Raw genomic sequence first — 67,812 nt, 5'->3', positions numbered from 1 at the left:
TCCCCTCGCTCAGAGTGAACTGTCACCCCACCCCTCGCTCAGAGTGAACTGTCACCTCCCCCCTCGCTCAGAGTGAACTGTCACCTCCTCCTCGCTCAGTGTGAACTGTCACTCCTCGCTCAGTGTGAACTGTCACCCCCCTGGGTCACCCCCCCCCCTCAGCTCAGAGTGAACTGTCACCCCCCCCCCGCTACGCTCAGAGTGAACTGTCACCCTCCCCCCCCCTCGCTCAGAGTGAACTGTCACCTCCTCCTCGCTCAGAGTGAACTGTCACCTCCTCCTCGCTCAGTGTGAACTGTCACCCCCCCCCCCCCTCGCTCAGAGTGAACTGTCACCCCCCCCCCCCTCGCTCAGTGTGAACTGTCACCTCCTCCTCGCTCAGAGTGAACTGTCACCCCCCCCCCTCGCTCAGAGTGAACTGTCACCCCCCCCCTCGCTCAGAGTGAACTATCACCTCCCCCTCGCTCAGAGTGAACTGTCACCCCACCCCCTCGCTCAGAGTGAACTGTCACCTCCCCCTCGCTCAGAGTGAACTGTCACCTCCCCCTCGCTCAGAGTGAACTGTCACCTCCTCCTCGCTCAGTGTGAACTGTCACCTCCTCGCTCAGAGTGAACTGTCACCTCCTCCTCGCTCAGTGTGAACTGTCACCCCCCCCCCCTCGCTCAGAGTGAACTGTCACCCCCCCCCCCCTCGCTCAGAGTGAACTGTCACCCTCCCCCCCCCTCGCTCAGAGTGAACTGTCACCTCCTCCTCGCTCAGAGTGAACTGTCACCCCGCCCCCCCTCGCTCAGAGTGAACTGTCACTCCTCCTCGCTCAGAGTGAACTGTCACCCCCGCCCCCCCTCGCTCAGAGTGAACTGTCACCCCCCCCCCTCGCTCAGAGTGAACTGTCACCCCCCCCTCGCTCAGAGTGAACTGTCACCTCCTCCTGGCTCAGAGTGAACTGTCACCCCCCCCTCGCTCAGAGTGAACTGTCACCTCCTGGCTCAGTGTGAACTGTCACCTCCCCCTCGCTCAGAGTGAACTGTCACCTCCCCCTCGCTCAGAGTGAACTGTCACCTCCCCCTCGCTCAGAGTGAACTGTCACCTCCCCCTCGCTCAGAGTGAACTGTCACCCCCCCCTCGCTCAGAGTGAACTGTCACCCCCCCCCTCGCTCAGAGTGAACTGTCACCTCCCCCTCGCTCAGAGTGAACTGTCACCTCCCCCCTCGCTCAGAGTGAACTGTCACCTCCCCCTCGCTCAGAGTGAACTGTCACCCCCCCTCGCTCAGAGTGAACTGTCACCCCCCTCCTCGCTCAGAGTGAACTGTCACCTCCTCCTCGCTCAGAGTGAACTGTCACCCCCCCCTCGCTCAGAGTGAACTGTCACCTCCCCCTCGCTCAGAGTGAACTGTCACCTCCCCCTCGCTCAGAGTGAACTGTCACCCCCCCCCCTCGCTCAGAGTGAACTGTCACCTCCCCCTCGCTCAGAGTGAACTGTCACCCCCCCCTCCCCCCCCCCTCCCCCGCTCAGAGTGAACTGTCACCCCCCCCTCGCTCAGAGTGAACTGTCACCCCCCCCTCGCTCACAGTGAACTGTCACCTCCCCCTCGATCAGAGTGAACTGTCACCTCCCCCTCGCTCAGAGTGAACTGTCACCCCCCCCTCGCTCAGAGTGAACTGTCACCTCCCCCTCGCTCAGAGTGAACTGTCACCCCCCCCCCCTCCCTCAGAGTGAACTGTCACCTCCTCCTCGCTCAGAGTGAACTGTCCACCCCCCCCTCGCTCAGAGTGAACTGTCACCCCCCCCTCGCTCAGAGTGAACTGTCACCTCCTCCTCGCTCAGAGTGAACTGTCACCCCCCCCTCGCTCAGAGTGAACTGTCACCTCCCCCCCCCTCGCTCAGAGTGAACTGTCACCCCCTCGCTCAGAGTGAACTGTCACCCCCCTCGCTCAGAGTGAACTGTCACCTCCCCCTCGCTCAGAGTGAACTGTCACCCCCTCGCTCAGAGTGAACTGTCACCTCCCCCTCGCTCAGAGTGAACTGTCACCTCCCCCTCGCTCAGAGTGAACTGTCACCTCCCCCTCGCTCAGAGTGAACTGTCACCTCCTCCTCGCTCAGAGTGAACTGTCACCTCCCCCTCGCTCAGAGTGAACTGTCACCATCCCCCCTCGCTCAGAGTGAACTGTCACCTCCTCCTCGCTCAGAGTGAACTGTCACCTCCCCCTCGCTCAGAGTGAACTGTCACCCCCCCCCTCGCTCAGAGTGAACTGTCACCACCCCCCCCTCGCTCAGAGTGAACTGTCACCCCCCCCTCGCTCAGAGTGAACTGTCACCTCCTCCTCGCTCAGAGTGAACTGTCACCCCCCCCTCGCTCAGAGTGAACTGTCACCTCCCCCCCCCTCGCTCAGAGTGAACTGTCACCTCCTCGCTCAGAGTGAACTGTCACCCACTCGCTCAGAGTGAACTGTCACCTCCTCCTCGCTCAGAGTGAACTGTCACCTCCCCCTCGCTCAGAGTGAACTGTCACCTCCCCCCCTCGCTCAGAGTGAACTGTCACCTCCTCCTCGCTCAGAGTGAACTGTCACCTCCCCCTCGCTTAGAGTGAACTGTCACCCCCCCCTCGCTCAGAGTGAACTGTCACCTCCCCTCGCTCAGAGTGAACTGTCACCTCCCCCTCGCTCAGAGTGAACTGTCACCCCCCCCCCTCGCTCAGTGTGAACTGTCACCTCCCCCCCCCTCGCTCAGAGTGAACTGTCACCTCCCCCTCGCTCAGAGTGAACTGTCACCTCCCCCTCGCTCAGAGTGAACTGTCACCTCCCCCTCGCTCAGAGTGAACTGTCACCTCCCCCTCGTTCAGTGTGAACTGTCACCTCCCCCCCCCCTCGCTCAGAGTGAACTGTCACCCCCCCCCTCGCTCAGAGTGATCTGTCACCTCCCCCTCGCTCAGTGTGAACTGTCACCCCCCCCCCCTCGCTCAGAGTGAACTGTCACCCCCCCCCCCCCTCGCTCAGTGTGAACTGTCACCTCCTCCTCGCTCAGAGTGAACTGTCACCCCCCCCCCCCTCGCTCAGTGTGAACTGTCACCTCCCCCCCCCTCGCTCAGAGTGAACTGTCACCCCTGCCTCGCTCAGAGTGAACTGTCACCCCGCCCCCCCTCGCTCAGAGTGAACTGTCACCTCCTCCTCGCTCAGAGTGAACCGTCACCTCCCCCCCCCTCGCTCAGAGTGAACTGTCACCCCTGCCTCGCTCAGAGTGAACTGTCACCCCGCCCCCCCTCGCTCGGAGTGAACTGTCACCTCCTCCTCGCTCAGAGTGAACTGTCACCTCCTCCTCGCTCAGAGTGAACTGTCACCTCCCCCTCGCTTAGAGTGAACTGTCACCCCCCCCTCGCTCAGAGTGAACTGTCACCTCCCCCTCGCTCAGAGTGAACTGTCACCTCCCCCTCGCTCAGAGTGAACTGTCACCTCCCCCTCGCTCAGAGTGAACTGTCACCTCCCCCTCGCTCAGAGTGAACTGTCACCTCCCCCTCGCTCAGAGTGAACTGTCACCTCCCCCTCGTTCAGTGTGAACTGTCACCTCCCCCCCCCCTCGCTCAGAGTGAACTGTCACCCCCCCCTCGCTCAGAGTGATCTGTCACCTCCCCCTCGCTCAGTGTGAACTGTCACCCCCCCCCCCCTCGCTCAGAGTGAACTGTCACCCCCCCCCCCCCCCTCGCTCAGTGTGAACTGTCACCTCCTCCTCGCTCAGAGTGAACTGTCACCCCCCCCCCTCGCTCAGTGTGAACTGTCACCTCCCCCCCCCCTCGCTCAGAGTGAACTGTCACCCCTGCCTCGCTCAGAGTGAACTGTCACCCCGCCCCCCCTCGCTCAGAGTGAACTGTCACCTCCTCCTCGCTCAGAGTGAACCGTCACCTCCCCCCCCCTCGCTCAGAGTGAACTGTCACCCCTGCCTCGCTCAGAGTGAACTGTCACCCCGCCCCCCCTCGCTCGGAGTGAACTGTCACCTCCTCCTCGCTCAGAGTGAACTGTCACCTCCTCCTCGCTCAGTGTGAACTGTCACCTCCTCCTCGCTCAGAGTGAACTGTCACCTCCCCCCCCCTCGCTCAGAGTGAACTGTCACCCCCCCCTCGCTCAGAGTGAACTGTCACCCCCCCCTCGCTCAGAGTGAACTGTCACCTCCCCCTCGCTCAGAGTGAACTGTCACCCCACCCCCTCGCTCAGAGTGAACTGTCACCTCCCCCTCGCTCAGAGTGAACTGTCACCTCCTCCTCGCTCAGTGTGAACTGTCACCTCCTCGCTCAGAGTGAACTGTCACCTCCTCCTCGCTCAGTGTGAACTGTCACCCCCCCCCCCTCGCTCAGAGTGAACTGTCACCCCCCCCCCCTCGCTCAGAGTGAACTGTCACCTCCCCCCCCCTCGCTCAGAGTGAACTGTCACCTCCTCCTCGCTCAGAGTGAACTGTCACCCTCCCTCCTCGCTCAGTGTGAACTGTCACCCCCCCCTCGCTCAGAGTGAACTGTCACCCCCCCCCCCCCTCGCTCAGTGTGAACTGTCACCTCCTCCTCGCTCAGAGTGAACTGTCACCCCCCCCCCTCGCTCAGAGTGAACTGTCACCCCCCCCTCGCTCAGAGTGAACTATCACCTCCCCCTCGCTCAGAGTGAACTGTCACCCCACCCCCTCGCTCAGAGTGAACTGTCACCTCCCCCTCGCTCAGAGTGAACTGTCACCTCCCCCTCGCTCAGAGTGAACTGTCACCTCCTCCTCGCTCAGTGTGAACTGTCACCTCCTCGCTCAGAGTGAACTGTCACCTCCTCCTCGCTCAGTGTGAACTGTCACCCCCCCCCCCTCGCTCAGAGTGAACTGTCACCCCCCCCCCCTCGCTCAGAGTGAACTGTCACCTCCCCCCCCCTCGCTCAGAGTGAACTGTCACCTCCTCCTCGCTCAGAGTGAACTGTCACCCCGCCCCCCCTCGCTCAGAGTGAACTGTCACCTCCTCCTCGCTCAGAGTGAACTGTCACCACCCGCCCCCCCTCGCTCAGAGTGAACTGTCACCCCCCCCCCCCTCGCTCAGAGTGAACTGTCACCCCCCCCACTCGCTCAGAGTGAACTGTCACCTCCTCCTCGCTCAGAGTGAACCGTCACCTCCCCCCCCCTCGCTCAGAGTGAACTGTCACCTCCTCCTCGCTCAGAGTGAACTGTCACCTCCTCCTCGCTCAGAGTGAACTGTCACCTCCTCCTCGCTCAGAGTGAACTGTCACCTCCTCCTCGCTCAGAGTGAACTGTCACCTCCTCCTCGCTCAGAGTGAACTGTCACCTCCCCCTCGCTCAGAGTGAACTGTCACCCCCCCCCCCCTCGCTCAGAGTGAACTGTCACCCCCCCCCCCTCGCTCAGAGTGAACTGTCACCCCCCCCCCCCCTCGCTCAGAGTGAACTGTCACCCCCCCCCCCTCGCTCAGAGTGAACTGTCACCTCCTCCTCGCTCAGAGTGAACTGTCACCTCCCCCTCGCTCAGAGTGAACTGTCACCTCCCCCCCCCTCGCTCAGAGTGAACTGTCACCCCCCCCCCCCTCGCTCAGAGTGAACTGTCACCTCCCCCCCTCGCTCAGTGTGAACTGTCACCCCCCCCCTCGCTCAGAGTGAACTGTCACCCCCCCCCCCTCGCTCAGAGTGAACTGTCACCCCCCCCCTCGCTCAGAGTGAACTGTCACCTCCCCCCCTCGCTCAGTGTGAACTGTCACCCCCCCCCTCGCTCAGAGTGAACTGTCACCCCCCCCCCCCTCGCTCAGAGTGAACTGTCACCCCCCCCCCTCGCTCAGAGTGAACTGTCACCTCCCCCTCGCTCAGAGTGAACTGTCACCTCCTCCTCGCTCAGTGTGAACTGTCACCCCCCCCCCTCGCTCAGAGTGAACTGTCACCCCCCCCCCCCCCTCGCTCAGTGTGAACTGTCACCTCCTCCTCGCTCAGAGTGAACTGTCACCCCCCCCCCCTCGCTCAGAGTGAACTGTCACCCCCCCCTCGCTCAGAGTGAACTATCACCTCCCCCTCGCTCAGAGTGAACTGTCACCCCACCCCCTCGCTCAGAGTGAACTGTCACCTCCCCCTCGCTCAGAGTGAACTGTCACCTCCCCCTCGCTCAGAGTGAACTGTCACCTCCCCCTCGCTCAGAGTGAACTGTCACCTCCTCCTCGCTCAGTGTGAACTGTCACCTCCTCGCTCAGAGTGAACTGTCACCTCCTCCTCGCTCAGTGTGAACTGTCACCCCCCCCCCCTCGCTCAGAGTGAACTGTCACCCCCCCCCCTCGCTCAGAGTGAACTGTCACCTCCCCCCCCCTCGCTCAGAGTGAACTGTCACCTCCTCCTCGCTCAGAGTGAACTGTCACCTCCTCCTCGCTCAGAGTGAACTGTCACCTCCTCCTCGCTCAGTGTGAACTGTCACCCCCCCCTCGCTCAGAGTGAACTGTCACCCCCCCCCCCCCCTCGCTCAGTGTGAACTGTCACCTCCCTCCTCGCTCAGAGTGAACTGTCACCCAGCCCCCCCCCCTCGCTCAGAGTGAACTGTCACCCCCCCCCCTCGCTCAGAGTGAACTGTCACCCCCCCCCCTCGCTCAGAGTGAACTGTCACCTCCTCCTCGCTCAGAGTGAACCGTCACCTCCCCCCCCTCGCTCAGAGTGAACTGTCACCTCCTCCTCGCTCAGAGTGAACTGTCACCTCCTCCTCGCTCAGAGTGAACTGTCACCTCCTCCTCGCTCAGAGTGAACTGTCACCCTCCCTCCCCTCGCTCAGAGTGAACTGTCACCCCCCCTCGCTCAGAGTGAACTGTCACCCCCCCCCCCCCTCGCTCAGAGTGAACTGTCACCCCCCCCCCTCGCTCAGAGTGAACTGTCACCCCCCCCCCCCCTCGCTCAGAGTGAACTGTCACCCCCCCCCCCTCGCTCAGAGTGAACTGTCACCTCCTCCTCGCTCAGAGTGAACTGTCACCTCCCCCTCGCTCAGTGTGAACTGTCACCTCCCCCCTCGCTCAGAGTGAACTGTCACCTCCCCCCCCTCGCTCAGAGTGAACTGTCACCCCCCCCCCCCTCGCTCAGAGTGAACTGTCACCTCCCCCCCTCGCTCAGTGTGAACTGTCACCCCCCCCCCTCGCTCAGAGTGAACTGTCACCCCCCCCCCCTCGCTCAGAGTGAACTGTCACCCCCCCCCCTCGCTCAGAGTGAACTGTCACCTCCCCCCCCCCTCGCTCAGAGTGAACTGTCACCTCCCCCCCCCTCGCTCAGAGTGAACTGTCACCCCCCCCCCCTCGCTCAGAGTGAACTGTCACCCCCCCCCCTCGCTCAGAGTGAACTGTCACCCCCCCCCCTCGCTCAGAGTGAACTGTCACCCCCCCCCTCGCTCAGAGTGAACTGTCACCTCCCCCTCGCTCAGAGTGAACTGTCACCTCCCCCTCGCTCAGAGTGAACTGTCACCCCCCCCCCCTCGCTCAGAGTGAACTGTCACCCCCCCCCCTCGCTCAGAGTGAACTGTCACCCCCCCCCCTCGCTCAGAGTGAACTGTCACCCCCCCCCCCTCGCTCAGAGTGAACTGTCACCTCCCCCCCCCTCGCTCAGAGTGAACTGTCACCCCCCCCCCTCGCTCAGAGTGAACTGTCACCCCCCCCCCTCGCTCAGAGTGAACTGTCACCCCCCCCCCCTCGCTCAGAGTGAACTGTCACCCCCCCCCCCTCGCTCAGAGTGAACTGTCACCTCCCCCCCCCTCGCTCAGAGTGAACTGTCACCCCCCCCCCCTCGCTCAGAGTGAACTGTCACCTCCCCCCCTCGCTCAGTGTGAACTGTCACCCCCCCCCCTCGCTCAGAGTGAACTGTCACCCCCCCCCCCTCGCTCAGAGTGAACTGTCACCTCCCCCCCCCTCGCTCAGAGTGAACTGTCACCCCACCCCCTCGCTCAGTGTGAACTGTCACCTCCCCCCCTCGCTCAGTGTGAACTGTCACCCCCCCCCCCTCGCTCAGAGTGAACTGTCACCTCCCCCCCCCTCGCTCAGAGTGAACTGTCACCTCCTCCTCGCTCAGAGTGAACTGTCACCTCCCCCCCCCTCGCTCAGAGTGAACTGTCACCTCCCCCCTCGCTCAGAGTGAACTGTCACCTCCTCCTCGCTCAGAGTGAACTGTCACCTCCTCCTCGCTCAGAGTGAACTGTCACCTCCCCCCCCCTCGCTCAGAGTGAACTGTCACCTCCCCCCCTCGCTCAGAGTGAACTGTCACCTCCCCCTCGCTCAGAGTGAACTGTCACCTCCTCCTCGCTCAGAGTGAACTGTCACCCCCCCCCTCGCTCAGAGTGAACTGTCACCCCCCCCCCCTCGCTCAGAGTGAACTGTCACCCCCCCCCCCCTCGCTCAGAGTGAACTGTCACCCCCCCCCCCCTCGCTCAGAGTGAACTGTCACCCCCCCCCTCGCTCAGAGTGAACTGTCACCCCCCCCCCCTCGCTCAGAGTGAACTGTCACCTCCTCCTCGCTCAGAGTGAACTGTCACCTCCCCCTCGCTCAGAGTGAACTGTCACCTCCCCCTCGCTCAGAGTGAACTGTCACCTCCCCCCCCTCGCTCAGAGTGAACTGTCACCCCCCCCCCCCTCGCTCAGAGTGAACTGTCACCCCCCCCCCTCGCTCAGAGTGAACTGTCACCTCCCCCCCTCGCTCAGTGTGAACTGTCACCTCCTCGCTCAGAGTGAACTGTCCACCTCCCCCTCGCTCAGAGTGAACTGTCACCTCCCCCTCGCTCAGAGTGAACTGTCACCTCCTCGCTCAGAGTGAACTGTCACCTCCCCCTCGCTCAGAGTGAACTGTCACCCCCCCCCCCCCCTCGCTCAGAGTGAACTGTCACCCCCCCCCTCGCTCAGAGTGAACTGTCACCTCCCCCCCTCGCTCAGAGTGAACTGTCACCCCCCCCCCTCGCTCAGAGTGAACTGTCACCTCCCCCCCCCTCGCTCAGAGTGAACTGTCACCTCCCCCCCCCTCGCTCAGAGTGAACTGTCACCTCCCCCCCCTCGCTCAGAGTGAACTGTCACCTCCTCCTCCTCGCTCAGAGTGAACTGTCACCTCCCCCTCGCTCAGAGTGAACTGTCACCTCCTCCTCCTCGCTCAGAGTGAACTGTCACCTCCCCCTCGCTCAGAGTGAACTGTCACCCCCCCCCCCTCGCTCAGAGTGAACTGTCACCTCCCCCTCGCTCAGAGTGAACTGTCACCCCCCCCCTCGCTCAGAGTGAACTGTCACCTCCTCCTCGCTCAGAGTGAACTGTCACCCCCCCCCTCGCTCAGAGTGAACTGTCACCCCCCCTCGCTCAGAGTGAACTGTCACCTCCTCCTCGCTCAGAGTGAACTGTCACCTCCTCCTCGCTCAGAGTGAACTGTCACCTCCCCCTCGCTCAGAGTGAACTGTCACCTCCTCCTCGCTCAGAGTGAACTGTCACCTCCCCCTCGCTCAGAGTGAACTGTCACCTCCCCCCCCCTCGCTCAGAGTGAACTGTCACCTCCCCCTCGCTCAGAGTGAACTGTCACCTCCCCCTCGCTCAGAGTGAACTGTCACCTCCCCCCCCCTCGCTCAGAGTGAACTGTCACCCCCCCCCCTCGCTCAGAGTGAACTGTCACCCCCCCCCCCCTCGCTCAGAGTGAACTGTCACCCCCCCCCCTCGCTCAGAGTGAACTGTCACCTCCTCGCTCAGAGTGAACTGTCACCCCCCCCCCCCTCGCTCAGAGTGAACTGTCACCCCCCCCCCCTCGCTCAGAGTGAACTGTCACCCCCCCCCCTCGCTCAAAGTGAACTGTCACCTCCCCCCCCCTCGCTCAGAGTGAACTGTCACCTCCCCCCCCCTCGCTCAGAGTGAACTGTCACCTCCTCCTCCTCGCTCAGAGTGAACTGTCACCTCCTCGCTCAGAGTGAACTGTCACCCCCCCCCTCGCTCAGAGTGAACTGTCACCCCCCCCCACTCGGAGTGAACTGTCACCCCCCCCCCCTCGCTCAGAGTGAACTGTCACCCCCCCCCTCGCTCAGAGTGAACTGTCACCCCCCCCCCTCGCTCAGAGTGAACTGTCACCCCCCCCCCCCCTCGCTCAGTGTGAACTGTCACCCCCCCCCCCCTCGCTCAGTGTGAACTGTCACCCCCCCCCCCCCTCGGAGTGAACTGTCACCCCCCCCCCCCTCGCCCGATGTAAACTGTCACCCCCCCCCTCGCTCAGAGTGAACTGTCACCTCCTCGCTCGGTGTGAACTGCCCCCCCCCTCAGTGTGAACTGTCATCCCCCCCCCCCTCGGTGTGAACTGTCAGCCCCCCCACCCCCCCCTCGCTCAGTGTGAACTGTCACCCACCCCCCCCCCCCCTCACTTCCACCGGCCACACCTCTCCTATCACAAGCACAGCTTGTACATACTGTTCCTCACAATCACTCTCCCTCTCCAGCATTCTCCCCGTACCCCAGTACATTCACAATCCCACCTCTTCTCTGCCCACCCAGCCCCAAACAGCACTGTCTGCTTGTGCACAACAGGACTCAGTAACGGGGAAGAACATCCAGCAAAGCTGTGATGTGTGGGACTGAGTGACGTATCAGCCACTGTCTCCATTTGCCCTCTCACGGCCTTTGGCCAGTGTATGTGAGACCTGTCACCACCCAGGACACTCTTCTGATTAAAACAGATATTTAAAGCTTTATCAAAGGGATGGATCTTCAGTAGCGTCTTAGAGAAAGATGATGAGCAAAAGATGATGATGTAGGAAATTCCAGAGCTCATCAGAGGTAGATGGTTGAAAGTATGGACACCAATAGCAAAGCTTACGGATGATGAACAATTAGAGACTGGATAAGAGAGCATTAGAATAGTCTGAAATAAAAACAAAGTTCTGGAAATACTCAGCAGGTCAGGCAGCATCTGTGTAAAGAGAAACAGAGTTCGAGTTTCAGGTCAGTGACCCTTCATCAGAACAAAATGACCACAAGAGCTCGGGGTGACATGTGGAAAAAGTATTTTTACACAGTGAGTTGTTGTGATCTGGAACGTGCTGCCTGAAAGGACGAAGGAAGAAGATTCAGTAGTAACTTTCAAAAGGGAATTGGATAAATACTCAAAGGGAAAAAAATGACCGGTCTGCGGGGAAAGAGCGGGAGGTGGTTCTACTTAGATTGGTCTTACATGGAGCTGGCACAGGCGTGATGGGCTGAATGGCCTCCTATGCTGTCATGATTTTGAACACCCCCTTATCACATTGTTGAGGGTCAATGCAGTGATAACTGAGTACTGCAATGCAGTGTCAGATTAGATTAAGCTTGAGTAAACACAGAATCAAATATTAACTACAGAAAGGGAAGGTGTGCTCACTTTTTTAAAGCAGTGTACGATTGCACTGTTAATGTTTCATCAAGTAAAGATCTTACAGCTGGGTTTTATGTGACGGTTGCTAGTGTGTGTTTAGGTATCCAGGAATTACTGTCTGTATTGATCCCTCCATCACTTCCACCCATCCTTAGCTGGGAACAGTACATCCCACACCAAAACAACTCATAACTCATTCTTAACCAGAACAGCCTGGGGGGGGGAGGCGGGGATAATCAGTCAGTCAGGCTCCTGAACACCATCTCGAGACCCAGCTACAAAGTGCAGGGGTGCGAATGTCAAGTGAGGACGAGAATGGGTTCAGCTGAGGTACACATCAGTGTCATGTTCTCTTTGCTGTCTAGATCATGGTGGGGAGGTGGTGACAGGCACATACTCCAGTAACAGTACAGAACTTCAGCAGAGGAGAAGAGAAAACTGGGAGAGGAAAGAGAATTCATTTCTAAAAATATTCCAGCTACCTAAACGAACTGACAGACTGTGCGCACACACAATCTGCAGACAGAATGTGTACACATCGACTAAACGGGGCTGAATTATCTAAACGTATACAGGAAACTGTGATCATGGGGCCACTAACACAATGGGCAGCAAGACATACCATCATGTGTCCTACTCTGCACTTGATATGCCTGGCAACCCCCGATGTAGTCACCCAGTCACTGGGACGTGAACAGAGCTGGAACTGCTAACAACTGCAGTATTAACCCCTACCTTTACCACCAGTCCTGGCTGCTCTCTGTTTACCAACGCAGAAAGTATCTAATACAGGGGGCTTCCTTGCAATATATTCGCACAGCAACCCAAACCCCGCCCCCTCAAAATGCCCAGCAAACCCCCTTGTCCAACCTCCAGCAACCCAACCCACTCCCAACCACGTGGCAACACCCCTCGCACATAGTCTGTTACTGAGCTTTACTTGATTAAACAAAAAAGTTTTTCCGGTGAGATATTGACCCTGTGCTAAAGCCCCCGTCTCCCCAGCCACACGGCTCCCAACACCGCCCACCCCCCACAAGTCAGTTCACCTAGTCCATGGCCACAGGGCCTTAAATATGTGATTTTCCTTGCCGGAGGGGTGAGGGATGGGGGTGGGGTTGGTGAGACTGTGAACTCGCCTCCCTCCGTCCCTTCCCCCCACCCGATTGTCAGTCTGGATAGAGAATCCCAATATCCGAGTACTCAGATCACTGACCATTGCCAGTTCTCTGGCAGAGTTGCTCTATCTGCACAAGCAGGCACCCACTGAACCCTCAGCACCTCAGCACGAGCTCAACAACATATTTCTCTTGAACTGTGGATTACTCTGATCCTGTTCGGGATCAAGCTACCTCTGTGCAGACACAGACAAAGCACACGTGCTAACACTGCTTATAAATAGAAACTCTTTATGTGGAGGTCAAAAAGTTTATCGAAGTCTCTGCCTCGGACCAATAAAATCAAAAGTTTCTAAAATACAATATCCACATATCAGATCAGACAAGGGTATTCACCTTTCAATCCTGTTAATCTATGACACATCACTGTTACTGTTTAACACAGCTGGTTAAACTGCAATATTACAATCTGAAAGACAATGTTATCATCTTGAATCTCAATTTCAGATACATTCCAACGAGAAAGAAACATTCCAAAGGTGGGACCCACCATCCGTGGTTAACTTAAAAAGTTAAAAATAGACTCAAATTTAAAGAAAAAGTATATAATTGAGCAAAGATGGGAGGCAGGTTAGAAAATTGGACAGAATATGAAAAACAACAAAGAATGACTAAAAGATTGATAAGGAAGGTAAAATTAGAGTATGAGAGAAAGCTATTTAGAAATATAAAGACAGGTAGTAAGAGTTTCTATAGATATTTAAAAAAGAGTTAACCAAGTGAGTGCTGGTACTATAGAAAGTGAGTCTAGGGAATTAATGATGGATAATAAGGAGATGGAAGATGAATTGAACAGATATTTTGCATCGGTCTTCACTATTGAGGATACAAGTAACATCCCAGTATTAGCTGTAATTCAGGAAATGGAAGGGAGGGAGGAACTCAAGAAAATTACAATCACCAGGGAAGTGGTACTGAACAAATTGAGGGCTGACAAGTCCCCGGGTCCTGATGGACTTCATCCTCGGGTGTTAAAAGAAGTGGCGAGTGAGATAGTTGATGTTAGTTTTAATTTTCCAAAATTCTCTAGATTCGGGGAAGGTTCCATTAGATTGGAAAATAGCCAATGTAACTCCTTTATTCAAAAAGGGAGGGAGACAGAAAGCAGGAAACTACAGACCAGTTAGCTTAACATCTGTCTTAGGAAAAATGTTAGAAGTTATTATTAAAGATGTTATAGCAGGGCACTTAGAAAAATTCAAGATAATCAGGCAGAGTCAACATGGTTTTGTGAAAGGGAAATCATGTTTAACCAATTTATCGGAGTTCTTTGAGGGAGTTACATGTGCTGTGGATAAAGGGGAACCAGTGGATGTATTGTACTTAGATTTCCAGAAAGCATTTGATAAGGTGCCACATCAAAGGTTATTGAAGAAAATAAAAGCTCATGGTGTAGGGGGTAATATATTGGCATGGATAGAAGATTGTCTAGCTAACAGGAAACAGAGAGTAGGCATAAATGGGTCATTTTCTGGTTGGCAAGATGTAACGAGTGGTGTGCCACAGGGATCAGTGCTGGGGCCTCAACTTTTTACAATTTATATAAATGACTTGGATGAAAGGACCAAAGGTATGGTTGCTAAATTTGCTGATGACACAAAGATAGGTAGGAAAGTAACTTGTGAAGAGGACATAAAGAGGCTACAAAGGGATATAGATAGGTTAAGTGAGTGGGCAAAGATCTGGCAAATGGAGTGAAATGTGGGAAAGTGTGAAATTGTCCATTTTGGCAGGAAGAATAAAAAAGCATATTATCTAAATGGTGAGAGATTGCAGAGCTCTGAGATGCAGAGGGATCTGGGTGTCCTAGTGCATGAATCGCAAAAGGTTTGTATGCAGGTACAGCAAGTAATTAGGAAAGCTAATAGAAGGTTATCATTTATCACGAGGGGAATTGAATATAAAAGTAGGGAGGTTATGCTTCAGCTATAAAGGACATTGGTGAGACCACATCTGGAGTACTGTGTACAGTACTGGTCTCCTTATTTAAGGTAGGATGTAAATGCATTGGAGGCAGTACAGAGAAGGTTTACTAGACTAATACCTGGAATGGGTGGGCTGTCTTATGAGGAAAGATTGGACAGGCTAGGCTTGTATCCGCTGGAATTTAGAAGAGTAAGAGGTGACTTGATTGAACATATTACATCCTGAGGGGTCTTGACAGGGTGGATGTGGAAAGGATGTTTCCCCTTGTGGAAGAATCTAGAACTAGAGGTCACTGGTTATAAATAAGGGGTCACCCATTTAAGACAGAAATGAGGAGAAATGTTTTTTCTCAGAGGGTTGTGAGTCTTTGGAATTCTCTTCCTCAAAAGGCGGTGGAAGCAGAGTCTTTGAATATTTTTCAGGCAGAGGTAGATAGATTCTTGATAAGCAAGGGGGTGGAAGGTTATCAGGGGTAGGTAGAAATGTGGAGTAATCAGTTCAGCCATGAGTGAATGGCGGAGCAGGCTCAAAGGGCCGAGTGACCTACTCCTGCTCCTAATTCGTATGTTCGTATGAACTCTCCACTTCCTCGCCCTCGTCTGCCATCCGGGCATGCTGGGATGGTCCATGTTGCCATCTGGCGGCAAGGAGAAACCCCAGTCGAGGTCTCTCTACGTCATTTACATCAGGGACCTGGGGTGGAGGGTGTTGCACAGAGCAGTCCCGTGCAATAGACTTTTAAGTAGGTTCACGGACTCCCAGGCCGCCAGTAATTTCTGCGGCCTGGACGAGTCCGTGCTCCATGTATATATGGAGTGTGCGAGGTTGCAGCCCTTATTTGAGTATTTGAAGGGGCTGCTCCTCAAGTTCTGGCTGCACTTCAGTCCCACGTTCCTGATCTTTGGGCACCTGGTGCGGAGGGGCTTGGGCCGGGAGGAGGATCTCCTCGTCGGTCTGCTCCTGGACCTGGCCAAGGTGGCAATTCACAGGTCCAGGAGCTGTCAGGGGGGTCCGTCCTCCCCGATTGCCTGCCCCTCTTCCGAGGTTACGTTCGCACCCAGGTGTCCCTGGAGAAGGAGCATGCGGTGTCCGCCGGTACGCTTGAGGCCTTCTGCGACCAGTGGGCACCGCCGGGACTGGAGTGCATCATCGACGCCGAGAATGGCATTTTAATTTGAGTTTTTGTTTTATTTATCTGCTTTTAATAACGTCATTTATTTAAAATGCATATAAAGTGGGCCTTGGGAATAAAGGCCCCCTTGCCAAAAATAAAAACGGGCCTGGGGTATAAAAGGCTTCCTGGGGAAGAAAAAAAGAATAAAAAGGTTAGGTTTAAACTAACAAAAAAAAAGCTTAGCATGGATACACTACTCTGCTCCAATGTGTGAAAGGCCCAGTTATACCAGTCTGCTAACTCAAGCCTTCTTGTTCCCTCTCTCAGTTCAGTATCATTTCCTGCCAAAGTGCAGAAGCAGTTATTAGCACCCGGGCTGCATTTGGGCCAAACATGTTGTATAATGAGTGTTAAGGTCCCTCAGTCTGGGCTGAAGTTGAAGGCAGGTCCTTTACTGAATGTTACAGTTCCAGTTGCTCAGTCCCCATTTAACCCCAGTGGTTTTCCCAGGTCATTTGGTTAAAGTGACTCTCAGTGCATCACAAAATCCTCCAGTGACAGACACTCACCCTGCATTGTTACTGACAACTGTGATCCCGTTGACTCCTGTCTTCAGCAAAGCATTGATCAGCTTCTCCGGGATGCCACATAACCCAAAACCTAATGTAAGAAGGATTTTAGAGAGAGAGAGAGAGCCAGTCAGTGTTCAGTACAGTGCAAATAAACAGACTTTCCAATGGCTTTGGGAGTTTTACCCAGTTTGTAACTGGCACAGAGAAGGGTGGCTCGGAGTCTAGTTAATTGAAGGGTGATGCAGTGACATTGTAAACAGGCTGAATGCCTGCAGGCTAGGGAGGGGTTAGTTGCAACAAAACGATTGGGATCTTCTACAATAAGGACAGACCTGAAATGTTAACTCTGCCTCTCTCTCCACAGATACTGTGGAATATTTCCAACATTTTCTGTTTTTATTTGAGTTCCAGCACCCGCAGAATTTTGTTCACATGTTGGAGCTTTTCTGCGATGCCTCATGTTGTAAAATAGCACAGAGCCACTCAGTGTTCCTGCTCACACGTACAGATTGGCAGAGGCACTGAACATGAGAGCAGTCACGAGATGGAAAGGCACATTCAGGGAAGAGACAACAATCAGTATTGAGATAACAGGGTGAGCTCACCTCCAACCAGCAGAGTGCAACCATCGGGAATGTCCTTCACTGCCGACACAGGGTCATCGTAGAACTTTGTGCGCCGCGGACTACTGGTGGAAAACAAACAGGTGCATCCCTGAAAATAAAAAGCAGTTCACACAATATTTGTTAATAACAGTTCCTCAGTGTCACATGTGCTTGGTCCAATCACAACATGCAGTCCAAGGCACACACCTTTACAATGTATGGACGTAAATGTACAAAGTGTGGTTGTCAGGCAAACCCCCACCTGCCAAGACTGAGGCACATATTATTTCGCCACATGAACAAAACTTAAAATTGCAAGCTCTGAATGGAAGGACATTTGCATAGTACCAAACGATGTCGAAACAATGGGGACCCAGCAGTTGCTTCCCCAATACACAGAAGTGGTCAGACCAGTTTTAGTCACATGACTAACTGGCTAGAGTTTTTGAATTTGAACTTCCAACAAAGGATTTGAACTCAGAACGCCGCGTGCTCCTGGACTGAGAACATCTCCTCTTCTGTCTACCCGTTTCCATCTCTTCGCACAGAACTGAATCTTGTGAAAACACATGAAACTTAAAGAGAGAAAGGTTTCCTACATGAACAAGGTTTTAAAGAGACTACTGGGCCCCAATGAAACACAAGACCACATCTTCAATCAAGGAGCACAGCGAGCTCGAGAAGCAGTAACAAGATATTGTCTCAAACTGTTCAGCCGCCCCGATGGAACATCTCCGCCCTGTTTGGATGAAAGGTCACAGACCTGAAACGTTAACTCTGCTTCTCTTTCCACAGATGCTGCCAGACCTGCTGAGTATTTCCAGCACTTTGTATGTTACCTAACCCCACCCCACTCGCCAGGCCCAGCTGATTGTCCCAAGCAAGGCCCGAAACCCCATTTCCCTTCTCCGGGGTGCAGTCCCAGCGATGGTCACTGCTCCTGGTGGCGTTGGTGGACTGAAAGCTGCCAGTCCTCTGATTGGCTGGCAGCTTCTGGAGGCGGGACTTCCTCCCTCAGAGGGGCAGAGGTCCCACCCAAGTCCAATTAAGGGCCTGGGCCGCGAAAAATCACAGCGTGGCTCACAATCCCGGCGGAGGCAAGCCCACCCGTCCCCGGTGGGCGGGGGCAAGCACCGCCACGTAAAATTCCAGCCATGCTTAAAAATTGTGAGGACGGAGTGCTTAGTATTGAAGGATACAAAGTGTTCAGAAAACATAGGGAAGGATAAAAGAGAGGGATGGTGACAGTATTGATTAGGGAAGACATTGCAGTGTTGGAAAGAGAGGATGTCCTTGAGGAGGCAAGGACAGAATTCATTTGGTTAGAGTTGAGAAGCAAAAAGAGAATGATCACCCGTCTAGGGGTATTCTACAGGCCTCGAAATAGTGAGAGAGAGAGATCACAGAATTATTACAGTGCAGAAGGAGTCTATTCAGCCTGTCGTATCTGCACTGGCTCTCCAAATGAGCAGTTCATCTAATGCCATTCCCCACCTTCTCCCCATAACCCTGCACATTCTTCCTTTTCATATAACTGTCTAATTCCCTTTTGAATGCTTCAATTGAACCTGCCTCCACCACGTTCTGAGGCAGCGCATTCCAGACCTTAACCACTCGCTGTGTGAAAAAGTTTTTCCTCATGTCACTTTTGCTTCTCTTACCAAATACTTTAAATCTGTGCCCTCTCGTTCTCCATCCTTTCACGAGTGGGAACAGTTTCTCTCTATCTACTCTGTCCTGACCCCTCATGATTTTGAATACCTCAATCAAATCACCTCTCAGCCTTCTCTTCTCCAAGGAAAACAGTCCTAACTTCTCCAATCTATCTTCATAACGGAAATTCCTCATCCCTGGAACCATTCTCGTGAATCTTTTCTGTACTCTCTCCAATGCCCTCACATCTTTCCTAAAGTGTGGTGCCCAGAACTGGACACAATACTCCAGCTGAGGCTGAACTAGTGTCTTATACAAGTTCAACATAACTTCCTTGCTCTTGTACTCTATGCCCCTATTAATAAAGCCCAGGATACTATATCCTTTATTAACCACTCTCTCAACCTGTTCTGCCACCTCCAATGACTTATGCACATATACACCCAGGTCCCTCTGCTCCTGCACCCCCTTTAGAATTGTACGCTTTATTCTATATTGTCTCTCCATGTTCTTCCTACCAAAATGAATCACTTCACATTTCTCTGCATTGAACTTCATCTGCCAGGTAGAGGAGCAAATCTGCAGGGAAATCACAGGGATGTGCAGGAACTGTAGCGTGCTGATACTGGGGGGCTTTAATTACCCAAATAGCAATTGGGATAATTTTAGAGGAAAGGGTAAGGAGGGGGAGGAATTTCTGAAATGTGTTCAGGAGAACTTCCTTGATCAGTATGTGCTCAGTCCAATGGAGAAGGAGGCAGTGCTGGATCTGCTGCTGGGGAATGAGGTGGGCCAATTGGATCAAGTGTCTGTCGGGGAGCACTTGGGTAAGAGTGATCATCGTATCATAACGTTTAGATTAGTCATGGAGAAGAGCAAGGAACAATGTAAATTGGAAGAGGGTTAATTTCAATGGGATGACAGGGGATCCAGCCAGGGTAAAATTAAAGCAAAGATTGACAGGAGAAACAGTTTCACAACAATGGGTTATCTTTAAGGAGCAGGTATTTCAGGTGTAGGCAAGGTACATTCCAACAATGGTGAAAGGTAAAGGAAGCAAAGCCAGGGCTCCTTGAATGACGAGGAAGATAAAGAGTACGATGAAACAAAACAAGAGGGTGTATGATGCATGTCAGGCAAATACTTCAAGTGGGAACCAGGCCAAAGAGAGAGTATTACAATTGAATGGTGATCAACATAAAAGGGAACCCAAAAATCCTCCACCAGCGTGTAAATAGTAAACAGGTCGTGGAGTCATAACGAGACAGAGGGAGGCCATTCTGCCCATCAAGTCCATGCCAGCTCTCTGTAAGGAATGCAATGGATGTTGTCTACATGGATTTTAAGAACGCCTTGGACAAAGTGCTGCCTAAAAGGCTGGTTAACAAAATTGAAGCTCGTGGAACAGAAGAGTCAGCGTCAGTTTGGATAAAAAATTGGCTCAAGGACAGAAAATAGCGAGTTGTGGTAAACGGTTGTTTTTCAGGCTGGAGGATGGTAAACAGTGGTGTTCCCAAAGTGTCAGGGCTGGGACCCACTGCTTTTTTTGATATGTGGCAAAGAGTGAGGATGATACCAACCAACTGCAACAGGACGTGGATAGAGTAGCAGAATGAGCAGAGAGGTGTCAGATGGAATTTAATACTGACAGGTGGGAGGTGATGCATTTTGGTAGAAGGAATAGGGAGAGGCAATATATACTTAATGACACAGTTCTAAAGAGTGTGCAGGAACAGAGGGACCTGGGGGTGCATGTGCATCGATCTTTGAAGGTGGCAGGACATATTGAGAGAGTAGTTAGTATAGCAAATGGGATAAGGGGCTTCATATATAGAGGCATTGAGTACAAAAGCAGGGAAGTTATACTGAACCTTTATACATTTCTCGTTAGGTCCCAACTAGAGTATTGCATCCAGTTCTGGTCACCATACTTTAGGAAGGATGTGAGGGTCCTTGAGAGGGTGTAGAGGAGATTTACCAGAATGATTCCAGGGATGGGGGAATTTAGTTACAAGGTTAGGTTGGAGAAGCTGGGGTTGTTCTCCTCAGAACAAAGGAGATTGAGGGGAGATTTAATAGAGCTGTACCAGATTATGACAGGCTTAGATAAGATAGACAAAGAAAAACTCTTCCCATTAACTAATGGTACAAGGACTAGCGGATACAGATTGATGGTTTTGGGTAAGAGATACAGGGTGAATGAGAGGAAGAGCTTCTTTTACACAGCGGGTGGTAATGACCTGGAACTCGCTGTACACAAGGGTGATGGAAACGGAGACAATCAATGATTTCAAAAGGAAAGTGGATGGGCACACCAGAGAAATAAAGGCTACGGAAATAGATCGGGGGAGTGGGACTGACTGGATTCCTCCACAGAGAGCTGCATGGAGTCGAGGGGCCAAATGACCTCCTGTGCTGTTAATGTTTGTGAATTTATGACACTGAACTCTGCCTCTTCAAATTAGCACTGATTTGGGGGAATGGAAGTCAGCACTCGAATGCAAGCCTTTTCATACCTTACTGAGAGGGAGGGGCACGCAGAGGGGCCGAGGAGGAGAGAGAGGGGCAGGCACAGAGAGGCCAAGAGAGGGAGGAAGGGATGGAGGGGCAGAGAGAGGGAGGGGCAGGCAGAGGGGCCGAGAGGAGTGAGGGAGGGGCACTTAGAAGGGCCGAGGGAGGGAGGGAGGGGCAGGCAGAGGGACTGAGGGAGGGAGGGGCAGGCAGAGGGGCCGAGGGAGGGTGGGAGGGGCAGGCTGAGGGAGAGGCAGGCAGAGGGGCTGAGGGAGAGAGGGGCAGGCTGAGGGAGGGAGGGAGAGGCGCCGAGGGAGGGTGGGAGGGGCAGGCTGAGAGGCAGGCAGAGGGGCTGAGAGAGGGAGGGAGAGGCAGAGGGGCCGAGGGAGGATGGGAGGGGCAGGCAGGCAGAGGGGCTGAGGGAGAGAGGGGCAGGCAGAGGGGCTGAGAGAGGGAGGGAGAGGCAGGCAGGGGCTGAGGGAGGGAGAGGCAGGCAGAGGGGCTGAGAAAGGGAGGGAGAGGTAGGCAGAGGGGCTGAGAGAGGGAGGGAGAGGCAGGCAGAGGGGCTGAGAGAGGGAGGGAGAGGCAGGCAGAGGGGCTGAGGGAGGGAGGGAGAGGCAGGCAGAGGGGCTGAGAGAGGGAGGGGCAGGCAGAGGGGCTGAGAGAGGGAGAGGCAGGCAGAGGGGCTGAGAGAGGGAGGGGCAGGCAGAGGGGTCAAGGGAGGGTGGGAGGGGCAGGCAGAGGGGCTGAGGGAGAGAGGGAGGGGCAGGCAGAGGGGCTGAGGGAGAGAGGGGCAGGCAGAGGGGCTGAGGGAGAGAGGGAGAGGCAGGCAGAGGGGCTGAGAGAGGGAATGGCAGGCAGAGGGGCTGAGAGAGGGAGGCAGGCAGAGGGGCTGAGGGAGAGAGGGAGGGAGAGGCAGGCAGAGGGGCTGAGAGGGAGGGGCAGGCAGAGGGGCTGAGAGAGGGAGGGGCAGGCAGAGGGGCTGAAGGAGGGAGGGGCAGGCAGAGGGGCTGAGGGAGAGAGGGAGGGGCAGGCAGAGGGGCTGAGGGAGAGAGGGAGGGGCAGGCAGAGGGGCTGAGGGAGAGAGGGAGGGGCAGGCAGAGGGGCTGAGGGAGAGAGGGAGGGGCAGGCAGAGGGGCTGAGGGAGGGAGGGAGGGAGAGGCAGGCTCGGGGCTGAGGGAGGGAGGGAGAGGCAGGCAGAGGGGCTGAAGGAGGGAGGGGCAGGCAGAGGGGCTGAGGGAGAGAGGGGCAGGCAGAGGGGCAGAGGGAGAGAGGGGCAGGCAGAGGGAGAGAGGGAGGGGCAGGCAGAGGGGCTGAGGGAGAGAGGGAGGGGCAGGCAGAGGGGCTGAGGGAGAGAGGGAGGGGCAGGCAGAGGGGCTGAGGGAGGGAGGGAGAGGCAGGCAGAGGGGCTGAAGGAGGGAGGGGCAGGCAGAGGGGCTGAGGGAGAGAGGGGCAGGCAGAGGGGCTGAGGGAGAGAGGGAGGGGCAGGCTGAGGGAGGGAGGGAGGGAGAGGCAGAGGGGAAGAGTGAACAGGATATGTAGTGGGCAGGACACAGTGAGACGCTGAGAACGGGTCTAGAATTGTTAACCTCTAATTGCACTCAGACCTCGTGGAATGATGTGACTGACTGCACAGCCTCATTGCAGCAGGGTCAAAGATCAAGCAGCTCTGGAGGCAGACCCGGGACTCTGGGTGCGTGACGCCGACCCGGACTCTGGGTGACTCACTGTCCAGGTCCACTACTGAGATTCACCAACAAGGAACGGTTGGGACTGAGATGGGAACTCTGTGATGGCCAAAGACAGTAGTCAGTGGCAGTAACTTCCAGCACCCTCTGGGGCTCCAGCAGGTTAACTAAGGAGACTAGTTATCCAGGGACAGGTTAGAATTTGAAAATATTTAAAATATCCATGGGCAGTGAAAGTTGAGCTATAACTGGAAACAAACATTTTCAGTAGAATGTATCATCGAGGGGTCAAGAGATTGAACATTTACCAACAATGATGCAAAAGGAGCTCATAACCTAACCAATATATTCAGTGAAATTAATCTCACTTACATCTCCTCACCTCTGTAAATGTGACAGACAGTTAATTTAACAATGTGCATTTATATAGTGCCTTTAACATTTTAGGAAGTCCAGCCAGAGTTCATGTGGCTGATTCCTGATATGAAGGGGTTAGCTTATGAGACAAGTTTGAGCCTATACTCAATGATATCAAAGAATAATATGAACTGCCTGCAACATGACATAAAAGCAAAATACTGCGGATGCTGGAAATCAAGGGTCACTGACCCGAAACGTTAACTCTGCTTCTCTTTCCACAGATGCTGCCAGACCTGCTGAGTGGTTCCAGCATTTCTTGTTTTTATTTGCAACATGACATAGATAGGCTCGCAGAACGGGCAGAGAGGTAGCGGATGGAATTTAATACTGAGTGTAAGGTGACACATTATGGCAGAGAGAGTGAGGCAATATAGACTTAATGGCATAATTCTAAAGAGTGTGCAGGAACAGAGGGACCTTAGGGTAGAGGCCTACTACCCTACCCGAACCCGACAGGACCTGACAGCATGTGTCAGGCTCGGTCGGGTCGGGCCTGGTCCGGGTCGTGCTCGGGCCGGGCACACACAGTAAGTGCTCTGCCGGTAAGTATTAAAGATTTTTTTTTAAAAAACTTACCTGAGCTGGGAGTCCGGGACGAAACTGAGTCTGCGCAGTGAGCGGGTGATGTCACTATGACATCATCACGCATGCGCTGCAGCTTCCTGGAGGTTCCGAGTCGGAAGGTAAGTAAAGGGATGGTCGGGTCAGGCTTGGGTTGGGCCAGGTGGGGTTGGGCTCGGGTCGAATTTGGAGGGACTCAGGCCGGGTTGGGCTCAGGTCTGCTGTGGTTTGGTCGGGTTCGGGTCGGGTTCTTTTTCCCGAACTGAGCAGGCCTTTACCTGGGGGTGCATGTGCATCTTTGAAGGTGGCAAGAAATATTGAGAGTGGTTAGTAAAGCATATGGGATCTTGGTCTTCATAAACAGAGTGTCGTGAAGACCCCACCTGCCAAGAATGAGGCATATTAATTTGATCATATGAAAATTATTTTTAACTGTTGCCTGGAGAGACAATAGAACTGCTCCCGAGCCAAATAACCCACATGGATTTTGATCATCAGACATTGAATGTGGAACAAGACAGCATTCTGTATTCCATTCCCCCCCAATCACCGCGCTCCACCCCACCCTCCCCCCCAACCCCCACTCCTGGTGTCTGCTAAGATGAAAGGAATCCACAAAATGCAGGAGAGTTTGTTAAAAAAAAAACTAGTCACATGACTAACCTGCTGGCCCAGGTTTGGTTTTGAACTGCTCACAGAACAGTTTGGGTCAGACTGCAACTGAACTTGAAGAAAGAGCCTCTCTCCTGCCTGGCTCTCTCTCATGAATTTCCAGATCCACTGAAGACACTGAAACCTCAAGAGAGAGGACTCCTACATTGAAACTAGTTTGAAAGTGTCCACTGGGCACCAACGAAATGGCAAGATTTAACTGCAATCAAAGACTCTACATTGAACTCAAAAGGACAGTAAATGAACTCCAGCTATTGCTTCAAACCTTTCCCCTTTATTCTTACTTCTTTTCTGTCTCTATTTGCGTGTGTGCTTATCGCATATGCATGCTAGCATGGTCATGTCGCATATTTGTAGTAGTTTTAACCAAATTAGTTTTAAGGTTAATAAACTTACACCTTTCTTGTTTAAATCTAAAAAACCCTGTCTGGTTGATTTCTTTGTCATTACAATTGGAGAGCAGTGAACAAGGATTCACTGAGGCGGAGCTAAAAACACGGTGTTTTAAAAATTAAACCCTGTTACGGTCAAACCAGGCACAGGCTGAGAGGGAACCCCTAGACCCCTTTCTCACCTGGAAGAAACTGGAGTTATGCTGATTCTTTATAAAACTCTGGTTAGACCCCAACTGGAATATTGCAAGCAGTTCTGGTCAGCACATTTTAGGAAGGATGTGAAGGCCCTTGAGATGGTATGGAGGAGATTTACCAGAATGGTTTCTGGGATGGAGGATTTTATTTACAAGGTTAGGTTGGAAAAGCTGGGTTTGTTCTCTTTAAAACAAAGGAGATTGAGGGGAGATTTAATAGAAGTGTACAAGATTATGAAATATTTAGATAAGTTAGACAAGGAAAAACTGTTCCCATTAACAAATGGTATAAGGACTAGGGACACAGATTGAAAGTTTTGGGCGAGAGGTGGAGGGGGAATATGAGGAAATCGTTTTTTACGCTGTGGGTGGTAATGACCTGGAACTCGCTGTCTACAAGGGTAGTGGAAGCGAAGATGATCAATGACTTCAAGAGGAAGTTGGATGGCCGCCTGAGAGAAATAGACTTGCAGGGCTGCGGGGATCGAGCCAGAGAGTGTGACTGCCTGCATAGTTCTGTGAGGAGCCAGCATGGATTAGATGGTTTGAATGGCCTCCTTCTGTGCTGTAAATGACTTTATATTCATTGGAGTTTAGAAGAATGAGAAGTGATCTTATTGAAACATGTAAGATTCTGAGGGGGCTTGACAGGGTAGATGCTGAGAGGATGTTTCCCCTTGATGGGGGAATCTAGAACTAGGAGGCACAGTTTCCGAATTCGGGGTGTTCCATTTAAGACAGAGATGAGCAGGAATTTCATCTCTTAGAGGGTTGTTAATCTTTGGAATTCTCTTCCCCAGAGAGCAGTGGAGGCTGGGTCATTAAATATATTCAAGGCTGAGTTAGACAGATTTTTGAACTATAGTGGAGTCAGGGTTATCGGTGAGATGCCTGAAAAGTGGAATTAAGACCACAATCAAATCAGCCATGATCTTATTGAATGGAGAAGCAGGCTCGAGGGGCTAAATGGCCTACTCATGCCTCGATTTTTTATGTTCTTAAAACATCCCAAGGCATTGCATGGGGCATTTACAAGCAAACTTTGCCTCTGAGCCACATAAGGGAATATTAGGGCATGTGACCAAAAGCTTAGACAAATGCTGGTTTTAACAAGAAGTCAGCCGAGTGAATCTTCTCTGAACTGCTTCCAATGCAATTATATCCCTCCTTACGTAAGGAGACCAAAACCTGTACACAATACTCTAGGTGCAGTCTAATTAATGACCTGTACAGTTGTAGTAATTCGGATGTTTGCATACTTCATCCCCCCCTTGCAAAAAAGGCCAACATTCCATTTGACTTCCTAATTACTTAATGTACCTGCAAGCTAACTTTTTGCGATTCAGGTACAAGGACACCCAGATCCCTCTGTACTGCAGCATTCTGCAGTCTCTCTCCATGTAAATATTATTCCGCTTTTCTCTACTTCCTACCAAAGTGGATAACCTCACATTTTCCCACATTATACTCCATCTACAAACTTTTTGACCATCACTTAACATATCTTTATCTCTTTGCAGATACTCTGTGTCCTCCTCACGACTTGCTTTCCTACCTATCTTTGTATCATCCGCAAATCTGGCCACAATACACTCGGTCCCTTCAACAAATCATGAATATAGATTGTAAATAGTTGAGGGCTCAGCGCTGATCCCTGTGGCACTCCACTAGTTACAGTTTGCCATCCTGAAAATGACCATTTATCCTGACTCTCTGGTTCCTGTTAATTCGCCAATCCTCTATCCATGCTAATATGTCACTCCCAACACCATGAGCTCTTATCTTGTGTAGTAACCTTTTATGTGGCAAAATGCTTGTTCAAAGTCTCTGCCATTTCCTTGTTCCCCATTATTAAATCACTCAGCCTCATCCTCTAAAGGATTAATATTTACTTTAGCTACTTTTTTCTTTTTTTATATATTTGTAGAAGGTTTCACTGTCTGTTTTTATATTTCTTGCTAGTTTTCTCTTATACTCTAATTTCTCCTTCTACGTATTTTTAAGCCATCCTCTGCTGGTTTCTAAAATGTTCCCAATTGTCAGGCCAACCATACAACCACAGACAAATTACAGCACAGGAGGCCATTCAGCCCATCATGTCTGTGTCAACCGAAAAAACAAGCTGCCTAATCTTAGCGGCATTGTACAACTTTTCCTCCCATTTCATACCATCCTTAACTTCCTTAGTTAAGAAATGTCTTAAAGGAGGAGAGGGAAGCGAGAGGTTTAGAAAAGGAATAACACAGCCTCGCACCTTGGAAGCTGACTGTACGGACACTACCAGTGCAGTGTTTAATATCAGACAAGCTCAAGAGGCCAGGATTCACCGCACCATTTCCACATAGGAAGGTGAGGACAGGTCTGTCACTGTATAACACTGGAGTACTGGTGGGGACAGGTCTGTCACTGTATAACACTGGAGTACTGGTGGGGACAGCTCTGTCACTGTATAACACTGGAGTACTGGTGGGGACAGGTCTGTCACTGTATAACACTGGAGTACTGGTGGGGACAGCTCTGTCACTGTATAACACTGGAGTACTGGTGGGGACAGGTCTGTCACTGTATAACACTGGAGTACTGGTGGGGACAGCTCTGTCACTGTATAACACTGGAGTACTGGCGGGGACAGGTCTGTCACTGTATAACACTGGAGTACTGGTGGGGACAGCTCTGTCACTGTATAACACTGGAGTACTGGTGGGGACAGGTCTGTCACTGTATAACACTGGAGTACTGGTGGGGACAGCTCTGTCACTGTATAACACTGGAGTACAGGTGGGGACAGGTCTGTCACTGTATAACACTGGAGTACTGGTGGGGACAGGTCTGTCACTGTATAACACTGGGGTACGGTGCTGGTGGGGACAGCTCTGTCACTGTATAACACTGGAGTACTGGTGGGGACAGCTCTGTCACTGTATAACACTGGAGTACAGGTGGGGACAGGTCTGTCACTGTATAACACTGGAGTACTGGTGGGGACAGGTCTGTCACTGTATAACACTGGGGTACGGTGCTGGTGGGGACAGGTCTGTCACTGTATAACACTGGGGTACAGTGCTGGTGGGGACAGGTCTGTCACTGTATAACACTGGAGTACTGGTGGGGACAGGTCTGTCACTGTATAACACTGGAGGACAGTACTGGTGGGGACAGGTCTGTCACTGTATAACACTGGAGTACAGGTGGGGACAGGTCTGTCACTGTATAACACTGGAGTACTGGTGGGGACAGGTCTGTCACTGTATAACACTGGAGTACTGGTGGGGACAGGTCTGTCACTGTATAACACTGGAGTACAGTACTGGTGGGGACAGGTCCGTCACTGTATAACACTGGGGTACAGTACTGGTGGGGACAGGTCTGTCACTGTATAACACTGGGGTACAGTACTGGTGGGTACAGGTCTGTCACTGTATAACACTGGGGTACAGTACTGGTGGGGACAGGTCTGTCGCTGTATAACACTGGGGTACAGTACTGGTGGGGACAGGTCTGTCACTGTACAACACTGGAGTACAGTACTGGTGGGGACAGGTCTGTCACTGTATAACACTGGAGTACAGTACTGGTGGGGACAGGTCTGTCACTGTATAACACTGGAGTACAGTACTGGTGGGGACAGGTCCGTCACTGTATAACACTGGGGTACAGTACTGGTGGGGACAGGTCCGTCACTGTATAACACTGGGGTACAGTACTGGTGGGGACAGGTCCGTCACTGTATAACACTGGGGTACAGTACTGGTGGGGACAGGTCTGTCACTGTATAACACTGGAGTACAGTACTGGTGGGGACAGGTCTGTCACTGTATAACACTGGGGTACAGTACTGGTGGGGACAGGTCTGTCACTGTATAACACTGGAGTACAGTACTGGTGGGGACAGGTCTGTCACTGTATAACACTGGGGTACAGTACTGGTGGGGACAGGTCTGTCACTGTATAACACTGGGGTACAGTACTGGTGGGGACAGGTCTGTCACTGTATAACACTGGGGTACAGTACTGGTGGGGACAGGTCTGTCACTGTATAACACTGGGGTAGAGTACTGGTGGGGACAGGTCTGTCACTGTGTAACACTGGGGTAGAGTACTGGTGGGGACAGGTCTGTCACTGTATAACACTGGAGTACAGTACTGGTGGGGACAGGTCTGTCACTGTATAACACTGGGGTACAGTACTGGTGGGGACAGGTCTGTCACTGTATAACACTGGAGTACAGTACTGGTGGGGACAGGTCTGTCACTGTATAACACTGGGGTACAGTACTGGTGGGGACAGGTCTGTCACTGTATAACACTGGGGTACAGTACTGGTGGGGACAGGTCTGTCACTGTATAACACTGGGGTACAGTACTGGTGGGGACAGGTCTGTCACTGTATAACACTGGGGTAGAGTACTGGTGGGGACAGGTCTGTCACTGTGTAACACTGGGGTAGAGTACTGGTGGGGACAGGTCTGTCACTGTATAACACTGGAGTACAGTACTGGTGGGGACAGGTCTGTCACTGTATAACACTGGAGTACAGTACTGGTGGGGACAGGTCTGTCACTGTGTAACACTGGGGTACAGTACTGGTGGGGACAGGTCTGTCACTGTGTAACACTGGGGTACAGTACTGGTGGGGACAGGTCTGTCACTGTATAACACTGGGGTACAGTACTGGTGGGGACAGGTCTGTCACTGTATAACACTGGGGTACAGTACTGGTGGGGACAGGTCTGTCACTGTATAACACTGGGGTAGAGTACTGGTGGGGACAGGTCTGTCACTGTGTAACACTGGGGTAGAGTACTGGTGGGGACAGGTCTGTCACTGTATAACACTGGAGTACAGTACTGGTGGGGACAGGTCTGTCACTGTATAACACTGGAGTACAGTACTGGTGGGGACAGGTCTGTCACTGTGTAACACTGGGGTACAGTACTGGTGGGGACAGGTCTGTCACTGTGTAACACTGGGGTACAGTACTGGTGGGGACAGGTCTGTCACTGTATAACACTGGGGTACAGTACTGGTGGGGACAGGTCTGTCACTGTATAACACTGGGGTGCTGGTCTGTCACTGAGGGAATTGCTGGGACCAACTTCACTGTCGCTGGGTCAAGATCCTGGAACTCCCTTCCTAACAGCACTGTGGGTGTACCTACCCCACATGGACTGCAGCGGTTCAAGAAGGGAGCTCACCACCACCTTCTTAAGGGCAATTAGGGATGGGCAATAAATGCTGGCCTGGCCAGCGACGCCCACATGCCATAAATGAATAGAAAAGAAACTTGAGGTAATGAGTTAAAAGTAACCATGAAATGTCCACACATTACAGAGATTAAGCTGTTTAGAACAAGGCATTCTGATGAGTCATGAGTCTTTCATGAGTTGGCAGCAGGTTGGGGTAATTGAGTTTGCTCACATTTCGCTAACCCCTTTCACCCAGGATTACGTTGTATTTACAGTGCAGCTGGTATGTCAATTACTATGACAGAAGCTTATCTTGATAAGCACAAGGTCAGTCCCATAATTAATCAGCTTCCCACATGATACAGGTATACCAAGACACAGTCACCTGCCCAATACACACCTGGGGAGGACATCTAGTCTCTGCCGCATGCCAGTATCACCCGTGAAATATGCCTCAACGTAGTTACCAGTGGACATGAAACTATCGGACAAAACTAGTTAAATTCAGCACCAAACTGGCAAAATCAATGACAGGCTGCAGCGTGCAATGAGAAATAGAAAAGGTGATATTACTGTAACTGAGGGTGCACACTACTGCTTTGTATCTAACCCCGTATTACTTTCCTGTTTTCTATCTAACCCTTTTTTGTTATATAAGGTGGGCTTTATACCCCAGGCCTTTTATATATTTCATGTTGAGGGGGCCTTTATTCCTCAGGCCCCCTTTATATAAATATTTTAAAATAACTTTATTAAAAACAAATAAATAAACAAAAAACTCAAATTAAAATGCCATTCTCGGAGTCGACGATGCACTCCAGTCCCTGCGGTGTCCAACGGTCGCGGAAGGCCTCAAGCGTACCGGCGGACACCACATGCTCCTTCTCCAGGGACACCTGGGCGCGATCATAACCACGGAAGAGGGGCAGGCAATCAGGGAGGACGGAACCCCCGACGGCCCGCAACCTGGACCTGTGAATTGCCACCTTGGCCAGGCCCAGGAGCAGACCGACGAGGAGATCCTCCTCCCGGCCCACACCCCTCCGCAACCGGGTGCCCAAAGATCAGGAGCATGGGGCTGAAGTGCAGCCAGAACTTGAGGAGCAGCCCCCTTCAAATACTCAAACAGGGGCTGCAACCTTGCACACTCCATATATACATGGAACACAGACTCATCCAGGCCGCAGAAATTACAGGCGGCCTGGGAGTCCGTGACCCTACTTAAAACCCCGGTTTTTTTATTAAAGAGTAGAGGGAGCTTTACTCTGTATCTAACCCCGTGCTGTATCTGTCCTGGGGACTGTTTGATGGGGGACAGTGTAGAGGGAGCTTTACTCTGTATCTAACCCCCGTTTTTTTTTATGTCGATGGGGCCTTTATACCCCAGGCCCCCTTTATATATTTTTTATGTCGAGGGGGCCTTTATTCCTCAGGCCCCCTTTATATACACACTTATATTTTTAAAATAACTTTATTAAAACCAGATAAATAAACAAAAAACTCAAATTAAAATGCCATTCTCGGCGTCGACGATGCACTCCAGTCCCTGCGGTGCCCACCGGTCGCGGAAGGCCTCAAGCGTACCGGCGGACACCGCATGCTCCTTTTCCAGGGACACCCGGGCGCGAACGTAACCGCGGAAGAGGGGCAGGCAATCGGGGAGGACGGACCCCCCGACAGCCCGCAACCTGGACCTGTGAATTGCCACCTTGGTCAGGCCCAGGAGCAGACCGACGAGGAGATCCTCCTCCCGGCCCAAGCCCCTCTGCACCGGGTGCCCAAAGATCAGGAGCGTGGGACTGAAGTGCAGCCAGAATTTGAGGAGCAGCCCCTTCAGATACTCAAATAGGGGCTGCAACCTTGCACACCCCGTATAAATGTGGAACACGGACTCGTCCAGGCCGCAGAAAGTACAGGTGGCCTGCGAGTCCGTGAACCTACTTAAAAGCCTATTGCACGGGACTGCTCTGTGCAGCACCCTCCACCCCAGGTCCCCGATGTAAAGGGGGAAGACTCCCGCGTAGAGAGACCTCCATCGGGGTTTCCCCTCGCCGCCAGATGGCAACGCGGACCGCCAGGGCGTGTCCGGCCGGCTGACGAGGGCGAGGAAGTGGAGAGTGTGCAGGAGCAGCCCGTACAGGAAACCCCTCCGCGCCGATTGGAATGGCACGGAGGGCATTTCCGAGAGGCGGCTCGGGTTGTGTGGGACCGGCTCCCGAGGAGGGTTTCGGGGCCTGGGTCCGATGAGCAGTTCCGGCCGAGCGGGGGTCAGCTCGGCCGGGATCGCTCCGCACTCCCGAGCCCCCTCGCCACCCGCAGTGAGGGGCGTCCCGGGGGTTTCAGCTACTCCTCCGCCCGCCGGACCGTCCCCGGAGTCGGCCGCCCTGACAGCCGAGGCGCTCACCTCCACCGGCGGGGGAGCGCCCTGACTGGAGGCGACCATGTTCCAGACTCGGAAAAGATCCCGGTAAAAGACAGGCAACTCCCTCAGAGAGGCGCGGCTAACGGACTCCACCGGGAGCTGCGTGTCGTCTTGAAGGCAGTGACACTGGCGGAAAAAATATGTCGCCAGCGCACACCATCTGGGAGGACGCTCGACGTACAGGTATCTCTGCAGGGTCCGAAGGCGGAGAGTCGCAGCCTGGGTGCGGACGCACACCAGCGACTGACCGCCCTCCTCGATCGGGAGACTCAGGACCGCGGCAGAGACCCAGTGTTTCCTCTTGCCCCAGAAGAAATCAACGAGTTTCTTCTGGATCTTGGTGGCAAATACAGGGGGCGGGGCCAAAGTGACCAACCGGTACCACAACATGGAGGCCACCAGTTGGTTTATGACCAACGCTCGGCCCCTGTAGGAAAGCACTCGGAGCAGTCCTGTCCAGCGCCCCAGCCAAGCGGTGACCTTCGCCTCCAACTCCTGCCAGTTTGCCGGCCAGGCTTCCTCAGCGGGGCTAAGGTGGACTCCCAGATAGAGGAGGTGCGTGGTGCTCCACGCAAAAGGTGTCATCACCTCCGGCAGGGAGTCCACCCGCCACTGACCAACCAGGAGTCCGGAACATTTCTCCCAATTGATCCTCGCGGAGGACGCGGCAGAAAAGGTCTGCTGGCAGTCGCGCATCCTCCGCAAGTCAACGGGATCTGTGATTGCGAGGAGCACGTCGTCGGCGTAAGCCGAGAGGATGACCCGCATGGCCGGCTCGCGCAGAGCCAATCCCGTCAACCTCCTGCGAAGCAGGCACAGGAAGGGCTCCACGCAGATGGTATACAATTGGCCGGACATGGGGCACCCCTGACGCACTCCTCTCCCAAATCAAAGGGGCGCCGTCAAGGACCCGTTAACTTTGACTAGACACTCTGCGGTGGCGTATAAAAGTCCGACCCGGGCCACAAAATGCGGCCCAAGTCCGAAAGCGCGCAGAGTCCCGAAAAGGTAATCGTGATCCACCCTGTCGAACGCCTTCTCCTGATCGAGGGAGAGAAAGGCGACCGACTGACCAGTCCTCCGGGAAAGATGGATCAGGTCCCGGACCAGGTGGATGTTGTCCTGGATGGACCGGCCCGGGACCGTGTAGGACTGGTCGGGGTGGATCATGTGGGCCAGCACGGAGCACAGGCGGGTAGACATAGCCCGGGCAAAGATCTTATAATCCGTGCTGAGGAGGGAGACCGGACACCAGTTTTTAAGCAGGCGGAGATCGCCCCTCTTCGGCAGAAGGACGATGACCGCCCTGCGCCACGAGAGGGGCATCTCCCCGGTCGCCAGGCTTTCCCCCAGGACCCGCGCGTAATCGTCCCCCAGGACGTCCCAGAACGCCCTGAGGAACTCCACGGTCAACCCATCCAGCCCTGGGGATTTGCCCCTCGAGAGCTGGTGGAGGGCGCCAGTCAGCTCCGCCAACGTGAGCGGAGCCTCCAATCCTTCGGCGCCCTCCGGGCTGACCTGCGGCAGGTCCTCCCACAAAACTCTGCGCGCATCCTCGCTGGACGGATCCGGAGAGAACAACGCACTGTAATAAGTCCGGACCAGGAGGCCCATTCCCTCCGGTTCCGTGATGGAGGATCCGTCGTCGGCCAGCAGCTCGACGAGCTGCTTACGGACCCCCCGCCATTTTTCCAGCGAGGAGAAGAAGGGTGAGGCTCGGTCCAAATCTTCCAGGATCTGGATCCGCGACCTCACGTACGCGCCTCGGGACCCTATGAGCTGCAGGTCCCTCAGCGCGCCCTTCTTCTCTTTGTACGCCTGCCACAGGGCCGGGTCCACGACGGCATGACTGAGGCGGGACTCCATGTCGAGCACCTCCCTCTCAAGGCGCCCGATCTCGGCTTCCCGCCTCTTGGTCGACCCCTTCGCGTTCTCGACAGAAGACGCGGATGTGAGTCTTGCCCACATCCCACCATAGCCTCAAGGAGGGGAAGCCCCCCTGCTTCCTTCTCCAGTCGGCCCAGAATCGACAGAACGAGTCCCGAAATCGCACGTCCTCCAGCAGCCGGTTGTTAAAGTGCCAGTACGCGGACCCCGCCCGCGTGCGGAGCGGAGTAAACTCCGCCCACACCAGGCGGTGGTCCGAGCACGGCACCAGCCGCACGGAGGCCGCCGAAACACGGGAGACGTACGCCTGCGAAATGTAGAGGCGGTCGATTCGCGACCCCCCTCCTCCAGACCTCCACGTGAAGGCGCTGGAGTCGGGATGGAGATTCCGCCAGACGTCCACCAAGTTAAGGGAGCTGATCAGTCCCCTCAACTTCTCCACCGACGCTTGAAGGAGGTGAAATAGCTTCACTGTATAAATGAAAATCCTGGAATATTGTCGAATGATGCAGAGTGATTACCAGGTATCCTGTCACCGACTGGTAATGAAACATTCCCATCTACACAGAGGCTTAACAGGTCAGTGACTCCAGGTCAGTGACTCTCGGACCCCCTGCCCCCGTCACCCACCAACCCACCCCCTCCACAGGTATAAGTTCTCAGGTTTGAGCTTTGGAAAGCTGAGGTGCTCAATGAGTTAATCTGAACCAGGACAGAGTTGGGCTGCTACAATTGATCGAAGCATCTTTGTTTATTCGGAGGAGTAAAGCAGCCAAATTATTGCTGTTGCACAGAGCCAACTGTGCAACAGCCCCAACAAACAAATTTCTCTGCAGCACCTGTGGAAGAGCCTGTCACTCCAGAATTGGCCTTTATAGCCACTCCAGGCGCTGCTTCACAAACCACTGACCACCTCCAGGCGCGTATCCATTGTCTCTCGAGATAAGGAGGCCCAAAAGAAAGCAGCCAAATTATTGCCATCCAGTGAACTAGCTGGAAAGTTTCTAGCTGTCAGGTGAGAACAAAATCAATCTGGGCTGTGACGTCTTCATGTTTGAATAGCCTTCCAACATTGCCTAGACTCATACATGAGGGATTACCTCCTGAGGGAGGTAAATGACCAAACTGCTTTGATTGTAATGGCTGTGCAAGAACTCTCCTCGAATAATAATGCCATGGACTCTTTCACACTGAAGACAGCAGACAGGGTCTGATCGGAAGATGGCACATCCAAGAATGCAGAACCCTCTCAGAGTTTCAATGAAGTAATACTGGTTTGTTGGTACCAAGTTTCCAGACTGTAGTTAGACAGGGGAGAAGTTCCACACTGGGGGGAGAGCAGAACATACTCATAATGAGTCTTGGTTTTAACCTGAGGATACAGGGTAAATACAGGATATCCCGGGTAAATGCCTGGATAAAGAGTATTAAATCACAGCTGCTCGAGGCTGGATGGGTAAGTCACCAACCTGAACTCCTGAATGAGGAATGTGAAAAATGTAAGAAATGCAATCACGTGAATATGTCTTCATACCAATGACAGATGGTGACCATGTGACTGCCCTGGTGATTGGAACTGCTTTTATAAATATATACTTCTGCATGGGGAGAGAAAAAAATATCCCGGAAAACTGAAAGTAACCTTGAACACTTCAAAAGGGTCAGAGAGAGAGACAGAGAAACAATGGGCTGGATTTTATTCAGTTCCCAGCCTCGGGCTGCGTGGCAGGGGGTGGGGGTCGGGGGCGCAGGGGGTGGGTCGGGGGGTGCAGTGGGGGGGGGGGGTGGAAGATCGGACCAGCAGCGGCCCACCACAGAGCCCGGTGCCAGGAATACCGGGACTGATCTTCCCAGCAGAAAGAAAGGTTCATGGCGACAGGACCCAACTTTAAATATTAAAATCACCTATTTAAATACATTTAAATGGAAGCCGGAGTGATTTTACTGGCAGTTCTACATCTTCATTGTGAGTGGCAGCACTTTCTCATCCAGGGAATGTTGGCACCACCGCCGGGGGTGGCGGGGGAAAAGGGGGTTAACTCTGCACTTAGTGCAGTTGGGATGGAAAAGGGGTCACCTAGGTCTGTCAACACCGGCCTGGCAACCCTTTAAAAATGGCACCGGAACCAGCACCAGCACAGAAATAGGCAACACCGTTGATGGCGTTGCCGAGACCGCCCCCGCCACGTGACTGGGGCAGGCGGCCGCCCCGCTCATTATAATGAGTATCGCGCTAGATCACGGCGGCATTACGGCACGCAGGCCACCATTTTTTTCGCTCGCCCAATGGGTGAGAGTGAGACTCGGAGACAGAAATTACAACTGGGCAGCAATATCCTCAGGATATCCAAAAGGTACCTCGTAACTGGTGAGTAACTCACCTCCTGACTCCCCAAAGCCTGTCCACCATCTACAAGGCACAAGTCAGGAGTGTGATGGAATACTCTCCACTTGCCTGGATGGATGCGGCTCCAACAACACTCAAGAAGCTCGACACCATCCAGCACAAAGCAGTCCGCTTGATTGGCACCCCATCCACAAACATTCACTCCCTCCACCACCAATGCACAGTGGCAGCAGTGTGTACCATCTGCAAGATGTACTGCAGCAACCCCTCACCAACACCTTCCAAACCCACGACCTCTACCAACAAGAAGGCCAAGGGCAGCAGATGCATGGGAACATCACTGCCTGCAAGTTCCCCTCCAAGTCACACACCATCCTGACTTGGAACTATATCGCTGTTCCTTCACTGTCGCTGGGTCAAAATCCTGGAACTCCCTTCCCAACAGCACTGTGGGTGTACCTACCCCACATGGACTGCAGCGGTTCAAGAAGGCAGCTCACCACCACCTTCTCAAGGGCAATTAGGGATGGGCAATAAATGCTGGCCTGGCCAGTGACACCCACATCCCATGAATGAATAAAAAAACTGTTTCTTTGTCAGCAAACACAAGTGATGTAATCCTAGCAATTAAATAAATGACCAGTTAATATAATTTTTGGGGATGTTGGTTCAAGGACATAGAGGAACTCTGCTCTCCAAATACATAGGGATTTGAACAGGCAGGCACAACCTCAGTTTATTGTTTCATCCAGAAAATAGCACTCCAACAGTGCACTGAAAAACTAGTCGTGATTATGAGTACATGTCATGGAGTGGGACTTGACCTGACAACCTTCCAGCTGAAAGAAGATGAATGTCAGCACTGTGTGAAAGCTGATTGTTTATTTCCATCTCATTCTTGCTGTCACTCAAAAAAATTAAAGCAGAGAAAGATTTTTTAAAAATGTGATCCCTGACCACACTACAACTTTACATAATAATCAGCCCCCAGATCAATCCTCTCAGTACAAACATAAACCCACCAACGTTACACACACTCATCCACAATCAGTAATCATACACCAGTGGTGACTCTTATTAAGCTGTATTCCTCTAGACTCCTCCAGAATATTCTCTCCAACTCCCCATCAAACTGGGCACTCCTGCAACTAGATGTCCCAAACTAAACCCTGTACTCAAAGGCTCCTAACTAGATACATTCATGTTACAGCCATGCACAATATCCAAATACCCCCTCCCCCAAAAAACTAAACCCCCTAAACCAGATCACCCCATGACAAACCAAACCGGGCAAAACCCAATCTAGCCAAACTAGACCCTGCAAACCCCAAGCATCGGAAGGACAAAAATCCCAAACCTGATCCCATAAACTGCAATCTTGAAAACTAGGCCCCACAAAGCTGACCAGGAACCTGTCAAAGCAGCTCCTCTCAGACTGCCTCTGGGTTACCCTCCCAAGTTCATGTGAGAAGTCCCAATTCCTTATGGTGTTCAGCAGGGTCTACCTGAACCACTAACAGCCCAGCATCTCAGTGTACCTGCACAACATCATTTGAGCTGGAGGCAGCATTTCCAACCAGCTCGCTTTTAGCTGAAACGTCAGCCAAATTACTGAATGCACAAGAGGTGCAGTGACATTGCATCGCCTAAGGGTTTACACAGAACTTGTCCTGCTCTTCATTGAGGAGGAAGTTCCAGGTGAATGTGCCCACTGCCCTTGCAGCCCACCCTCACTCAGTACTCAGTGCAGAGTGCTTTACCTTGCTCCAGCCTGGACCAGGGAAGACTGTCGGGATAATCCTGGACACTTTCAGCAGTGTGTTGCAGTAAGCCGCCATATTCCACTCAAGCTGCTTCAGGTCGGAAACCCGAGAAAGGCAGTTTTGAGAGCAGCACCTATAAAAAGCCAAGGAGATTGAAGCGGAGCTGGCAAGCTGCAAAGTTAAAGCTCAGCCAGCCAATGAACTATCACCAGCACCAGCTTCCTGCAACCCTGCACACAACAACAGCTTTCAAAAAAAAAATATATTAAACCCCGCAACCGCACTGAACACATGTCAGGAAGACCCGACTTTATAAATCTGCAGCATTTAACGGTGCGCACCCTTAAACTGTCAATCAAAGCCCAGAGCGCTCAGGGCTACTGCAAAACCCAGTGAGAGCAACAACAAAAAAAACCCCTCACATCTCCGGCTCCTGTTTCTCGCTTTCTTTTAAATATTATAGAAAAGCACAAAGCATCCTGTGCTGCATTTTCCCACATTACAATGGTCATTGTGCTTCAGAAGGACTGCTTTGGCTGGAATGACTGGGAGTGTGGTGGAGGTAGAGTCACTTGTGGTTTGCAAGAGGGAATTGGGCAAACAACTGAAGGGAAAGGGCCACAGGGAACTGGGACTAGCTGAGTTGAAAAGAGCTAGCAAGGACTCGATAGGCTGAATGGCCTCCTTCTGCACTGAACCATTCTATGAATAAATAAATGCGCAAAAGTCTGGTCGCCACACTATTAGAAAAAAGATATAGAGACCCTGGATAGGGTGTAAACACAGATTCTTTAAAATAGTACTATTGTTTCAAGTTAGTTACAAACTATGAGAACATGTGCAACTCAAGATTCTGGGTTCAAATCCCACACCAGGGCTTGAGCACAAAGGTCAAGGCTATCACTCAAGTGCAGTACTAAGGGAGTGCTGCACTGTCGGAGGGTCAGTACTGAGGGAGTGCTGCACTGTCAGAGGGTCAGTACTGAGGGAGTGCTGCACTGTCGGAGGGTCAGTCCTGAGGGAGTGCTGCACTGTCAGAGGGTCAGTACTGAGGGAGTGCTGCACTGTCAGAGGGTCAGTACTGAGGGAGTGCTGCACTGTCGGAGGGTCAGTACTGAAAGTGCTGCACTGTCGGAGGGTCAGTACTGAGGGAGTGCTGCACTGTCAGAGGGTCAGTACTGAGGGAGTGCTGCACTGTCAGAGGGTCAGTACTGAGGGAGTGCTGCACTGTCGGAGGGTCAGTCCTGAGGGAGTGCTGCACTGTCAGAGGGTCAGTCCTGAGGGAGTGCTGCACTGTCGGAGGGTCAGTCCTGAGGGAGTGCTGCACTGTCAGAGGGTCAGTACTGAGGGAGTGCTGCACTGTCAGAGGGTCAGTCCTGAGGGAGTGCTGCACTGTCAGAGGGTCAGTACTGAGGGAGTGCTGCACTGTCGGAGGGTCAGTACTGAAAGTGCTGCACTGTCGGAGGGTCAGTACTGAGGGAGTGCTGCACTGTCAGAGGGTCAGTACTGAGGGAGTGCTGCACTGTCGGAGGGTCAGTACTGAGGGAGTGCTGCATGTCAGAGGGTCAGTACTGAGGGAGTGCTGCACTGTCACAGGGTCAGTACTGAGGGAGTGCTGCACTGTCGGAGGGTCAGCACTGAGGGAGTGCTGCATTGTCAGAGGGTCAGTACTGAGGGAGTGCTGCACTGTCCGAAGGTCTGTACTGAGGGAGTGCTGCACTGTCAGAGGGTCAGTCCTGAGGGAGTGCTGCACTGTCAGAGGGTCAGTACTGAGGGAGTGCTACACTGTCAGATGGTCAGTACTGAGGGAGTGCTGCACTGTCAGAGGGTCAGTCCTGAGGGAGTGCTGCACTGTCAGAGGGGCAGTGCTGAGGGAGCGCTGCACTGTCAGAGGGGGAGTGCTGAGGGAGCGCTGCACTGTCAGAGGGGCAGTACTGAGGGAGTGCTGCACTGTCAAAGGGGCAGTACTGAGGGAGTGCTGCACTGTCAGAGGGGCAATGCTGAGGGAGTGCTGCACTGTCAGACGTGCCGTCTTTCAGATAAGAAATTAAACTGAGTCCCCATCTGCTGGCTTGGGTGGGTGTAAAAGATCCCATGGCTCTGTTTCGAAGAGGAGCAGGGGAGTTCTCCCCGGTGTCCTGACCAACATTTATCCCTCAATAAACATCAAGAAAACAGATGATCTGGTCATTATCACATTTCTGTCTGTGGGATCTTGCTGTGCGCAAATTGGCTGCCACTTTTCCTACAATACAACAGTGACTACACTTCAAAAAGTACTTCATTGGCTGTTCTCAGACGTCTGTTGGGCGTGGGAGGTGCTATATAAATGCAAGCCTTTCTTTTTTTCCTTTTTGCGTGGACAAATGTAAATCATTCCAATGTTGTGGTGTAACTATTCCCTGGAAGGCAGTGGGACTGTGAGTTCCCAGTACACTGTGTTCCTCTGCAGTCTCCCAAGTGGGTACAGTCCAGCTTTAAGACAGAGCTGGAAAGGAGGTGTGTGAGAGGCGGAAGCATTACGTGGTGACTGGTTGCTGACAGCACTGACTATAAACAGCAATAGGCGGGAAACTAACAATCACAAAGCAAAAAAAATAACTCAAACATCAATCTCTGAGTGAAAAAAAAAACTGCCTGTGAATATCAAGCTGCAGGGAGCAGCAGCACAGAACTGAGCAACAAAGCTTGCACAGAACCAGCTGTAACTATGACATGGGCCACCTTCCAGGGAAGAGAAACAGACTCGCTTGGAGAGGGTGGGAGTCTGTGTGCAAGATCGCAATACATCAAGAGATTGCACGAGGTGATCCTAAAAATACATGAATAAATACAGTGCCAAGTGTTGGGGGGAGGGGAACTTTATAAAGCTGTAGAGTGAATGAGATAAAGCACTAAAATAAATACAACAGTCTAAACAAAAAGGAACAAAGAGAGAGCTAGCGAAGATACACTAGAGGAAGAGGAGGAGGCTGCACCCATTGTACACTCCCAATGACAGAGCTGCAGCCAGGAGAGAACCCCTCATGTTAAACACTTTGCAGCATGTCTTTATCAACAGTTTCCAGGCTCTTGAAATATCTACCATCCATGGTCCCGGAGTGCTGGGTTTTAGATTTAACAATGAAAGCACTAAAACCTGTCTATTTACACATTGAGCATGCATGAATTGTCAGACAGTTCCGATCTAAACTTATTGCATCTATGTTCAGCCTCCAGCTCAGGCTGTTAGTGAAGACCCTAACATTTTAACCTGAGGGGTTTCACACAAGTGGATTCCCCACTTTCTATCGATCACTTTAATTAAACAAAACACCATTCATGTATTACAAATGTCAGAGGTCATCGTAAAATCGTGGACTGTTCCATATGTGGGACCCAGTCTAATCCCACTCTCCCCACTGCCCCCTGCCTTATCCCGAATAATCCCAATCCCACACCCTTTAATATCCCACCCAGTCTAATCCCACTCTCCCCACTGCCCCCTGCCTTATCCCGAATAATCCCAGTCCCACACCCTTTAATATCCCACCCAGTCTAATCCCACTCTCCCCACTGCCCCCTGCCTTATCCCGAATAATCCCAGTCCCACACCCTTTAATATCCCACCCAGTCTAATCCCACTCTCCTCACTCCCCCGCCATTCAATTTCCCTAAACTAATCCCAACCAGTGTAATCCTATTCCCAATTCCCTTTAATATTCCAAAGAAGGGTCACTGACCCGAAACGTTAATTCTGCTTTTCTTTCCACAGATGCTGCCAGACCTGCTGAGTGGTTCCAGCATTTCTTGTTTTTATTTCATATTTCTAGCATCCGCAGTATTTTGCTTAAAGGAAAGCTGCCGGACAAACTAGGAAACAGGCAAACTGAGCAGTGATACCCATTCAGCCAAGTGTGAAGTGGGTCTGTGGGTAGTGTTGTATATTTGGTCAGTCTAGCTAGGAGAGGTTACTGAGTCTTCAGTAAGTTTAACATTAACTCATTTGATATATATGAACTATATACATCTTTATAACCTCTGAAGCCAGGCTACTTCTCCTTCAGGTCTCTGTCGCATGTGATCTTTTACATCATCACAGTGGGAGGTATTCCTCACATTGTCCCAAACATTAACCCTTTCAAACCCTTATATGACATCTCCCCCTAAGTCTTTGTCCATATGTTCTTTTGTACATAATTTTTACTTTACATACAACCCCATCTCCCCCAAGCCTCGACATCACAGATTCAGTCTATAAGCAGGTTTCACAACTCTCCCTGATCGTGTTGTTGTCTGACTCAGAAGATCAGTAGTCTTTCTGTGAACTCTTGTTTCTTGACGTGGACGGCCTTCATTGAGGTTTGTAGTAACAGGTGTGTTACGATCAGGTGAGAAAGGGGTCTAGGGGTTCCCTCTCAGCCTTTGCCTGGTTTGGCCGGAACAGGGTTTAATTTTTACAACGCCGTGTTTTTAGCTTCCCCTCAGTGAATCCTTGTTCACTGCTCTCCAATTGTAAGGAAAAGAAATCAACCAGACAGATTTTCTTAGATTTAAACAAGAAAGGTGTAAGTTTATTAACCTTAAAACTCTAATTCGGTTAAAACTACTATGAATACCCGACGTGACCATGCTAGCATGCATACACGATAAACACACTCGCAAACAGAGGAGGAGAAAGAAGGGGAAAGGTTTAAAGTATTAGCTGGAGTTCAGTTTCTGGCTTGTGGGTTTGATGTAAAGTCCTTGATTGCAGTTGTCTTGCAGTTCTTGTTGGGGCCCAATGCACACTTTCAAACTTGTTTAGCTGCAAGAGTCTTTTAGAATGCAAAACGAGCAGTCATGTTTCCAGCCAATGTCCTTTTAGAATGTAAATATGTGCAGCCATGTTTCAGTGGTCTTTTAAACCAAGCCATTTTTTTCAGTCCAGCAACTATTCAAAATTAATATTCCATATGACGAAACCAACATGTCTCACTTTGGCAGGTGTGGTTTTCATGACAGGTACATGCTGAATTTTAGGATCAACATCTGGTTCATCCAAAAGTCTGACTGATTGACTCCTTTGATGAATAGAAATAAGATTTCTCTTGTTTCTTCTCATAGTACCTTCTGAAGTATGTACTAAATAAGATCTCTGTTGATTCTCATCTCTGTGGAGGATCACTCCTTCTCTGCCTTGGTCTCGTACCCATACCTTTTCCCCTTCCATCAACTCGGGGAGGTTCCTGGTATGAGATCTCCTGTTATAGTTATAAGCTTGTTGTTTTCAATAAGACTTTAGTCTGTGCACTGCGCATACCTGGCAATTAGAAATCATTTCTTCTCTATCTCTCGATATTCCTGGCCACCACATGGATGATTGATCCCGTGCTCTGCATTTCATGATACCCATTTGGCCCTGGTGTATTTTTTTCAAGATGTCTGCCTGGAGTGTGACCGGAATCACCAGCCTCTCGTCATATACCAGCAAATCATCCACAATAGTTAAGTGCTTTCTGTACTCAAAGAAGATTTTCATCAGCTTACCACTGGGACACTGCAGTGGCCAACCTTGTGTGCAATATTGGCGGATACGGATGCATTCCTCATCTTGTATTTGAGCATAATGAATTTCTTGGAGCTTTTTTGAGCTTGCTGGCCATTGTCATACAGTGAACTGAGAACATGACTTAATCTCATTAATGAAGTTAGTATCCTGTTGTGTAAAATGATCAACAGTAGCTCTGGACAATGCATCTGCTGTTGTTTGCAGCTTGCCCTGCACATATACCATTTCATACGTGAATCTTATTAGTCTTAACCAGAATCTCTGGATTCTCAGAGGCATTCGAGTAAGTTCCTTTTCATCAAGAAAGGAAACTAGGGGTTTGTGGTCTGTCTCTATGATGACCTTTAAGCCAATGATATAATATGAGAACTTTTCGCAAGCCCGCTTGACTGAGAATTTCTTTCTCTATGACAGCGTACCTTGTCTCAGTCTCAGACAATGTTCAAGATTCGTAATAAATCGGTCTGACATCCATCTAGCTGTTCTTGAAAAATCCCTGTACATGTGGCATCAGCTGCAATTGTGATCAGTAGTGAGGAGTTATCATGCATTAAGTCATATGGCAAAATCAACATTACCTTGATCCTTTGAAATGCCTGCTCCTGAAGTGCATTCCAACACCAGGCTTGAGCTTCCTTTAATAGTTGTCTTAAGGGTTCAGTAACATGCACTAGATTGGGCAGAAATTTTGCCAACTGATTAACCATTCCAAGGAATCATTGAAGATCTTGGACAGAAGTAGGAATTGGGAATTCACTAATGGCTCTTTTCTTTTGCGGGTCTGCCATTATGTCCTGGCTGCTAACAAGGTGCCGTAGGAAATGAATAGATGTTTTTGAGAATTCACACTTCTCATTAAATGTCAGGCCTCCTTCTTGTAGACGATTCAAAACCGCTTTAGCCCTCAGGACATGTTCTTCGACAGATTCCCCATGGACTAAGACGTCGTCCATATGGCATATTACTCATTTAAGGCCCTGTAGAATGTTTGACATAGATCTTTGGAATATTTCCAGTGCTGATGTTATACCGAATGGTAAGTGATTTAAACAAAATCTTCCGAAGTAATGAAGGTTGTCAATAACTTTGACGTCTCATCCAACGGGACTTGCCAAAAGCCAATATTCGCATTGAGCTTTGTAAACATGGTACTTTTGGAAAACTCAGCCAAGCTTTCATCTGCTGATGACATTGGATGGATTTCTCTGGCAGCAACTTTATTAACTTGAGTTAAGTCTACACAAATGCGAAGAGTACTGTTAGGTTTAGGAACTGGAACCATTCCCGAGTACCACTCTGTAGGCTCAGTGACTGGAGAAATGACTCCCATCCTGGTCATCTCTTCTAGCTGAAGTTGGATTGTTTCATTAGTGGGTGTGGTATCTTCCTAGGCATGAAAAGACATACAGGTTTAGCATCTTTTCGCAGAGTAATACTATATTCGGGCTTAAGTCTTCCTCGACCAGTAAATAATTTCGGAAAGTCTTTCTGGAAGTGACTCCTGGATTCTTGCTGCTTAACTTCTTCCACTTTCCTGATAATATTAAGGTCTATATAAACTCTTCTACTTAAAAGAGAAAATTTTTGATCCTGTACAACACAGTGTTTCCAATATCTGCTTTCCCTTGTACTGGAGTGTTGCCTGTAGCCTTCCCTTAACTTTCAGTTCAATCCCTCCTGGACTGTGCAACTGAGTTTCTGTCGGTTGCGGGCAATGTGTTGATAACGATGGTTTGTTGTCAGATAAAACCGTTACACTTGCTCCAGTGTCTAGTTTAAAGTTGGTGATATGTCCGTTGACATATCTATCTGCAGTCCACAAGGCATGATTAGGATCATTGATCTCACCAAGAAGTTTTCTGATTTCTCTTCTGATGGCGATTGTTCAATTCATGAATAGCCCTATGCAGGAAGACTTTTCCTTTAGAACCTGTGAAAGTAGAGATTTTTCTTTGGCACATCTTTCCAACATGGCCAACTTTCTTGCGGTGAAAGCCATCTTCTTTGTTTGCAGGACACTGTTCGCGCCTGTGGGTCTTTTTGGCACCACAACGTTGGCAGTGTTTCATGGCGTCTTGCACTTTCCCTCCCAAGTGTACCTTCTTTTCTGATGCTTCCTTTACAGTCCTGTACGTAAGGAACAGTTTGGTGGCAGTATTGCTTTGTCTAGGATGAGGTCTTCCTTAGACTGCAATAAATCTGATAGGAATTCATCAACAATATCTACTACAATGCTCTCTTGTATTAATTCTGCTTTAGGCCTCCATATTCGCATCCTTCAACTAGTCTGTAATGGTCATTAATAAAATAATCTACTATTTTACCTGGTTTCTGGACCCTTCTTTTTGCTCCTCAAGTTGAAAGAATTATCAAAGGCTTTTAAGACTTCTTCAAATTTATCTGAGGTCTCATTAATGCCTTGTCTTGCAATAACATCGTCTGTGATTGCTCCTGTGAAGTAAAGTAATGCATTGACTTGTTCTGTTTCAGACTTGCTGTCTAATGTTGAAGCAATTCTGTATTTAAAAAAATCTTTTTCATCAAAGTGCCCAGTTTTGAGTTTTATTTGGTCCTTCCATGTGTCCAAATCACTCTGGTAGTGTAATTTAAGATCCATGGCTTTCTAAATATTTTTAAGTAGCTTTTTTTTGTATTTAAAAGTTTCCCTCCAGTATCAGAAGTTTCCTGGCTCTTCTCAGCCTCGCGCTGACTCCCACTGCAGTCACTGTTCTTTCCTGGGGAATCTCTCTGCTAGAATATGTATTTATTTATTTTTTTAGAATGCACCTTTGCAGCATTATTTCAATAATCTCTTCACTCCCTTCACCTGGAGTTTCGAGTATTTGCAGTAGCTTTTGTTTTCTGTGCTTTGCAGTCGCCACCTATAACGGAGCCGACTTCGGATCTCCCCTTGCTAGGGATTTGGTTTTCCCAGTGCTGCCTGCTAAGTGCACCATTAAGAACACTTTACTACCTGTTTTAAGGTTTGCTGATCAGATTCCTGACCGTTGCTTGGTCCTCCGACTCGAAGCCTACGATCGCTGGACTGGGATTTTATTCACAGACCACCATGCCTCTGTGGCGCAGCCTGAATGCCTCTGCAAGCCGACTGCCTTACTCTCCATGCCTCCACTTCATCCCTGGAGCAGCTCTGCAGCCCCTCACAGCCTCTTCTTGAGCTCTGTAGTTTTGGCGCCATTTTTTTCAGGTCTGACTTTCCAAGCTTAATTTTCGAGGTGTTGTATGGCAAGAACCAGCACTGTTGATTAGCACATGGGATTATGATATTGCTGCTATCACAGAGACATGGTTGAGGGAGGGACAGGACTGACAGCTCAACATTCCAGGGTATAAAATCTTCCGGCGTTACAGGGGAGGGGCTAAAAGAGGAGGTGGCATTGCACTAGCGATCAAGGAGTCAATTACTGCAGTAAGGAGGGATGATATCTTAGAAGGTTCCTCAAATGAGGCCATATGGGTAGAGCTTAAAAAGAAAAAGGGGGCAATCACTTTGCTGGGAGTGTACTACAGGCCTCCAAACAGTCAGGGAGAGATAGAGGAGCAGATATGTAGGCAAATCTCAGAGAGGTGTAAAAATAATAGGGTAATAATAGTAGGGGATTTCAACTTCCCCAATATCAACTGGGATAGTCTTAGTGTCAAAGGCTTAAAGGGGGCAGAATTCTTAAAATGCATCCAGGAGAGCTTTTTGAGCCAGTATGTAGAAAGAAGCTGGACAAGTGGTAGAAGTGTCAGTGGGGGAACATTTCGGGGATAGTGACCATAACTGTAAGATTTAAGGTAGTTATGGAAAAGGACAAAGACGGGCTGGAAATAAAGGTACTGAATTGGAGGAAGGACGATTCCAATTTGATAAAACAGGATCTGGCCAAAGTGGACTGGGAGCAGTGACTTGTAGAAAAGTCTACATCAGACCTGTGGGAGTCATTCAAAGAGGAAATAGTGAGGGTTCAGAGCCAACGTGTACCCGTTAAGGTGAAGGGTAGGATCAACAAGTCCAGGGAACCCTGGATGTCAAGGGATATAGAGGATTGGATCAGGAAAAAAAAGGAGGCTAATGGCAAATCCGGAGTGCTGAAAACAGCGGAGGCCCTAGAGGAGTATAGAAAGTGTAGGGGGGTACTTAAAAAAGTAATTAGGAGAGCGAAGAGAGGACATGAGAAAACACTGGCGGGCAAGGTAAAGGAAAATCCTAAGGCATTTTATAAGTATATTAAGGGCAAGAGGATAACCAGGGAAAGAGTGGGGCCCATTAGGGACCAAAGTGGCAATCTGCGTGTGGAGCCGGAAGACATAGGTGAGGTTTTAAATGATTACTTTGCATCTGTGTTCACTATGGAGAAGGACGATGTAGGTATAGAGATCAGGGAGGGGGATTGTGATATACTTGAACATATTAGCATTGAAAGAGAGGAAGTATTAGCTGTTTTAGTGGGCTTAAAAGTGGATAAATCCCCAGGCCCAGATGAGATGTATCCCAGGCTGTTATGTGAGGCAAGGGAGAAGATAGCAGGGGCTCTGACACAAATTTTCAAATCCTCTCTGGTCACAGGAGAGGTACCAGAGGACTGGAGGACAGCGAATGTGGTAACATTATTCAAGAAGGGTAGCAGGGATAAACCAGGTAATTACAGGCCGGTGAGTCTAACATCAGTGGTAGGAAAAATATTGGAAAAAATTCTGAGAGACAGGATTAATCTCCACTTGGAGAGGCAGGGATTAATCAGAGATAGTCAGCATGGTTTTGTCAGGGGGAGATCGTGTCTCACTAACTTGACTGATTTTTTCGAGGCGGTGACTAGATGTGTAGATGAGGGTAAAGCAGTTGATGTAGTCTACATGGGATTTAGTAAGGCTTTTGATAAGGTCCCACATGGGAGATTGGTTAAGAAGGTAAGAGCCCATGGGATCCAGGGCAATTTGGCAAATTGGATCCAAAATTGGCTTAGCGGCAGGAGACAGAGGGTGATGGTCAAGGGTTGTTTTTGCGAGTGGAAGCCTGTGACCAGTGGTGTACCGCAGGGATTGGTGCTGGGACCCTTGCTGTTTGTAGTGTACATTAATGATTTAGACGTGAATATAGGAGGTATGATCAGTAAGTTCACAGATGACATGAAACTTGGTGGTGTTGTAAATAGTGAGGAGGAAAGCCTTAGATTACAGGACGATATCGATGGGCTGGTAAGATGTGCGGAGCAGTGGCAAATGGAATTTAAACCTGAGAAGTGTGAGGTGATGCATTTTGGGAGGACTAACAAGGCAAGGGAATATACAATGGATGGTAGGATCCTAGGAAGTACAGAGGGCCAGAGGAATCTTGGTGTACTTGTCCATAGATCACTGAAGGCAGCAGGACAGATAGATAAGGTGGTTAGGAAGGCATATGGGATACTTGCCTTTATCAGTTGAGGCACAGAATGTAAGAGCAGGGAGGTTATGATGGAGCTGTATAAAACACTAGTTAGGCCACAGCTGGAGTACTGTGTACAGTTCTGGTCACCACACTATAGGAAGGATGTGATTACACTGGAGAGGGTGCAGAGGAGATTCACCAGGATGTTGCCTGGGCTGGAGCATTTCAGCTATGAAGAGAGACTGAAAAGGCTAGAGTTGTTTTCCTTAGAGCAGAGAAGGCTGAGGGGAGACCTGATTGAAGCATACAAAATTATGAGGGGCATTGATAGGTTAGATAGGAAGAAACGTTTTCCCTTAGCAGAGGGGTCAATAACCAGGGGGCATAGATTTAAGGTAAGGGGCAGGAGGTTTAGAGGGGATTTGAGGAACAAAATTTTCACCCAGAGGGTGGTTGGAATCTGGAACACACTGCCTGAAGAGGTGGGCGAGGCAGGAACCATCACAACATTTAAGAAGTCTTTAGATAAGCACTTGAAATGCCATAGCATACAAGGCTATAGGCCAAGTGCTGGAAAATGGGATTAGAATAGTTAGGTGCTTGATGACCGGCACAGACGTGATGGGCTGAAGGGCCTGTTTCTGTGTTGTATAACTCTGTGACTCTATGACTCCATGGCTGTTCACCATATTTTATGTTTGGTTAGTCTAGCTAGGAGAGATTACTGTGTCTTCGATAAGTTTAATATTAACCCATTTATTACATATTAACTATATACATCTTTACATCCTCTGATGCCATGCGACTTCTTCTTCAAGTTTCTCTCTCACATGTGATCATCATAGTGGGAGGTATTACTCACACTGTCCCAAACATTAACCCTGTCAAAGCCTTATACTATGGGTAGAGAAATAATCCCTCGAGTTACTCAAGGGACAGCTGGATATTACTGGGGAACTGGAAAGGAATTGCCGGTCTGTATTTCTCTTGTGATCTACACTGTAATGTTTCTTTACACACTCAGCAGCAATGACTGCAACAGGGAGTAACTGAGCATGTGGCACCCCCGCCCTCTGGCACAGCCCAGTATTTGGCGGCAGACTATATCGCTAGCAAAGGGGTCAAAATTCCTCTCCATGGAATATTTTCACAAACTGCTGCTGTCAATTGTACATTTGCATAAAAACATTGCCAAGTCACGTGTTTTTGAAGATGAACAGTTGTGGAATTTAACAGAGGAAGCTGCTCATAAAATCTTGCACTGTGTCACTGTGTTATATATAAAGATCACACATCCCCATTGTTCATGTTCTTTGCAGGGAAATAATCCAGTAACTCCAGCAATTACTTGAAGGTGGCTGATAGTTCTATTATCTAACTGGAACACCCATGAACTTCGTTCAATTACTCCTCCATAAAGTGTGTTGAACAACTCTGTTGGTTGGTACAAGTATAGTGGGCGGAAGGGGTGATGGTTACCATGGTGTAGAGAATGTTTGATTTAATGTACTTTAAAAATGGAGGCTGTTTTTGCCACAATTCATGCAGTGTGTCCCACAGTGACAGTGCATTGTCCCCGAGCAAAGAGTGTGTCCCAGAGACGCTTACAAACTCCTCGTTCAAAGAGTGTGTCCCACAGAGACTCTGCAAACTGCCCGTGCAGAGTGTGTCCCACAGAGACTGTGCAAACTGCCCATGCAAAGAGTGTGTCCCACAGAGACTGTGCAAACTGCCCATGCAAAGAGTGTGTCCCACAGAGACTGTGCAAACTGCCCTGCAAAGGGTGTGTCCCACAGAGACTGTGCAAACTGCCCATGCAAAGAGTGTGTCCCACAGAGACTGTGCAAACTGCCCGTGCAAAGAGTGTGTCCCACAGAGACTGTGCAAACTGCCCATGCAAAGAGTGTGTCCCACAGAGACTGTGCAAACTGCCCGTGCAAAGAGTGTGTCCGACAGAGACTGTGCATTGTCCCCATTTAAAGAGTGTGTCCCACAGAGACTGTGCAAACTGCCCGTGCAAAGAGTGTGTCCCACAGAGACTGTGCAAACTGCCCATGCAAAGAGTGTGTCCCACAGAGACTGTGCAAACTGCCCGTGCAAAGAGTGTGTCCGACAGAGACTGTGCATTGTCCCCATTTAAAGAGTGTGTCCCACAGAGACTGTGCAAACTGCCCGTGCAAAGAGTGTGTCCCACAGAGGCTGTGCAAACTGCCCATGCAAAGAGTGTGTCCGACAGAGACTGTGCAAACTCCTCGTGCAAAGAGTGTGTCCCACAGAGACTGTGCATTCTCCGCATGCAAAGATTGCATCCTGCAGACCCTGTACAAAGTATGTTTCTGTGCAAAGATGGTGTCCCTAAGAGAATTTGCAGACTGCTGAGCTCTCCTACAATAGATGCATGCTGAAAAATGGAAAATGTTTAGGTATCATGGAAAATTAGTTAGGTCTGTTGCTGTTTATCAGCTTCTCAGTCTATTTTTAACTTTTAGAAAGAAAAAATGTGTCTGGATGAGATATACATAGTAAAACATCCTCTACACTGTCCCCATCAAACACTCCCAGGACAGGTACAGCACGGGGGTTATATACATAGTAAAACATCCTCTACACTGTCCCCATCAAACACTCCCAGGACAGGTACAGTACGGGGGTTAGATACAGAGTAAAGCTCCCTCTACACTGTCCCCATCAAACACTCACAAGACAGGTACAGTACGGGGGTTAGATACAGAGTAAAGCTCCCTCTACACTGTCCCCATCAAACACTCCCAGGACAGGTACAGAGGGGAAACCCCGATGGAGGTCTCTCTACGCGGGAGTCTTCCCCCTTTACATCGGGGACCTGGGGTGGAGGGTGCTGCACAGAGCAGTCCCGTGCAATAGGCTTTTAAGTAGGTTCACGGACTCCCAGGCCAGCTGTACTTTCTGCGGCCTGGACGAGTCCGTGTTCCACATTTATATGGAGTGTGCGAGGTTGCAGCCCCTATTTGAGTATCTGAAGGGGCTGCTCCTCAAATTCTGGCTGCACTTCAGTCCCACGCTCCTGATCTTTGGGCACCCGGTGCGGAGGGGCTCGGGCCGGGAGGAGGATCTCCTCGTCGGTCTGCTCCTGGGCCTGGCCAAGGTGGCAATTCACAGGTCCAGGTTGCGGGCCGTCGGGGGGTCCGTCCTCCCCGATTGCCTGCCCCTCTTCCGCGGTTACGTTCGCGCCCGGGTGTCCCTGGAAAAGGAGCATGCGGTGTCCACCGGTACGCTTGAGGCCTTCCGCGACCGGTGGGCACCGCAGGGACTGGAGTGCATTGTCGACGCCGAGAATGGCATTTTAATTTGAGTTTTTTTGTTTATTTATCTGTTTTAATAAAGTTATTTTAAAACTGTAAATATGTACGTAAAGGGGGCCTGAGGGATAAAGGCCCCCTCGATGTGAAAAATATAAAAGGGGCCTGGGGTATAAAGGCCACCTTAAAGAAAAAAAAAAGAAAAAAAAAAGAAAAAAAAAAAAACGGGGTTAGATACAGAAAAAAAAAACTGGGATTGGCTGCTCTCTGATTTGGGAGCCTAAAGAAAAAAAAAAAAAACGGGGGTTATATACAGAGTAAAACTCCCTCTACACTGTCGCCATCAAAAAAAAACGGAGTTAGATACAGAGTAAAGCTCCCTCTACACTGTCCCATCAAACACTCCCAGGACAGGTACAGCACGGGGTTAGAAAAAAAAACAAAACAAAACGGGGGGGGTTAGATACAGAGTAAAGCTCCCTCTATACTGTCCCATCAAACACTCCCAGGACAGGTACAGCACGAGGAGATGACACCTTTTGCGTGGAGCACCACGCACCTCCTCTATCTGGGAGTCCACCTTAGCCCCGCTGAGGAAGCCTGGCCGGCAAACTGGCAGGAGTTGGAGGCAAAAGTCACCGCTCGGCTGGGGGGCTGGACAGGACTGCTCCGAGTGCTTTCTTACAGGGGCCGAGCGTTGGTCATAAACCAACTGGTGGCCTCCATGTTGTGGTACCGGTTGGTCACTTTGGCCCCGCCCCCTGTATTTGCCACCAAGATCCAGAAGAAACTCGTCGATTTCTTCTGGGGCAAGAGGAAACACTGGGTCTCTGCCGCGGTCCTGAGTCTCCCGATCGAGGAGGGCGGTCAGTCGCTGGTGTGCGTCCGCACCCAGGCTGCGACTCTCCGCCTTCGGACCCTGCAGAGATACCTGTACGTCGAGCGTCCTCCCAGATGGTGTGCGCTGGCGACGTATTTTTTCCGCCAGTGTCACTGCCTTCAAGACGACACGCAGCTCCCGGTGGAGTCCATTAGCCGCGCTTCTCTGAGGGAGTTGCCTGTCTTTTACCGGGATCTTTTCCGAGTCTGGAACATGGTCGCCTCCAGTCAGGGCACTCCCCCGCCGGCGGAGGTGAGCGCCTCGGCTGTCAGGGCGGCCGACTCCGGGGTCGGTCCGGCGGGCGGAGGAGTAGCCGAAACCCCCGGGACGCCCCTCACTGCGGGTGGCGAGGGGGCTCGGGAGTGCGGAGCGATCCCGGCCGAGCTGACCCCCGCTCGGCCGGAACTGCTCATCGGACCCAGGCCCCGAAACCCTCCTCGGGAGCCGGTCCCGCACAACCCGAGCCGCCTCTCGGAAATGCCCTCCGTGCCATTCCAATCGGCGCGGAGGGGTTTCCTGTACGGGCTGCTCCTGCACACTCTCCACTTCCTCGCCCTCGTCAGCCGGCCGGACACGCCATGGCGGTCCGCGTTGCCATCTGGCGGCGAGGGGAAACCCCGATGGAGGTCTCTCTACGCGGGAGTCTTCCCCCTTTACATCGGGGACCTGGGGTGGAGGGTGCTGCACAGAGCAGTCCCGTGCAATAGGCTTTTAAGTAGGTTCACGGACTCCCAGGCCACCTGCACTTTCTGCGGCCTGGACGAGTCCGTGTTCCACATTTATACGGAGTGTGCGAGGTTGCAGCCCCTATTTGAGTATCTGAAGGGGCTGCTCCTCAAATTCTGGCTGCACTTCAGTCCCACGCTCCTGATCTTTGGGCACCCGGTGCGGAGGGGCTTGGGCCGGGAGGAGGATCTCCTCGTCGGTCTGCTCCTGGGCCTGGCCAAGGTGGCAATTCACAGTTCCAGGTTGCGGGCCGTCGGGGGGTCCGTCCTCCCCGATTGCCTGCCCCTCTTCCGCGGTTACGTTCGCGCCCGGGTGTCCCTGGAAAAGGAGCATGCGGTGTCTGCCGGTACGCTTGAGGCCTTCCGCGACCGGTGGGCACCGCAGGGACTGGAGTGCATTGTTGACGCCGAGAGTGGCATTTTAATTTGAGTTTTTTGTTTATTTATCTGGTTTTAATAAGGTTATTTTAAAAATATAAGTATTTATATAAAGGGGGCCTGAGGAATAAAGGCCCCCTCGACATAAAAAAAAAACGGGGTTAGATACAGAGTAAAGCTCCCTCTACATTGTCCCATCAAACACTCCCAGGACAGGTACAGCACTGGGATTGGCTGCTCTCTGATTTGGGAGCCTGAGTGTTGAGAGCCTCAACGAGGTGCAGCTGAGAGTGCTGGTGGCAGTTGGAGGTTGCAGAGGTGGAGAGAGGAGCTGCACTGAGCAAGGGAGAGCAGCTACCAACAAGCAGAGGAAAACTCCAACAACAGTCTCCATTAAAGAGAAGAAAGGGACATTTTGTGGAAACAAGGCTTTGTCTGGAGGTGGGTGCTGAACACCAGTAATTTACTTTGGACTGTTGGGGGAGGAACAAGTGGCTGGAACAACAAGGGGTGGGGCTGCCAATTCAACAGGAGTCTGTGCTGCTGCACAAGCACATGGAAGCTCCCTCCTCACCCCAATTACCAAGCCTGGGTCAGCTGAAGCTGCCCAGCTAAACAGACAGAAGGGGATAGATAGTGCCTGGGCAGCTTCAGCTGACCCAGGTGAAGACGACTCCCCCCCCCCCCCCCCAACCAGAAGACCGGAAGACCAACTTCAAAGACTGTTTGTTTTAAGTGTACTGTGAGCACCACCTCCAGAAAGCAAGTCATCCCTTCCAGCCTGCCTTTGCCTCTCCTCTCTTACCTCAGCCTCTCCACTAACCTGTTGTTTGTTTGTTTGTCTTTTCAAATTTTTCTGTGAATCTGTTATTTAGTGTGCAAGTCCACAATTTGGGGTGGGTTTAGCTCTTGGACCCATGGCAAGCCCTTCATCACCGGTGGCGGGGCCCTCTACTACCTACGCAGCTGCAGCTTCTGTGGCTGCCCACATGGCCCCGTCACCCTTTAAATTATTGACATGCAGCCATGGGGTGAAGAGCTATCCCCACCCCAACATGTCTATTGAGGCCTGCGTTAAGGCAATGGCCGTGGTTGTCGGCCCCTCGGCCATTGTTGCGGCCTCAAAGATGTATGGGAAGGCTGTGTTCTTTTTGAAGACCGAGCGGGCGGTGTCCCTGGCCCTGAGTAAAGGGCTCACTGTGGGGGGGACCTTCCTGCCAGTGGACCCTCTGGGGGCCACTGCGCATCGGATAATGTTGTCCAACGTCCCACCCTTCATTCCCAGTGAGCTCCTCCTCCCCCACCTGCACCATCTGGGGGAGGTGAGGTCGGGGATCACCCCAGTCCGGCTTGGTCTTCGGGAGCACAGCCTCCAACATGTCTACTCCTTCCGCCGCCAGTTATTTATGCAGCTGGCGCGGGAGGAGGACACGGAGGGCCAATTTTATGTGGAGTTCCAGGGGACGGCCTACCGCGTCTTCTGGACCTCGGATGGGGCGCGGTGCCACGTCTGCAAGGGGGTGGGGCATGTTCGTAAGAACTGCCCCAACCTCCCGGCCGCCAGCTCCACCTCGGCGGCCCAGAGTGGTTCCACAGCACCTCCTCCCACTCCCCCCGCAGATCCAACAGACACCGCTCAGTCGGTTCCGGAGGCTGTGGTTTTCACAGCCTCTGGCGGGGAGGGGAGCGTCCGTCCAAGCGGAAGGAAGACGCGGGGAAAAAAGAAACATCGTGAGGCGCGTCCCCTGGACACTTTGACTCAACCCGAGCCTGAGCTCAGCCCAAAGCCCATTCCCATGGAATCCACCTGTCCCAGGGCTGGGCTCAGGCCCAGGGTGACTAAAAAAGGAAAAAAGGGTGCGGAGGCGGAGGCCTCTGATGACATGGAGGTCTCTGAGTCTCCGCGCCCAAGTGCGAAAAAGAGGAGAAGGCACCCCTCCACAGAAATAACACAGGGCCCTGAGGTGCAGGGCCCATCTGTTGGAGGGGAGCTGCCTCCTGTTTCTGGTCCTCAGGTTCCCCCTACCGCCACCACCAAGGCTGCAAAGTCCGGGCAGGAGCACTCTATTCCTCAGGATGGAGGGGAGCGGATGGCCCCGGTACGTGAGGCCCCTCCGAAAGGAGTAAGTGGGGCCCTGCTTGTGGTGGGGGAGCCTGGGGAAACCGCCCATTCCGCCACTGCTACTGGGTCGGGTGCCCTGAATGAAGGGGAGGGCGAGGCCCCAGAGGGTCGGGCCTCCCAGCCGGAGTCCACCACCAACCAGGAGACACCCGACCCAGTTATAACTGAGAATGCTGCCCCATCTGCTGGGCCTGTGGGTGCTGGCGGAGTGGGAGATGGCCTCCTCTCGCCGCCTCCAGTCTCGGCTCCGGCTGGTTTCCCGGAGTCCGGAACTTCTGTCTCCCCTGGACCACTCATTGGCCTGGGGATGGAGGTGGAGGGGGGTCCTGAACCGCTGGTGCCCACAGGCTCCAGTTTCACAATAGAACCCAGAGAGGACTCCTCCGCCATCGATCCTGGGGGCGGGACCAGCTGGCGCGGCCGGGACGTCCGCCCCACAGTGTGTGGTGGATGTGTCGGCCGCTGGCGGTGACGACCCGGAGGAGGATGGGGATTCGGTGCGGGGCACGGAGGATGATCTTGATTCCATCGCCAGTGAGGTGGTGGAGTCCCTCGTGCCTCCCACCGAATCTCCTCTCATCCCCACGGCGGAACTCCGGGATTTCCTCGCGGCTTGCAGAGGTTGCCGCAATAAAGTTCAGCTGGCCCTCGACCGTTGGTCGAATCTGGCGCTGATCATCCAGTCCGTCCGTGCCGCCCTTAAGATAGCGGGCAAGCGCGCGGACGTGAAACTGGTTGAGAGGCGCCGTTTTAATGTGTTCCTCAATGGGTTGCTGGGGGAGTGGAGGGCCAGGTGCACTTCCACTCCCTCCTCACAGTGAGGTGTTGGTGACGGGTTTTAAGTACCTTTGACATGAAGATAACCATAGCCAGCCTCAACATCAACGGCAGCAGAGGGGATCACCGCAGATTTCATAATCTCTCAGTCCTTAGGGAAGGGAGATACGCGGTGAGCTTTCTGCAGGAAACCCACACCGTTCCGGGAGACGAAGCCACCTGGCTCCTGGAGTGGCAGGGTGGGGTCTACATGAGTCACCTCACCCCTATTTCTAGTGGGGTGGCTATCTTGTTGGCCCCGACTTTTCAGCCGGAGATCTTGGGGGTCAAGGAGCTCGTGCCGGGCCGCTTGCTCCACCTCGCCGTTCGCCTGGGTAGCATGCCGCTCCACTTTGTGAACGTGTACGCGCCCAGGCCCGGCGCTTTGCAAGCGCGCTTCTTTGAAGAAGTGTCCGCTCTCTTGAGCTCCATCGATAGCGGCGAGTGCATCATCCTCGGGGGGGATTTTAACTGCACCCTCGAGGTGGGGGATCGCTCCGGTCCCCAGCGCGGCCAAGCGTCGGTGGAGAAGTTGAGGGGACTGATCAGCTCCCTTAACTTGGTGGACGTCTGGCGGAATCTCCATCCCGACTCCAGCGCCTTCACGTGGAGGTCTGGAGGAGGGGGGTCGCGAATCGACCGCCTCTACATTTCACAGGCGTACGTCTCCCGCGTTTCGGCGGCCTCCATGCGGCTGGTGCCGTGCTCGGACCACCGCCTGGTGTGGGCGGAGTTCACTCCGCTCCGCACGCGGGCGGGGTCCGCGTACTGGCACTTTAACAACCGGCTGTTGGAGGACGTGCGATTTCGGGACTCGTTCTGTCGATTCTGGGCCGACTGGAGAAGGAAGCAGGGGGGCTTCCCCTCCTTGAGGCTATGGTGGGATGTGGGCAAGACTCACATCCGCGTCTTCTGTCAGGAGTACGCGAAGGGGTCGACCAAGAGGCGGGAAGCCGAGATCGGGCGCCTTGAGAGGGAGGTGCTCGACTTGGAATCCCGCCTCGGTCATGCCGTCGCGGACCCGGCCCTGTGGCAGGCGTACAAAGAGAAGAAGGGCGCGCTGAGGAACCTGCAGCTCATAGGGTCCCGAGGCACGTACGTGAGGTCGCGGATCCAGATCCTGGAAGATTTGGACCGCGCCTCACCCTTCTTCTACTCGCTGGAAAAATGGCGGGGGGTCCGTAAGCAGCTCGTCGAGCTGCTGGCCGACGACGGATCCTCCATCACGGATCCGGAGGGAATGGGCCTCCTGGTCCGGACGTATTACAGTGCGTTGTTCTCTCCGGATCCGTCCAGCGAGGATGCGCGCAGAGTTTTGTGGGAGGACCTGCCGCAGGTCAGCCCGGAGGGCGCCGAAGGATTGGAGGCTCCGTTCACGTTGGCGGAGCTGACTGGCGCCCTCCACCAGCTCTCGAGGGGCAAATCCCCAGGGCTGGATGGGTTGACCGTGGAGTTCCTCAGGGCGTTCTGGGACGTCCTGGGGGACGATTACGCGCGGGTCCTGGGGGAAAGCCTGGCGACCGGGGAGATGCCCCTCTCGTGGCGCAGGGCGGTCATCGTCCTGCTGCCGAAGAGGGGCGATCTCTGCCTGCTTAAAAACTGGCGTCCGGTCTCCCTCCTCAGCACGGATTATAAGATCTTTGCCCGGGCTATGTCTACCCGCCTGGGCTCCGTGCTGGCCCACATGATCCACCCCGACCAGTCCTACACGGTCCCAGGCCGGTCCATCCAGGACAACATCCACCTGGTCCGGGACCTGATCCATCTTTCCCAGAGGACTGGTCAGTCGGTCGCCTTTCTCTCCCTCGATCAGGAGAAGGCGTTCGACAGGGTGGATCACGATTACCTTTTCGGGACTCTGCGCGCTTTCGGACTCGGGCCGCATTTCGTGGCCCGGGTCCGACTTTTATACGCCGCCGCAGAGTGTCTAGTCAAAGTTAACGGGTCCTTGACGGCGCCCCTTCGATTTGGGAGAGGAGTGCGTCAGGGGTGCCCCATGTCCGGCCAATTGTATACCATCTGCGTGGAGCCCTTCCTGTGCCTGCTTCGCAGGAGGTTGACGGGATTGGCTCTGCGCGAGCCGGCCATGCGGGTCGTCCTCTCGGCTTACGCCGACGACGTGCTCCTCGCAATCACAGATCCCGTTGACTTGCGGAGGATGCGCGACTGCCAGCAGACCTTTTCTGCCGCGTCCTCCGTGAGGATCAATTGGGAGAAATGTTCCGGACTCCTGGTTGGTCAGTGGCGGGTGGACTCCCTGCCGGAGGAGATGACACCTTTTGCGTGGAGCACCACGCACCTCCTCTATCTGGGAGTCCACCTTAGCCCCGCTGAGGAAGCCTGGCCGGCAAACTGGCAGGAGTTGGAGGCGAAAGTCACCGCTCGGCTGGGGCGCTGGACAGGACTGCTCCGAGTGCTTTCCTACAGGGGCCGAGCGTTGGTCATAAACCAACTGGTGGCCTCCATGCTGTGGTACCGGTTGGTCACTTTGGCCCCGCCCCCTGTATTTGCCACCAAGATCCAGAAGAAACTCGTCGATTTCTTCTGGGGCAAGAGGAAACACTGGGTCTCTGCCGCGGTCCTGAGTCTCCCGATCGAGGAGGGCGGTCAGTCGCTGGTGTGCGTCCGCACCCAGGCTGCGACTCTCCGCCTTCGGACCCTGCAGAGATACCTGTACGTCGAGCGTCCTCCCAGATGGTGTGCGCTGGCGACGTATTTTTTCTGCCAGTGTCACTGCCTTCAAGACGACACGCAGCTCCTGGTGGAGTCCGTTAGCCGCGCCTCTCTGAGGGAGTTGCCTGTCTTTTACCGGGATCTTTTCCGAGTCTGGAACATGGTCGCCTCCAGTCAGGGCGCTCCCCCGCCGGCGGAGGAGAGCGCCTCGGCTGTCCGGGCGGCTGACTCCGGGGACGGTCCGGCGGGCGGAGGAGTAGCCGAAACCCCCGGGACGCCCCTCACTGCGGGTGGCGAGGGGGCTCGGGAGTGCGGAGCGATCCCAGCCGAGCTGACCCCCGCTCGGCCGGAACTGCTCATCGGACCCAGGCCCCGAAACCCTCCTCGGGAGCAGGTCCCGCACAACCCGAGCCGCCTCTCGGAAATGCCCTCCGTGCCATTCCAATCGGCGCGGAGGGGTTTCCTGTACGGGCTGCTCCTGCACACTCTCCACTTCCTCGCCCTCGTCAGCCGGCCGGACACGCCCTGGCGGTCCGCGTTGCCATCTGGCGGCGAGGGGAAACCCCGATGGAGGTCTCTCTACGCGGGAGTCTTCCCCCTTTACATCGGGGACCTGGGGTGGAGGGTGCTGCACAGAGCAGTCCCGTGCAATAGGCTTTTAAGTAGGTTCACGGACTCCCAGGCCAGCTGTACTTTCTGCGGCCTGGACGAGTCCGTGTTCCACATTTATATGGAGTGTGCGAGGTTGCAGCCCCTATTTGAGTATCTGAAGGGGCTGCTCCTCAAATTCTGGCTGCACTTCAGTCCCACGCTCCTGATCTTTGGGCACCCGGTGCGGAGGGGCTTGGGCCGGGAGGAGGATCTCCTCGTCGGTCTGCTCCTGGGCCTGGCCAAGGTGGCAATTCACAGGTCCAGGTTGCGGGCCGTCGGGGGGTCCGTCCTCCCCGATTGCCTGCCCCTCTTCCGCGGTTACGTTCGCGCCCGGGTGTCCCTGGAAAAGGAGCATGCTGTGTCTGCCGGTACGCTTGAGGCCTTCCGCGACCGGTGGGCACCGCAGGGACTGGAGTGCATTGTTGACGCCGAGAGTGGCATTTTAATTTGAGTTTTTTGTTTATTTATCTGGTTTTAATAAAGTTATTTTAAAAATATAAGTATTTATATAAAGGGGGCCTGAGGAATAAAGGCCCCCTCGACATAAAAAAAAACGGGGTTAGATACAGAGTAAAGCTCCCTCTACATTGTCCCATCAAACTCTCTTTAACAACAGAAAATCTTTCATGCACTGTGATTTTTTTTCATTTCTCAAAGCTGCTATTTGCAGCTATTCTGAATGATGTAATATGATATATTTAACTTCCTGTTGAGTTAGTGTTTTTTTTGTACTGTGGGACCAGATGGAATGTGATGGAAACTTTGAAGAGCATAGCAGGGTTTTATCTAGAAAGGCTTCTTTCATGTCCAGAGTCTGTTTTTTAATTCTTTCATGGGATGTGGGCATCACTGACAAGACCAGCATTTATTACCCAACCCTATTTGCCCTTAAACTGAGTGGCTTGCTAGGCCATTTCAGAGGGCATTTAAGAGTCAGTCACATTGCTGTGGGTCTGGAGTCACATGTCGGCCAGACCAGGTAAGGACAGCAGATTTAGTGAACCAGATGGGTTTTTATGATAATCGCTGATAGTTTCATGGCACCATTACTGAGACCAGATTTCTATTAATTAATTGATTTTTTATTAATGAATTGAATTTAAATTCCAGCAGCTGCTGTGGTGGGGTTTGAACCCGTGCCCCAGGACATTAGCCCGGGACTCTGGATTACTCCTCCAGTGATATTACCACTATGCCACCACATTCCCTTAAACTAGATACATTGACCTCACTTTTCCCCACAGCAGCAGTACTGAAAGCTAACCAATCTAAAAGTTAATTTTGCATACGCCCATATTCTAACATAGGAAATAGGAGCAGGAGTAGACCATTCGGCCCATCGAGCCTGCTCCGCCATTCAATATGACCATGGCTGATCTTGGGCTTCAACTTCACTCTCCCGCCCACTCCCCATATCTCTTGATTCCCTGAGAGATCAAAAATCTGTCGATCCCAGCCTTAAATAAATTCAACAATGGAGCATCCACAACCCTCTGGGGTAGAGAATTCCAGAGATTCACAACCCTTTGAGTGAAGTAATTTCTCCTCATCTCAGTCCGAAATGATCAGTCCCTTAGCCTGAGACTGTGTCCCCGTGTTCTAGATTTTCTGACTAGTGGAAGCAATCTCTCAGTGTCTACCCTATCAAGCACCTTCAGAATCTTGTATGTTTCAATTAGATCACCTCTCATTCTTCTAAACTCCAGAGAGAATAGGCCCAATTTACTCAGCCTCTCTGCATAGGACAACTCCCTCACCCCAGGGACCAATCTAGTGAATCTTCACTGCACTGCCTCATCGGTAAGTCTATCTTTCCTTAAATGTGGAGACCAAAACTGCACACAGTATTCCAGATGTGGTCTCACCAAAACCCTGTACAATTGTAGCAATACTTCTTTATTCCTGTACTCCAATCCCCTTGCAATAAAGACCAACATGCCATTTGCCTTCCTAATTGCTTGCTGTACCTGCATGTTAACTTTCTGTGTTCCTTGTACAGGTCCCTATGAACATCAATACTTACAAATGTCATACCTTTTAAAAAATATTCTGCTTTATATTGTTACTATCAAAGTGAATGACCTCACACATTATATGCCATCTGCCACCTGGAAAGCCAGAGGGAGAATGAAATCTAATTAGCTAGAATTCATAAACAGCCATTGCAGCTCTGCAGGCAGATTGACCAGATCAATGAATAAGAGCACTAATACTGGGAAATTCCCACCAATACATTACCTTGGGCTGTTCCTGCCTCCTCCCATAGACAACAGTAGGTGGAGCAGGCAGGGAAAATCAGCCTGCTGTGTAATTGAGGGGAATACACCAGGTGACATACCATATGCCATTTTTCATCAGGGATTTGGTTTGCCTTTGATCATTTGCTGCTGAAATCCTCACCTATGCCTTTGTTGCCTCTAGACCTGACTATTCCAGCGTTCTCCGATAATCTTGAGCTCATACAAAACTCACATTGCCTACATGCTAACTTGCACTCAGTCCCCTTCACCAACCATCCCTGTGCTAATGGATCTCTATTGGCTTCCAGTCCAGCAACACCCAGATATTAAAATCTTCATGCTTCTTCTCAGATCCCTGCTTGTCCTTGCACCCTCCCTATCTCTGTAACCTTCTCCAGTCCTACAACCTTCAGAAATCTCCGCACTCCTCACCCATTCTGTCCTCTTCTGCATGCCCTATTTTAATGACACCACAATGGGCGGCTGTGCTGTCAGCTGCCTAGACTCTGGAATTCCCACACGAAAGGGAGTTCCGCAATGGAGTGCTGCCTTTCGGATGAGATGTCGAAGCAAGACCCCGTATCCTACTTCAAGAGGATGTAAAAAATCGCATAGCACTATTTCGAAGAACAGTAGGGGAGATCTTCCTGGTGGCCTGGTCAATATTCATTCATCAATTAACATCACAAAAACAGATTATCTTGTCATTTATCACATTGCTGTTTGTGGGATCTTGCTGTGTGCAAATTGGCTGCCACATTTTCGAGATGTGGAACAGCTAGTCAAGAGGAAGCTTACTTAAGGTTGAGGAAGCAAGGATCAGACAGGGCTCTAGAGGGTTTCAAGGTAGCGAGGAAGGAACTGAAGAATGGACTTAGGAGAGCTAGAAGGGGACATGAAAAAGTCTTGGCGGGTAGGATTAAGGAAAATCCCAAGGCGTTCTACACTTATGTGAGGAACAAGAGGATGGCCAGAGGGAGGGTAGGGCCAATCAGGGATAGTGGAGGGAACTTGTGCCTGGAGTCGGAGGAGGTAGGGGAGGTCCTTAATGAATACTTTGCTTCAGTATTCACTAGTGAGAGGGACCTTGTCATTTGTGAGGACAGCGTGAAACAGGCTGATATGCTCGAACAGGTTGATGTTAAGAAGGAGGATGTGCTGGAAATTTTGAAAGACATGAGGATAGATAAGTCCCCGGGGCCAGACGGGATATACCCAAGGATATTACGGGAAGCGAGGGAAGAGATTGCCGCACCTTTGGCGATGATCTTTGCATCTTCACTGTCCACTGGAGTAGTACCAGATGATTGGAGGGTGGCAAATGTTATTCCCTTGTTCAAGAAGGGAATAGGGATAACCCTGGGAATTATAGACCAGTCAGTCTTACGTCGGTAGTGGGCAAATTATTGGAGAAGATTCTGAGAGACAGGATTTATGATTATTTGGAAAAGCATAGTTTGATTAGGGACAGTCAGCATGGCTTTGTGAGGGGCAGGTCATGCCTCACAAGCCTTATTGAATTCTTTGAGGATGTGACAAAACACATTGATGAAGGAAGAGCAGTGGATGTGGTGTATATGGATTTTAGCAAGGCATTTGATAAGGTTCCCCATGGTAGGCTCATTCAGAAAGTAAGGAGGCATGGGATACAGGGAAATTTGTTAAGAAAGCGTATGGGATGTTGGCTTTCACTAACAGGGGGATTGAGTTTAAGAGCCGCGAGGTTATGCTGCAGCTCTATAAAGCCCTGGTTAGACCACACTTGGAATATTGTGTTCAGTTCTGGTCGCCTCATTATAGGAAGGATGTGGAAGCTTTAGAGAGGGTGCAGAGGAGATTTACCAGGATGCTGCCTGGACTGGAGGGCATGTCTTATGAAGAAAGGTTGAGGGTGCTCGGGCTTTTCTCATTGGAGCGAAGAAGGAAGAGAGGTGACTTGATAGAGGTGTACAAGATGATGAGAGGCATAGATAGAGTGGATAGCCAGAGACTTTTTCCCAGGGTGGAAAGGGCTATCACCAGGGGCCATAATTTTAAGGTGATTGGAGGAAGGTTTCGGGGAGATGTCAGAGGTAGGTTCTTTACACAGAGAGTGGTGGGTGCGTGGAATGCGCTGCCAGCGGTGGTAGTAGAAGCAGATACATTAGGGGCATTTAAGCGACTCTTGGATAGGTACATGGATGATAGTAGAATGAAGGGTATGTAGGTAGTTTGATCTTAGAGTAGGTTAAAGGGACGGCACAACATCGTGGGCTGAAGGGCCTGTACTGTGCTGTACTGTTCTATGTTCTATTACAAAGTGACTACACTTCAAAAATATTTCATTGGCTGTAAAGCGCTTTGGAAGTTCCTAAAGTCGTGAAAGGTGCTATTTAAATGCAAATATATCTTTCTCATGTAAATATATGTTGTTGTTGTTTGCACTTAGTGTGTTGCAAAAGGTGCCGAGGTGCATTTAAAACTTAGCCCTCAGTTGTAGGAGGGAAACTGGCTCATTTGAAATTCCCAGCTGACATACGTATGCTGGAGCAAGGCATCGTAGCAAGCTTTCACCCTTATGTGTAGATTTAGGAGAATGATTCCAGGGACAAGGGCATCAGTTACGCGGAGAGATTAGAGAAGTTTAGAGAAGAGATGGTTGAGAAGAGATTTGATAGAGGTGTTCAAAATCAGCAGGGTCTAGACAGAGTAGATAGAGAGAAACTGTTCCCATTGATGGAAGAATCCAGAACCAGAGGACACTGACTTAAGGTGATTGGAAAAAGAAGCAACAGTGACTTGAGAAAAAACGTCTTTATGCAGTGAGTGGTTCGGATCTGGAATGCACTGTCGGAGAGTGTGGTGGAGCCAGGGTCAATTGTTGCTTTCAAAAGGGAATTGGATACGCACCTGCAGGGAAAAAAAGTTGCAGGGCTACAGGGAAAAGGCAGGGGAGTGGGACTAACTCAGTTGCTGTTGCAGAGAGCTAGCATGGACACAATGGGCCGAATGGCCTCCTTCTGCACTCTATGTAACCATTCTATGATTCTATGTGAGGCAAGTACCTATGACTGGGAGGAGTTTGCTACTAATCAGTCAAGTTGGCGACAACTTGTCCATCAAGCTGCATCATGCTTTGAGTCCAAGCGCCTGAATGATGAGGCAAAGAGGTGGCAGAGAAGGAAAGAAAAGGAAGCAAATCCTGCACTCCGGATCCCACTACCTCTTGGGACGTCCTGCCCCATGTGCCCAAAGATCTGTGGGTCGAGAATCGGTCTGTTCAGTCACCTGAAGACCCGAGGCAGAAACTAGTGACTTTGAGTAGACGTCATCCTCAAATCGAGGGACAGCCGACGATGGCATGTTGTTGGAATAGTAATCCAGAGGTCTGGAATAATGATCCAGAGATGTGAGTTCAAATCCCACCACAGCAGCTGGGGAATTGAATTCAATTAAATAAATAAAAAGCTAGTCTCAGTGAAGGTGACCATGAAACTATTGAAATGTCGTAAAAACCCATCTGGTTCACTAATGTTCTTTCCCTACCTGGTCTGGCTTACATGTGACTCCAGATCCACAGCAATGTGGTTGACTCTTAACTGCCCTCTGAAACGGCCTAGCAAGACACTCAGTCGTATTCAAGGTTCACTAACAACTTCTCAAGGCCAATTAGAGATGGGCAATAATGGTGGACTTGCCAGCAACACCCACATCCCTTCAATTAATTAAAAAAAGACGACACAATACTGCCCGATTAGGGCAATATGAATCTATAAACCCAAGTTGGGTCTGGAGAAGATAGTAGAGCTGGTATGGCCAATAATTTAGAGTAAAGGGCCCCGTAATGGGTTCTGAGGTTTGATAAACAGACAAACTACAAATGCCTGCCCATTCACAGTGATGTTTCATTAAGATCTTCCTGAAGCTTCTATGGGAACCATGCCAAGCACCATGGAAAATATGAGTCTCCCTCTGGCAACAGTTCACTGGCTAACGTCAGCAACACAGAATGCATCCTCTCAGGCAGATAGTTAACATACCTGAAACGGGCAGACAGATACCAGCGATCAGTGACCTTCCTCACCCTTCATTGCAAACACATATCATTCTGACTCGGAAAAACTGAGATCCTGCAGTGGATGATGCATTAATTGAAATGGATATACAAACAATAGTGAGGGAGAGAGACAAAGAAACTTGAAGCAATTAACAGAGAGAGAGCAACTGGAAGAAACAGTTAATGTAAGAAAGAGAGGGAGAGGCACAGTCACCTGGATTACCTGCTCTTATTCTACTGTAAATTGGTTGGTCAGAAGTGGAAGTGGACGGGAGTTGTGATCTGCCAGAATTTTGCCCACTTTTCTCTGCAGTGTTGTTTCAGGATGCAGGGATCAATGGTTTTAGAAGCACCTGCCTCAAATATTTCTACAGCCTCAGAACATCCCAGAGCCCTTTACAGCCAATAAAGTACTTTTGAAGTGTAGTCGTTGTTGGAATATAAGAAACTTTTGACACAGCAAGGTGCCACAAACAGTAATAGTATAGATAGGCATTATGGTCGGCATGGACGCGATGGGCCAAAGGGCCTGTTTCTATGACTCTATGACTCTAATGTGATGGTAATGACCAGATAATTTGTTTGAGGAATGTTCAGGGATAAATATTAGTGAGGACACCAGACAAACCTCCCGGGACATCTTCAGAATATTGCCATGGGATCTTTGAAATCCACCTGA

At 51.7% G+C, this 67,812-nt stretch overlaps 1 protein-coding gene across 1 annotated transcript; it reads right to left on the bottom strand.

Annotated features, from left to right (window-relative positions):
* Positions 1 to 11,635: 11,635 nt before the first annotated feature.
* LOC137368774 (succinyl-CoA:3-ketoacid coenzyme A transferase 1, mitochondrial-like) lies at positions 11,636 to 38,699 on the bottom strand. Its single transcript, XM_068028976.1, has 4 exons — positions 38,428 to 38,699; positions 16,732 to 16,840; positions 16,124 to 16,214; positions 11,636 to 11,774 (listed from the first exon to the last, which is right to left on the bottom strand). The coding sequence occupies exons 1-4, from the start codon at positions 38,503 to 38,505 to the stop codon at positions 11,636 to 11,638; spliced, it is 417 nt and encodes a 138-aa protein (XP_067885077.1). The 5' UTR covers positions 38,506 to 38,699.
* Positions 38,700 to 67,812: the final 29,113 nt, after the last annotated feature.

This window comes from Heterodontus francisci, chromosome 4, assembly GCF_036365525.1.
Source record: "Heterodontus francisci isolate sHetFra1 chromosome 4, sHetFra1.hap1, whole genome shotgun sequence".
In the NCBI taxonomy this organism is placed as follows: domain Eukaryota; kingdom Metazoa; phylum Chordata; class Chondrichthyes; order Heterodontiformes; family Heterodontidae; genus Heterodontus; species Heterodontus francisci.
The sequence above is the reverse complement of the archived record's forward strand: the minus strand, read 5'-3'. Positions and strand labels throughout refer to the sequence as shown.

What these genes read in the sequence shown, in the direction of transcription:
- LOC137368774 (XM_068028976.1), bottom strand. Translation starts at nt 38,505, where the DNA reads ATGGCGGCTTACTGCAACACACTGCTGAAAGTGTCCAGGATTATCCCG. An exon ending in TTGCACTCTGCTGGTTGGAG is followed by an intron (nt 16,215 to 16,731) that starts GTGAGCTCACCC and finishes TTCTTACATTAG; the next exon opens with GTTTTGGGTTATGTGGCATC. An exon ending in GTTGTCAGTAACAATGCAGG is followed by an intron (nt 11,775 to 16,123) that starts GTGAGTGTCTGT and finishes TTCCTCTCCCAG; the next exon opens with TTTTCTCTTCTCCTCTGCTG.